Genomic DNA, 72,089 nt, shown 5'->3' on the forward strand with positions numbered 1-72,089 from the left:
AAATCAGCCGTCTTTGCTCCGTTGGGTCTTCTAACATCCAAACGCATCAATATTCAGAAGATAAAGAAGATCCGTTGAGATTTAGTTTTTCGCCCTATCCGCGACTGGTCCAAATTTGCCAAATTATGACCAAAATGATTTTTCCAAATTTGCCCCCGAAACCCCCCCAAATCAGCCGTCTTCGCTCCGTGAGGTCTTCTAACATCCAAACGCATCAATATTCAGAAGATAAAAAAGATCCGTTGAGATTTAGTTTTTCGCCCTATCCGCGACTGGTCCAAATTTGCCAAATTATGACCAAAATGATTTTTCCAAATTTGCCCCTGAACCCCCCCCAAAATCAGCAGTCTTCGCTCCTTGGGGTCTTCTAACATTCAAACGCATCAATATTCAGAAGATAAAAAAGATCCGCTGAGATTTAGTTTTTCGCCCTATCCTCGACTGGTCCAAATTTGCCAAATTATGACCAAAATGATTTTTCCAAATTTGCCCCCAAAACCCCCCCCCCCCCAAATCGGCCGTCTTCGCTCCGTGGGGTCTTCTAACATCCAAACGCATCAATATTCAGAAGATAAAGAAAATCCGTTGAGATTTAGTTTTTCGCCCTATCCGCGACTGGTCCAAATTTACCAAATTATGACCAAAATGATTTTTCCAAATTTGCCCCCCGAAACCCCCTCCCCGAAATCAGCCGTCTTTGCTCTGTGGGGTCTTCTAACATCCAAACGCATCAATATTCAGAAGATAAAGAAGATCCGTTGAGATTTAGTTTTTCGCCCTATCCGCGACTGGTCCAAATTTGTCAAATTATGACCAAAATGATTTTTCAAAATTTGCCCCCGAACCCCCCCCCCCCAAAATCAGCCGTCTTCGCTCTGTGGGGTCTTCTAACATCCAAACGCATCAATATTCAGAAGATAAAGAAGATCCGTTGAGATTTAGTTTTTCGCCCTATCCGCGACTGGTCCAAATTTGCCAAATTATGACCAAAATGATTTTTCCAAATTTGCCCCCGAAACCCCCCCCCCCAAATCAGCTGTCTTTGCTCCGTGGGGTCTTGTAACATCCAAACGCATCAATATTCAGAAGATAAAGAAGATACGTTGAGATTTAGTTTTTCGCCCTATCCGCGACTGGTCCAAATTTGCCAAATTATGACCAAAATGATTTGTCAAAATTTGACCCCCGAAACCCCCCCCCCCAAATCAGCCGTCTTCGCTCCGTGGGGTCTTCTAACATCCAAACGCATCAATATTCAGAAGATAAAGAAGATCCGTTGAGATTTAGTTTTTCGCCCTATCCGCGACTGGTCCAAATTTGCCAAATTATGACCAAAATGATTTTTCCAAATTTGCCCCCGAAACCCCCCCCCCCCCAAATCAGCCGTCTTTGCTCCGTGGGGTCTTCTAACATCCAAAAGCATCAATATTCAGAAGATAAAGAAGATCCGTTGAGATTTAGTTTTTCGCCCTATCCGCGACTGGTCCAAATTTGCCAAATTATGACCAAAATGATTTTTCCAAATTTGCCCCCGAAACCCCCCCCCCCCCAAATGAGCCGTCTTTGCTCCGTGGGGTCTTCTCACGTCCAAACGCATCAATATTCAGAAGATAAAGAAGATCCGTTGAGATTTAGTTTTTCGCCCTATCCGCGACCGGTCCAAATTTGCCAAATTATGACCAAAATGATTTTTCCAAATTTGCCCTCGAAAGCCCCCAAAATCAGCCGTCTTTGCTCCGTGGGGTCTTCTAACATCCAAACGCATCAATATTCAGAAGATAAAGAAGATCCGTTGAGATTTAGTTTTTCGCCCTATCCGCGACTGGTCCAAATTTGCCAAATTATGACCAAAATGATTTTTCCAAATTTCCCCCCGAAACCCCCCCCCCCCAATCAGCCGTCTTCGCTCCGTTAGGTCTTCTAACATCCAAACGCATCAATATTCAGAAGATAAAGAAGATCCGTTGAGATTTAGTTTTTCGCCCTATCCGCGACTGGTCCAAATTTGCCAAATTATGACCAAAATCAGTTTTCCAAATTTGCCCCCGAAACCCCCCCAAATCAGCCGTCTTTGCTCCGTTGGGTCTTCTAACATCCAAACGCATCAATATTCAGAAGATAAAGAAGATCCGTTGAGATTTAGTTTTTCGCCCTATCCGCGACTGGTCCAAATTTGCCAAATTATGACCAAAATGATTTTTCCAAATTTGCCCCCGAAACCCCCCCAAATCAGCGTCTTCGCTCCGTTGGGTCTTCTAACATCCAAACGCATCAATATTCAGAAGATAAAGAAGATCCGTTGAGATTTAGTTTTTCGCCCTATCCGCGACTGGTCCAAATTTGCCAAATTATGACCAAAATGATTTTTCCAAATTTCCCCCCGAAACCCCCCCCCCCCCAATCAGCCGTCTTCGCTCCGTGGGGTCTTCTAACATCCAAACGCATCAATATTCAGAAGATAAAGAAGATCCGTTGAGATTTAGTTTTTCGCCCTATCCGCGACTGGTCCAAATTTGCCAAATTATGACCAAAATGATTTGTCCAAATTTGCCCCCCGAAACCCCCCCCCCCCAAATCAGCCGTCTTCGCTCCTTGGGGTCTTCTAACATTCAAACGCATCAATATTCAGAAGATAAAAAAGATCCGCTGAGATTTAGTTTTTCGCCCTATCCTCGACTGGTCCAAATTTGCCAAATTATGACCAAAATGATTTTTCCAAATTTGCCCCCAAAACCCCCCCCCCCAAATCGGCCGTCTTCGCTCCGTGGGGTCTTCTCACATCCAAACGCATCAATATTCAGAAGATAAAGAAAATCCGTTGAGATTTAGTTTTTCGCCCTATCCGCGACTGGTCCAAATTTACCAAATTATGACCAAAATGATTTTTCCAAATTTGCCCCCCGAAACCCCCTCCCCGAAATCAGCCGTCTTTGCTCTGTGGGGTCTTCTAACATCCAAACGCATCAATATTCAGAAGATAAAGAAGATCCGTTGAGATTTAGTTTTTCGCCCTATCCGCGACTGGTCCAAATTTGTCAAATTATGACCAAAATGATTTTTCAAAATTTGCCCCCGAACCCCCCCCCCCAAAATCAGCCGTCTTCGCTCTGTGGGGTCTTCTAACATCCAAACGCATCAATATTCAGAAGATAAAGAAGATCCGTTGAGATTTAGTTTTTCGCCCTATCCGCGACTGGTCCAAATTTGCCAAATTATGACCAAAATGATTTTTCCAAATTTGCCCCCGAAACCCCCCCCCCCCAAATCAGCTGTCTTTGCTCCGTGGGGTCTTGTAACATCCAAACGCATCAATATTCAGAAGATAAAGAAGATACGTTGAGATTTAGTTTTTCGCCCTATCCGCGACTGGTCCAAATTTGCCAAATTATGACCAAAATGATTTGTCAAAATTTGACCCCCGAAACCCCCCCCCCCCCAAATCAGCCGTCTTCGCTCCGTGGGGTCTTCTAACATCCAAACGCATCAATATTCAGAAGATAAAGAAGATCCGTTGAGATTTAGTTTTTCGCCCTATCCGCGACTGGTCCAAATTTGCCAAATTATGACCAAAATGATTTTTCCAAATTTGCCCCCGAAACCCCCCCCCCCAAATCAGCCGTCTTTGCTCCGTGGGGTCTTCTAACATCCAAAAGCATCAATATTCAGAAGATAAAGAAGATCCGTTGAGATTTAGTTTTTCGCCCTATCCGCGACTGGTCCAAATTTGCCAAATTATGACCAAAATGATTTTTCCAAATTTGCCCCCGAAACCCCCCCCCCCCAAATGAGCCGTCTTTGCTCCGTGGGGTCTTCTCACGTCCAAACGCATCAATATTCAGAAGATAAAGAAGATCCGTTGAGATTTAGTTTTTCGCCCTATCCGCGACCGGTCCAAATTTGCCAAATTATGACCAAAATGATTTTTCCAAATTTGCCCTCGAAAGCCCCCAAAATCAGCCGTCTTTGCTCCGTGGGGTCTTCTAACATCCAAACGCATCAATATTCAGAAGATAAAGAAGATCCGTTGAGATTTAGTTTTTCGCCCTATCCGCGACTGGTCCAAATTTGCCAAATTATGACCAAAATGATTTTTCCATATTTCCCCCCGAAACCCCCCCCCCCCCAATCAGCCGTCTTCGCTCCGTTAGGTCTTCTAACATCCAAACGCATCAATATTCAGAAGATAAAGAAGATCCGTTGAGATTTAGTTTTTCGCCCTATCCGCGACTGGTCCAAATTTGCCAAATTATGACCAAAATCAGTTTTCCAAATTTGCCCCCGAAACCCCCCCAAATCAGCCGTCTTTGCTCCGTTGGGTCTTCTAACATCCAAACGCATCAATATTCAGAAGATAAAGAAGATCCGTTGAGATTTAGTTTTTCGCCCTATCCGCGACTGGTCCAAATTTGCCAAATTATGACCAAAATGATTTTTCCAAATTTGCCCCCGAAACCCCCCCAAATCAGCCGTCTTCGCTCCGTTGGGTCTTCTAACATCCAAACGCATCAATATTCAGAAGATAAAGAAGATCCGTTGAGATTTAGTTTTTCGCCCTATCCGCGACTGGTCCAAATTTGCCAAATTATGACAAAAATGATTTTTCCAAATTTCCCCCCGAAACCCCCCCCCCCCAATCAGCCGTCTTCGCTCCGTGGGGTCTTCTAACATCCAAACGCATCAATATTCAGAAGATAAAGAAGATCCGTTGAGATTTAGTTTTTCGCCCTATCCGCGACTGGTCCAAATTTGCCAAATTATGACCAAAATGATTTGTCCAAATTTGCCCCCCGAAACCCCCCCCCCCCCAAATCAGCCGTCTTCGCTCCGTGGGGTCTTCTAACATCCAAACGCATTAATATTCAGAAGATAAAGAAGATCCGTTGAGATTTAGTTTTTCGCCCTATCCGCGACTGGTCCAAATTTGCCAAATTATGACCAAAATGATTTTTCCAAATTTGCCCCCAAAACCCCCCCCCCCAAATCAGCCGTCTTTGCTCCGTGGGGTCTTCTAACATCCAAAAGCATCAATATTCAGAAGATAAAGAAGATCCGTTGAGATTTAGTTTTTCGCCAGGCCTATCCGCGACTGGTCCAAATTTGCCAAATTATGACCAAAATGATTTTTCCAAATTTGCCCTCGAAACCCCCCCCCCCCCGAAATCAGCCGTCTTTGCTCCGTGAGGTCTTCTATCATTCAAACGCATCAATATTCAGAAGATAAAGAAGATCCGTTGAGATTTAGTTTTTCGCCCTATCCGCGACTGGTCCAAATTTGCCAAATTATGACCAAAATGATTTGTCAAAATTTGCCCCCCGAAACCCCCCCCCCAAATCAGCCGTCTTCGCTCCGTGGGGTCTTCTAACATCCAAACGCATCAATATTCAGAAGATAAAGAAGATCCGTTGAGATTTAGTTTTTCGCCCTATCCGCGACTGGTCCAAATTTGGCAAATTATAACCAAAATGATTTTTCCAAATTTGCCCCCGTAACCCCCCCCCCCCAAATCAGCCGTCTTCGCTCCGTGGGGTCTTCTAACATCCAAACGCATCAATATTCAGAAGATAAAGAAGATCCGTTAAGATTTAGTTTTTCGCCCTATCCGCGACTGGTCCAAATTTGCGAAATTATGACCAAAATGATTTTTCCAAATTTGCCCCGAAACCCCCCCAAATCAGCCGTCTTCGCTCCGTGGGGTCTTCTAACATCCAAACGCATCAATATTCAGAAGATAAAGAAGATCAGTTGAGATTTAGTTTTTCGCCCTATCCGCGACTGGTCCAAATTTGCCAAATTATAACCAAAATGATTTTTCCAAATTTGCCACCGAAACCCCCCCCCCAAATCAGCTGTCTTCGCTCCGTGGGGTCTTCTAACATCCAAACGCATCAATATTCAGAAGATAAAGAAGATCCGTTGAGATTTAGTTTTTCGCCCTATCCGCGACTGGTCCAAATTTGCCAAATTATGACCAAAATGATTTTTCCAAATTTGCCCCTGAAACCCCCCCAAATCAGCCGTCTTCGCTCCGTGGGGTCTTCTAACATCCAAACGCATTAATATTTAGAAGAGAAAGAAGATCCGTTGAGATTTAGTTTTTCGCCCTATCCGCGACTGGTCCAAATTTGCCAAATTATGACCAAAATGATTTGTCCAAATTTGCCCCCCGAAACCCCCCCCCCCAAATCAGCCGTCTTCGCTCCGTGGGGTCTTCTAACATCCAAACGCATTAATATTCAGAAGATAAAGAAGATCCGTTGAGATTTAGTTTTTCGCCCTATCCGCGACTGGTCCAAATTTGCCAAATTATGACCAAAATGATTTTTCAAAATTTGCCCCCAAAACCCCCCCCCCAAATCAGCCGTCTTTGCTCCGTGGGGTCTTCTAACATCCAAAAGCATCAATATTCAGAAGATAAAGAAGATCCGTTGAGATTTAGTTTTTCGCCAGGCCTATCCGCGACTGGTCCAAATTTGCCAAATTATGACCAAAATGATTTTTCCAAATTTGCCCTCGAAACCCCCCCCCCCCGAAATCAGCCGTCTTTGCTCCGTGAGGTCTTCTAACATTCAAACGCATCAATATTCAGAAGATAAAGAAGATCCGTTGAGATTTAGTTTTTCGCCCTATCCGCGACTGGTCCAAATTTGCCAAATTATGACCAAAATGATTTGTCAAAATTTGCCCCCCGAAACCCCCCCCCCAAATCAGCCGTCTTCGCTCCGTGGGGTCTTCTAACATCCAAACGCATCAATATTCAGAAGATAAAGAAGATCCGTTGAGATTTAGTTTTTCGCCCTATCCGCGACTGGTCCAAATTTGGCAAATTATAACCAAAATGATTTTTCCAAATTTGCCCCCGTAACCCCCCCCCCCCAAATCAGCCGTCTTCGCTCCGTGGGGTCTTCTAACATCCAAACGCATCAATATTCAGAAGATAAAGAAGATCCGTTAAGATTTAGTTTTTCGCCCTATCCGCGACTGGTCCAAATTTGCGAAATTATGACCAAAATGATTTTTCCAAATTTGCCCCGAAACCCCCCCAAATCAGCCGTCTTCGCTCCGTGGGGTCTTCTAACATCCAAACGCATCAATATTCAGAAGATAAAGAAGATCAGTTGAGATTTAGTTTTTCGCCCTATCCGCGACTGGTCCAAATTTGCCAAATTATAACCAAAATGATTTTTCCAAATTTGCCACCGAAACCCCCCCCCCCCAAATCAGCTGTCTTCGCTCCGTGGGGTCTTCTAACATCCAAACGCATCAATATTCAGAAGATAAAGAAGATCCGTTGAGATTTAGTTTTTCGCCCTATCCGCGACTGGTCCAAATTTGCCAAATTATGACCAAAATGATTTTTCCAAATTTGCCCCTGAAACCCCCCCAAATCAGCCGTCTTCGCTCCGTGGGGTCTTCTAACATCCAAACGCATTAATATTTAGAAGAGAAAGAAGATCCGTTGAGATTTAGTTTTTCGCCCTATCCACGACTGGTCCAAATTTGCCTAATTATGACCAAAATGATTTTTCCAAATTTCCCCCCGAAACCCCCCCCCCCAATCAGCCGTCTTCGCTCCGTGGGGTCTTCTAACATCCAAACGCATCAATATTCAGAAGATAAAGAAGATCCGTTGAGATTTAGTTTTTCGCCCTATCCGCGACTGGTCCAAATTTTCCAAATTATGACCAAAATCAGTTTTCCAAATTTGCCCCCGAAACCCCCCCCCCCCCAAATCAGCCGTCTTTGCTCCGTTGGGTCTTCTAACATCCAAACGCATCAATATTCAGAAGATAAAGAAGATCCGTTGAGATTTAGTTTTTCGCCCTATCCGCGACTGGTCCAAATTTGCCAAATTATGACCAAAATGATTTTTCCAAATTTGCCCCCGAAACCCCCCCAAATCAGCCGTCTTCGCTCCGTTGGGTCTTCTAACATCCAAACGCATCAATATTCAGAAGATAAAGAAGATCCGTTGAGATTTTGTTTTTCGCCCTATCCGCGACTGGTCCAAATTTGCCAAATTATGACCAAAATGATTTTTCCAAATTTCCCCCCGAAACCCCCCCACCCCAATCAGCCGTCTTCGCTCCGTGGGGTCTTCTAACATCCAAACGCATCAATATTCAGAAGATAAAGAAGATCCGTTGAGATTTAGTTTTTCGCCCTATCCGCGACTGGTCCAAATTTGCCAAATTATGACCAAAATGATTTGTCCAAATTTGCCCCCCGAAACCCCCCCCCCCCAATCAGCCGTCTTCGCTCCGTGGGGTCTTCTAACATCCAAACGCATTAATATTCAGAAGATAAAGAAGATCCGTTGAGATTTAGTTTTTCGCCCTATCCGCGACTGGTCCAAATTTGCCAAATTATGACCAAAATGATTTTTCCAAATTTGCCCCCGAAACCCCCCCCCCCCAAATCAGCCGTCTTTGCTCCGTGGGGTCTTCTAACATCCAAAAGCATCAATATTCAGAAGATAAAGAAGATCCGTTGAGATTTAGTTTTTCGCCCTATCCGCGACTGGTCCAAATTTGCCAAATTATGACCAAAATGATTTTTCCAAATTTGCCCTCGAAACCCCCCCCCCCGAAATCAGCCGTCTTTGCTCCGTGAGGTCTTCTAACATTCAAACGCATCAATATTCAGAAGATAAAGAAGATCCGTTGAGATTTAGTTTTTCGCCCTATCCGCGACTGGTCCAAATTTGCCAAATTATGACCAAAATGATTTGTCAAAATTTGCCCCCCGAAACCCCCCCCCCCAAATCAGCCGTCTTCGCTCCGTGGGGTCTTCTAACATCCAAACGCATCAATATTCAGAAGATAAAGAAGATCCGTTGAGATTTTGTTTTTCGCCCTATCCGCGACTGGTCCAAATTTGGCAAATTATAACCAAAATGATTTTTCCAAATTTGCCCCCGTAACCCCCCCCCCCCAAATCAGCCGTCTTCACTCCGTGGGGTCTTCTAACATCCAAACGCATCAATATTCAGAAGATAAAGAAGATCCGTTAAGATTTAGTTTTTCGCCCTATCCGCGACTGGTCCAAATTTGCGAAATTATGACCAAAATGATTTTTCCAAATTTGCCCCCGAAACCCCCCCAAATCAGCCGTCTTCGCTCCGTGGGGTCTTCTAACATCCAAACGCATCAATATTCAGAAGATAAAGAAGATCCGTTGAGATTTAGTTTTTCGCCAGGCCTATCCGCGACTGGTCCAAATTTGCCAAATTATGACCAAAATGATTTTTCCAAATTTGCCCTCGAAACCCCCCCCCCCCCGAAATCAGCCGTCTTTGCTCCGTGAGGTCTTCTAACATTCAAACGCATCAATATTCAGAAGATAAAGAAGATCCGTTGAGATTTAGTTTTTCGCCCTATCCGCGACTGGTCCAAATTTGCCAAATTATGACCAAAATGATTTGTCAAAATTTGCCCCCCGAAACCCCCCCCCCCAAATCAGCCGTCTTCGCTCCGTGGGGTCTTCTAACATCCAAACGCATCAATATTCAGAAGATAAAGAAGATCCGTTGAGATTTAGTTTTTCGCCCTATCCGCGACTGGTCCAAATTTGGCAAATTATAACCAAAATGATTTTTCCAAATTTGCCCCCGTAACCCCCCCCCCCCAAATCAGCCGTCTTCGCTCCGTGGGGTCTTCTAACATCCAAACGCATCAATATTCAGAAGATAAAGAAGATCCGTTAAGATTTAGTTTTTCGCCCTATCCGCGACTGGTCCAAATTTGCGAAATTATGACCAAAATGATTTTTCCAAATTTGCCCCGAAACCCCCCCAAATCAGCCGTCTTCGCTCCGTGGGGTCTTCTAACATCCAAACGCATCAATATTCAGAAGATAAAGAAGATCAGTTGAGATTTAGTTTTTCGCCCTATCCGCGACTGGTCCAAATTTGCCAAATTATAACCAAAATGATTTTTCCAAATTTGCCACCGAAACCCCCCCCCCCAAATCAGCTGTCTTCGCTCCGTGGGGTCTTCTAACATCCAAACGCATCAATATTCAGAAGATAAAGAAGATCCGTTGAGATTTAGTTTTTCGCCCTATCCGCGACTGGTCCAAATTTGCCAAATTATGACCAAAATGATTTTTCCAAATTTGCCCCTGAAACCCCCCCAAATCAGCCGTCTTCGCTCCGTGGGGTCTTCTAACATCCAAACGCATTAATATTTAGAAGAGAAAGAAGATCCGTTGAGATTTAGTTTTTCGCCCTATCCGCGACTGGTCCAAATTTGCCAAATTATGACCAAAATGATTTGTCCAAATTTGCCCCCCGAAACCCCCCCCCCCAAATCAGCCGTCTTCGCTCCGTGGGGTCTTCTAACATCCAAACGCATTAATATTCAGAAGATAAAGAAGATCCGTTGAGATTTAGTTTTTCGCCCTATCCGCGACTGGTCCAAATTTGCCAAATTATGACCAAAATGATTTTTCCAAATTTGCCCCCAAAACCCCCCCCCCAAATCAGCCGTCTTTGCTCCGTGGGGTCTTCTAACATCCAAAAGCATCAATATTCAGAAGATAAAGAAGATCCGTTGAGATTTAGTTTTTCGCCAGGCCTATCCGCGACTGGTCCAAATTTGCCAAATTATGACCAAAATGATTTTTCCAAATTTGCCCTCGAAACCCCCCCCCCCCGAAATCAGCCGTCTTTGCTCCGTGAGGTCTTCTAACATTCAAACGCATCAATATTCAGAAGATAAAGAAGATCCGTTGAGATTTAGTTTTTCGCCCTATCCGCGACTGGTCCAAATTTGCCAAATTATGACCAAAATGATTTGTCAAAATTTGCCCCCCGAAACCCCCCCCCCAAATCAGCCGTCTTCGCTCCGTGGGGTCTTCTAACATCCAAACGCATCAATATTCAGAAGATAAAGAAGATCCGTTGAGATTTAGTTTTTCGCCCTATCCGCGACTGGTCCAAATTTGGCAAATTATAACCAAAATGATTTTTCCAAATTTGCCCCCGTAACCCCCCCCCCCCCAAATCAGCCGTCTTCGCTCCGTGGGGTCTTCTAACATCCAAACGCATCAATATTCAGAAGATAAAGAAGATCCGTTAAGATTTAGTTTTTCGCCCTATCCGCGACTGGTCCAAATTTGCGAAATTATGACCAAAATGATTTTTCCAAATTTGCCCCGAAACCCCCCCAAATCAGCCGTCTTCGCTCCGTGGGGTCTTCTAACATCCAAACGCATCAATATTCAGAAGATAAAGAAGATCAGTTGAGATTTAGTTTTTCGCCCTATCCGCGACTGGTCCAAATTTGCCAAATTATAACCAAAATGATTTTTCCAAATTTGCCACCGAAACCCCCCCCCCCCAAATCAGCTGTCTTCGCTCCGTGGGGTCTTCTAACATCCAAACGCATCAATATTCAGAAGATAAAGAAGATCCGTTGAGATTTAGTTTTTCGCCCTATCCGCGACTGGTCCAAATTTGCCAAATTATGACCAAAATGATTTTTCCAAATTTGCCCCTGAAACCCCCCCAAATCAGCCGTCTTCGCTCCGTGGGGTCTTCTAACATCCAAACGCATTAATATTTAGAAGAGAAAGAAGATCCGTTGAGATTTAGTTTTTCGCCCTATCCACGACTGGTCCAAATTTGCCTAATTATGACCAAAATGATTTTTCCAAATTTCCCCCCGAAACCCCCCCCCCCAATCAGCCGTCTTCGCTCCGTGGGGTCTTCTAACATCCAAACGCATCAATATTCAGAAGATAAAGAAGATCCGTTGAGATTTAGTTTTTCGCCCTATCCGCGACTGGTCCAAATTTTCCAAATTATGACCAAAATCAGTTTTCCAAATTTGCCCCCGAAACCCCCCCCCCCCCAAATCAGCCGTCTTTGCTCCGTTGGGTCTTCTAACATCCAAACGCATCAATATTCAGAAGATAAAGAAGATCCGTTGAGATTTAGTTTTTCGCCCTATCCGCGACTGGTCCAAATTTGCCAAATTATGACCAAAATGATTTTTCCAAATTTGCCCCCGAAACCCCCCCAAATCAGCCGTCTTCGCTCCGTTGGGTCTTCTAACATCCAAACGCATCAATATTCAGAAGATAAAGAAGATCCGTTGAGATTTTGTTTTTCGCCCTATCCGCGACTGGTCCAAATTTGCCAAATTATGACCAAAATGATTTTTCCAAATTTCCCCCCGAAACCCCCCCCCCCCCAATCAGCCGTCTTCGCTCCGTGGGGTCTTCTAACATCCAAACGCATCAATATTCAGAAGATAAAGAAGATCCGTTGAGATTTAGTTTTTCGCCCTATCCGCGACTGGTCCAAATTTGCCAAATTATGACCAAAATGATTTGTCCAAATTTGCCCCCCGAAACCCCCCCCCCCAATCAGCCGTCTTCGCTCCGTGGGGTCTTCTAACATCCAAACGCATTAATATTCAGAAGATAAAGAAGATCCGTTGAGATTTAGTTTTTCGCCCTATCCGCGACTGGTCCAAATTTGCCAAATTATGACCAAAATGATTTTTCCAAATTTGCCCCCGAAACCCCCCCCCCCCCAAATCAGCCGTCTTTGCTCCGTGGGGTCTTCTAACATCCAAAAGCATCAATATTCAGAAGATAAAGAAGATCCGTTGAGATTTAGTTTTTCGCCCTATCCGCGACTGGTCCAAATTTGCCAAATTATGACCAAAATGATTTTTCCAAATTTGCCCTCGAAACCCCCCCCCCCGAAATCAGCCGTCTTTGCTCCGTGAGGTCTTCTAACATTCAAACGCATCAATATTCAGAAGATAAAGAAGATCCGTTGAGATTTAGTTTTTCGCCCTATCCGCGACTGGTCCAAATTTGCCAAATTATGACCAAAATGATTTGTCAAAATTTGCCCCCCGAAACCCCCCCCCCCAAATCAGCCGTCTTCGCTCCGTGGGGTCTTCTAACATCCAAACGCATCAATATTCAGAAGATAAAGAAGATCCGTTGAGATTTTGTTTTTCGCCCTATCCGCGACTGGTCCAAATTTGGCAAATTATAACCAAAATGATTTTTCCAAATTTGCCCCCGTAACCCCCCCCCCCCAAATCAGCCGTCTTCACTCCGTGGGGTCTTCTAACATCCAAACGCATCAATATTCAGAAGATAAAGAAGATCCGTTAAGATTTAGTTTTTCGCCCTATCCGCGACTGGTCCAAATTTGCGAAATTATGACCAAAATGATTTTTCCAAATTTGCCCCCGAAACCCCCCCAAATCAGCCGTCTTCGCTCCGTGGGGTCTTCTAACATCCAAACGCATCAATATTCAGAAGATAAAGAAGATCCGTTGAGATTTAGTTTTTCGCCCTATCCGCGACTGGTCCAAATTTGCCAAATTATGACCAAAATGATTTTTTTACAAATTTGCCCCCGAAACCCCCCCCCCCCGAATCAGCCGTCTTCGCTCCGTGGGGTCTTCTAACATCCAAACGCATCAATATTCAGAAGATAAAGAAGATCCGTTGAGATTTAGTTTTTCACCCTATCCGCGACTGGTCCAAATTTGCCAAATTATGACCAAAATGATTTTTACAAATTTGCCCCCGAAACCCCCCCCCCCCAAATCAGCCGTCTTTGCTCCATGGGGTCTTCTAACATCCAAACGCATATATATTTAGAAGATAAAGAAGATCCGTTGAGATTTAGTTTTTCGCCCTATCCGCGACTGGTCCAAATTTGCCAAATTATGACCAAAATGATTTTTCCAAATTTGCCCCCGAAACCCCCCCCCAAATCAGCCGTCTTTGCTCCGTGGGGCTTCTAACATCCAAACGCATCAATATTCAGAAGATAAAGAAGATCCGTTGAGATTTAGTTTTTCGCCCTCTCCGCAACTGGTCCAAATTTGCCAAATTATGACCAAAATGATTTTTCCAAATTTGCCCCCAAAACCCCCCATCCAAATCAGCCGTCTTCGCTCCTTGGGGTCTTCTAAAATCCAAATGCATCAATATTCAGAAGATAAAGAAGATCCGTTGAGATTTAGTTTTTCGCCCTATCCGCGACTGGTCCAAATTTGCCAAATTATGACCAAAATCAGTTTTCCAAATTTGCCCCCGAAACCCCCCCAAATCAGCCGTCTTTGCTCCGTTGGGTCTTCTAACATCCAAACGCATCAATATTCAGAAGATAAAGAAGATCCGTTGAGATTTAGTTTTTCGCCCTATCCGCGACTGGTCCAAATTTGCCAAATTATGACCAAAATGATTTTTCCAAATTTGCCCCCGAAACCCCCCCAAATCAGCCGTCTTCGCTCCGTTGGGTCTTCTAACATCCAAACGCATCAATATTCAGAAGATAAAGAAGATCCGTTGAGATTTAGTTTTTCGCCCTATCCGCGACTGGTCCAAATTTGCCAAATTATGACCAAAATGATTTTTCCAAATTTCCCCCCGAAACCCCCCCCCCCCAATCAGCCGTCTTCGCTCCGTGGGGTCTTCTAACATCCAAACGCATCAATATTCAGAAGATAAAGAAGATCCGTTGAGATTTAGTTTTTCGCCCTATCCGCGACTGGTCCAAATTTGCCAAATTATGACCAAAATGATTTGTCCAAATTTGCCCCCCGAAACCCCCCCCCCCCAAATCAGCCGTCTTCGCTCCGTGGGGTCTTCTAACATCCAAACGCATTAATATTCAGAAGATAAAGAAGATCCGTTGAGATTTAGTTTTTCGCCCTATCCGCGACTGGTCCAAATTTGCCAAATTATGACCAAAATGATTTTTCCAAATTTGCCCCCGAAACCCCCCCCCCCAAATCAGCCGTCTTTGCTCCGTGGGGTCTCCTAACATCCAAAAGCATCAATATTCAGAAGATAAAGAAGATCCGTTGAGATTTAGTTTTTCGCCCTATCCGCGACTGGTCCAAATTTGCCAAATTATGACCAAAATGATTTTTCCAAATTTGCCCTCGAAACCCCCCCCCCCCGAAATCAGCCGTCTTTGCTCCGTGAGGTCTTCTAACATTCAAACGCATCAATATTCAGAAGATAAAGAAGATCCGTTGAGATTTAGTTTTTCGCCCTATCCGCGACTGGTCCAAATTTGCCAAATTATGACCAAAATGATTTGTCAAAATTTGCCCCCCGAAACCCCCCCCCCAAATCAGCCGTCTTCGCTAGGTGGGGTCTTCTAACATCCAAACGCATCAATATTCAGAAGATAAAGAAGATCCGTTGAGATTTAGTTTTTCGCCCTATCCGCGACTGGTCCAAATTTGGCAAATTATAACCAAAATGATTTTTCTAAATTTGCCCCCGTAACCCCCCCCCCCCCAAATCAGCCGTCTTCGCTCCGTGGGGTCTTCTAACATCCAAACGCATCAATATTCAGAAGATAAAGAAGATCCGTTAAGATTTAGTTTTTCGCCCTATCCGCGACTGGTCCAAATTTGCGAAATTATGACCAAAATGATTTTTCCAAATTTGCCCCCGAAACCCCCCCAAATCAGCCGTCTTCGCTCCGTGGGGTCTTCTAACATCCAAACGCATCAATATTCAGAAGATAAAGAAGATCCGTTGAGATTTAGTTTTTCGCCCTATCCGCGACTGGTCCAAATTTGCCAAATTATGACCAAAATGATTTTTCCAAATTTGCCCCCGAAACCCCCCCCCCCCGAATCAGCCGTCTTCGCTCCGTGGGGTCTTCTAACATCCAAACGCATCAATATTCAGAAGATAAAGAAGATCCGTTGAGATTTAGTTTTTCACCCTATCCGCGACTGGTCCAAATTTGCCAAATTATGACCAAAATGATTTTTACAAATTTGCCCCCGAAACCCCCCCCCCCCAAATCAGCCGTCTTTGCTCCATGGGGTCTTCTAACATCCAAACGCATCAATATTCAGAAGATAAAGAAGATCCGTTGAGATTTAGTTTTTCGCCCTATCCGCGACTGGTCCAAATTTGCCAAATTATGACCAAAATGATTTTTCCAAATTTGCCCCCGAAACCCCCCCCCCCAAATCAGCCGTCTTTGCTCCGTGGGGTCTTCTAACATCCAAACGCATCAATATTCAGAAGATAAAGAAGATCCGTTGAGATTTAGTTTTTCGCCCTCTCCGCGACTGGTCCAAATTTGCCAAATTATGACCAAAATGATTTTTCCAAATTTGCCCCCAAAACCCCCCCAAATCAGCCGTCTTCGCTCCGTTGGGTCTTCTAACATCCAAACGCATCAATATTCAGAAGATAAAGAAGATCCGTTGAGATTTTGTTTTTCGCCCTATCCGCGACTGGTCCAAATTTGCCAAATTATGACCAAAATGATTTTTCCAAATTTCCCCCCGAAACCCCCCCCCCCCCAATCAGCCGTCTTCGCTCCGTGGGGTCTTCTAACATCCAAACGCATCAATATTCAGAAGATAAAGAAGATCCGTTGAGATTTAGTTTTTCGCCCTATCCGCGACTGGTCCAAATTTGCCAAATTATGACCAAAATGATTTGTCCAAATTTGCCCCCCGAAACCCCCCCCCCCAATCAGCCGTCTTCGCTCCGTGGGGTCTTCTAACATCCAAACGCATTAATATTCAGAAGATAAAGAAGATCCGTTGAGATTTAGTTTTTTGCCCTATCCGCGACTGGTCCAAATTTGCCAAATTATGACCAAAATGATTTTTCCAAATTTGCCCCCGAAACCCCCCCCCCCCAAATCAGCCGTCTTTGCTCCGTGGGGTCTTCTAACATCCAAAAGCATCAATATTCAGAAGATAAAGAAGATCCGTTGAGATTTAGTTTTTCGCCCTATCCGCGACTGGTCCAAATTTGCCAAATTATGACCAAAATGATTTTTCCAAATTTGCCCTCGAAACCCCCCCCCCCGAAATCAGCCGTCTTTGCTCCGTGAGGTCTTCTAACATTCAAACGCATCAATATTCAGAAGATAAAGAAGATCCGTTGAGATTTAGTTTTTCGCCCTATCCGCGACTGGTCCAAATTTGCCAAATTATGACCAAAATGATTTGTCAAAATTTGCCCCCCGAAACCCCCCCCCCCAAATCAGCCGTCTTCGCTCCGTGGGGTCTTCTAACATCCAAACGCATCAATATTCAGAAGATAAAGAAGATCCGTTGAGATTTTGTTTTTCGCCCTATCCGCGACTGGTCCAAATTTGGCAAATTATAACCAAAATGATTTTTCCAAATTTGCCCCCGTAACCCCCCCCCCCCAAATCAGCCGTCTTCACTCCGTGGGGTCTTCTAACATCCAAACGCATCAATATTCAGAAGATAAAGAAGATCCGTTAAGATTTAGTTTTTCGCCCTATCCGCGACTGGTCCAAATTTGCGAAATTATGACCAAAATGATTTTTCCAAATTTGCCCCCGAAACCCCCCCAAATCAGCCGTCTTCGCTCCGTGGGGTCTTCTAACATCCAAACGCATCAATATTCAGAAGATAAAGAAGATCCGTTGAGATTTAGTTTTTCGCCCTATCCGCGACTGGTCCAAATTTGCCAAATTATGACCAAAATGATTTTTTTACAAATTTGCCCCCGAAACCCCCCCCCCCCCGAATCAGCCGTCTTCGCTCCGTGGGGTCTTCTAACATCCAAACGCATCAATATTCAGAAGATAAAGAAGATCCGTTGAGATTTAGTTTTTCACCCTATCCGCGACTGGTCCAAATTTGCCAAATTATGACCAAAATGATTTTTACAAATTTGCCCCCGAAACCCCCCCCCCCCCAAATCAGCCGTCTTTGCTCCATGGGGTCTTCTAACATCCAAACGCATATATATTTAGAAGATAAAGAAGATCCGTTGAGATTTAGTTTTTCGCCCTATCCGCGACTGGTCCAAATTTGCCAAATTATGACCAAAATGATTTTTCCAAATTTGCCCCCGAAACCCCCCCCCAAATCAGCCGTCTTTGCTCCGTGGGGTCTTCTAACATCCAAACGCATCAATATTCAGAAGATAAAGAAGATCCGTTGAGATTTAGTTTTTCGCCCTCTCCGCAACTGGTCCAAATTTGCCAAATTATGACCAAAATGATTTTTCCAAATTTGCCCCCAAAACCCCCCATCCAAATCAGCCGTCTTCGCTCCTTGGGGTCTTCTAAAATCCAAATGCATCAATATTCAGAAGATAAAGAAGATCCGTTGAGATTTAGTTTTTCGCCCTATCCGCGACTGGTCCAAATTTGCCAAATTATGACCAAAATCAGTTTTCCAAATTTGCCCCCGAAACCCCCCCAAATCAGCCGTCTTTGCTCCGTTGGGTCTTCTAACATCCAAACGCATCAATATTCAGAAGATAAAGAAGATCCGTTGAGATTTAGTTTTTCGCCCTATCCGCGACTGGTCCAAATTTGCCAAATTATGACCAAAATGATTTTTCCAAATTTGCCCCCGAAACCCCCCCAAATCAGCCGTCTTCGCTCCGTGGGGTCTTCTAACATCCAAACGCATCAATATTCAGAAGATAAAGAAGATCCGTTGAGATTTAGTTTTTCGCCCTATCCGCGACTGGTCCAAATTTGCCAAATTATGACCAAAATGATTTGTCCAAATTTGCCCCCCGAAACCCCCCCCCCCCAAATCAGCCGTCTTCGCTCCGTGGGGTCTTCTAACATCCAAACGCATTAATATTCAGAAGATAAAGAAGATCCGTTGAGATTTAGTTTTTCGCCCTATCCGCGACTGGTCCAAATTTGCCAAATTATGACCAAAATGATTTTTCCAAATTTGCCCCCGAAACCCCCCCCCCCAAATCAGCCGTCTTTGCTCCGTGGGGTCTCCTAACATCCAAAAGCATCAATATTCAGAAGATAAAGAAGATCCGTTGAGATTTAGTTTTTCGCCCTATCCGCGACTGGTCCAAATTTGCCAAATTATGACCAAAATGATTTTTCCAAATTTGCCCTCGAAACCCCCCCCCCCCCGAAATCAGCCGTCTTTGCTCCGTGAGGTCTTCTAACATTCAAACGCATCAATATTCAGAAGATAAAGAAGATCCGTTGAGATTTAGTTTTTCGCCCTATCCGCGACTGGTCCAAATTTGCCAAATTATGACCAAAATGATTTGTCAAAATTTGCCCCCCGAAACCCCCCCCCCAAATCAGCCGTCTTCGCTAGGTGGGGTCTTCTAACATCCAAACGCATCAATATTCAGAAGATAAAGAAGATCCGTTGAGATTTAGTTTTTCGCCCTATCCGCGACTGGTCCAAATTTGGCAAATTATAACCAAAATGATTTTTCTAAATTTGCCCCCGTAACCCCCCCCCCCCCAAATCAGCCGTCTTCGCTCCGTGGGGTCTTCTAACATCCAAACGCATCAATATTCAGAAGATAAAGAAGATCCGTTAAGATTTAGTTTTTCGCCCTATCCGCGACTGGTCCAAATTTGCGAAATTATGACCAAAATGATTTTTCCAAATTTGCCCCCGAAACCCCCCCAAATCAGCCGTCTTCGCTCCGTGGGGTCTTCTAACATCCAAACGCATCAATATTCAGAAGATAAAGAAGATCCGTTGAGATTTAGTTTTTCGCCCTATCCGCGACTGGTCCAAATTTGCCAAATTATGACCAAAATGATTTTTCCAAATTTGCCCCCGAAACCCCCCCCCCCCGAATCAGCCGTCTTCGCTCCGTGGGGTCTTCTAACATCCAAACGCATCAATATTCAGAAGATAAAGAAGATCCGTTGAGATTTAGTTTTTCACCCTATCCGCGACTGGTCCAAATTTGCCAAATTATGACCAAAATGATTTTTACAAATTTGCCCCCGAAACCCCCCCCCCCCAAATCAGCCGTCTTTGCTCCATGGGGTCTTCTAACATCCAAACGCATCAATATTCAGAAGATAAAGAAGATCCGTTGAGATTTAGTTTTTCGCCCTATCCGCGACTGGTCCAAATTTGCCAAATTATGACCAAAATGATTTTTCCAAATTTGCCCCCGAAACCCCCCCCCCAAATCAGCCGTCTTTGCTCCGTGGGGTCTTCTAACATCCAAACGCATCAATATTCAGAAGATAAAGAAGATCCGTTGAGATTTAGTTTTTCGCTCTCTCCGCGACTGGTCCAAATTTGCCAAATTATGACCAAAATGATTTTTCCAAATTTGCCCCCAAAACCCCCAATCCAAATCAGCCGTCTTCGCTCCGTGGGGTCTTCTAACATCCAAATGCATCAATATTCAGAAGATAAAGAAGATCCATTGAGATTTAGTTTTTCGCCTTATCCGCGACTGGTCCAAATTTGCCAAATTATGACCAAATTTATTTTTCCAAATTTGCCCCCGAACCCCCCCCCCCCCAAATCAGCCATCTTTGCTCCGTGGGGTCTTCTAACATCCAAACGCATCAATATTCAGAAGATAAAGAAGATCCGTTGAGATTTAGTTTTTTGCCCTATCTGCGACTGGTCCAAATTTGCCAAATTATGACCAAAATGATTTTTCCAAATTTGCCCCCGAAACCCCCCCCCCCCGAATCAGCCGTCTTCGCTCCGTGGGGTCTTCTAACATCCAAACGCATCAATATTCAGAAGATAAAGAAGATCCGTTGAGATTTAGTTTTTCACCCTATCCGCGACTGGTCCAAATTTGCCAAATTATGACCAAAATGATTTTTACAAATTTGCCCCCGAAACCCCCCCCCCCAAATCAGCCGTCTTTGCTCCGTGGGGTCTTCTAACATCCAAACGCATCAATATTCAGAAGATAAAGAAGATCCGTTGAGATTTAGTTTTTCGCTCTCTCCGCGACTGGTCCAAATTTGCCAAATTATGACCAAAATGATTTTTCCAAATTTGCCCCCAAAACCCCCAATCCAAATCAGCCGTCTTCGCTCCGTGGGGTCTTCTAACATCCAAATGCATCAATATTCAGAAGATAAAGAAGATCCATTGAGATTTAGTTTTTCGCCTTATCCGCGACTGGTCCAAATTTGCCAAATTATGACCAAATTTATTTTTCCAAATTTGCCCCCGAACCCCCCCCCCCCCAAATCAGCCATCTTTGCTCCGTGGGGTCTTCTAACATCCAAACGCATCAATATTCAGAAGATAAAGAAGATCCGTTGAGATTTAGTTTTTTGCCCTATCTGCGACTGGTCCAAATTTGCCAAATTATGACCAAAATGATTTTTCCAAATTTGCCCCCGAAACCCCCCCCCCCCGAATCAGCCGTCTTCGCTCCGTGGGGTCTTCTAACATCCAAACGCATCAATATTCAGAAGATAAAGAAGATCCGTTGAGATTTAGTTTTTCACCCTATCCGCGACTGGTCCAAATTTGCCAAATTATGACCAAAATGATTTTTACAAATTTGCCCCCGAAACCCCCCCCCCCCAAATCAGCCGTCTTTGCTCCATGGGGTCTTCTAACATCCAAACGCATCAATATTCAGAAGATAAAGAAGATCCGTTGAGATTTAGTTTTTCGCCCTATCCGCGACTGGTCCAAATTTGCCAAATTATGACCAAAATGATTTTTCCAAATTTGCCCCCGAAACCCCCCCCCCCAAATCAGCCGTCTTTGCTCCGTGGGGTCTTCTAACATCCAAACGCATCAATATTCAGAAGATAAAGAAGATCCGTTGAGATTTAGTTTTTCGCCCTCTCCGCGACTGGTCCAAATTTGCCAAATTATGACCAAAATGATTTTTCCAAATTTGCCCCCAAAACCCCCCCAAATCAGCCGTCTTCGCTCCGTTGGGTCTTCTAACATCCAAACGCATCAATATTCAGAAGATAAAGAAGATCCGTTGAGATTTTGTTTTTCGCCCTATCCGCGACTGGTCCAAATTTGCCAAATTATGACCAAAATGATTTTTCCAAATTTCCCCCCGAAACCCCCCCCCCCCCAATCAGCCGTCTTCGCTCCGTGGGGTCTTCTAACATCCAAACGCATCAATATTCAGAAGATAAAGAAGATCCGTTGAGATTTAGTTTTTCGCCCTATCCGCGACTGGTCCAAATTTGCCAAATTATGACCAAAATGATTTGTCCAAATTTGCCCCCCGAAACCCCCCCCCCCAATCAGCCGTCTTCGCTCCGTGGGGTCTTCTAACATCCAAACGCATTAATATTCAGAAGATAAAGAAGATCCGTTGAGATTTAGTTTTTCGCCCTATCCGCGACTGGTCCAAATTTGCCAAATTATGACCAAAATGATTTTTCCAAATTTGCCCCCGAAACCCCCCCCCCCCAAATCAGCCGTCTTTGCTCCGTGGGGTCTTCTAACATCCAAAAGCATCAATATTCAGAAGATAAAGAAGATCCGTTGAGATTTAGTTTTTCGCCCTATCCGCGACTGGTCCAAATTTGCCAAATTATGACCAAAATGATTTTTCCAAATTTGCCCTCGAAACCCCCCCCCCCGAAATCAGCCGTCTTTGCTCCGTGAGGTCTTCTAACATTCAAACGCATCAATATTCAGAAGATAAAGAAGATCCGTTGAGATTTAGTTTTTCGCCCTATCCGCGACTGGTCCAAATTTGCCAAATTATGACCAAAATGATTTGTCAAAATTTGCCCCCCGAAACCCCCCCCCCCAAATCAGCCGTCTTCGCTCCGTGGGGTCTTCTAACATCCAAACGCATCAATATTCAGAAGATAAAGAAGATCCGTTGAGATTTTGTTTTTCGCCCTATCCGCGACTGGTCCAAATTTGGCAAATTATAACCAAAATGATTTTTCCAAATTTGCCCCCGTAACCCCCCCCCCCCAAATCAGCCGTCTTCACTCCGTGGGGTCTTCTAACATCCAAACGCATCAATATTCAGAAGATAAAGAAGATCCGTTAAGATTTAGTTTTTCGCCCTATCCGCGACTGGTCCAAATTTGCGAAATTATGACCAAAATGATTTTTCCAAATTTGCCCCCGAAACCCCCCCAAATCAGCCGTCTTCGCTCCGTGGGGTCTTCTAACATCCAAACGCATCAATATTCAGAAGATAAAGAAGATCCGTTGAGATTTAGTTTTTCGCCCTATCCGCGACTGGTCCAAATTTGCCAAATTATGACCAAAATGATTTTTTTACAAATTTGCCCCCGAAACCCCCCCCCCCCCGAATCAGCCGTCTTCGCTCCGTGGGGTCTTCTAACATCCAAACGCATCAATATTCAGAAGATAAAGAAGATCCGTTGAGATTTAGTTTTTCACCCTATCCGCGACTGGTCCAAATTTGCCAAATTATGACCAAAATGATTTTTACAAATTTGCCCCCGAAACCCCCCCCCCCCCAAATCAGCCGTCTTTGCTCCATGGGGTCTTCTAACATCCAAACGCATATATATTTAGAAGATAAAGAAGATCCGTTGAGATTTAGTTTTTCGCCCTATCCGCGACTGGTCCAAATTTGCCAAATTATGACCAAAATGATTTTTCCAAATTTGCCCCCGAAACCCCCCCCCAAATCAGCCGTCTTTGCTCCGTGGGGTCTTCTAACATCCAAACGCATCAATATTCAGAAGATAAAGAAGATCCGTTGAGATTTAGTTTTTCGCCCTCTCCGCAACTGGTCCAAATTTGCCAAATTATGACCAAAATGATTTTTCCAAATTTGCCCCCAAAACCCCCCATCCAAATCAGCCGTCTTCGCTCCTTGGGGTCTTCTAAAATCCAAATGCATCAATATTCAGAAGATAAAGAAGATCCGTTGAGATTTAGTTTTTCGCCCTATCCGCGACTGGTCCAAATTTGCCAAATTATGACCAAAATCAGTTTTCCAAATTTGCCCCCGAAACCCCCCCAAATCAGCCGTCTTTGCTCCGTTGGGTCTTCTAACATCCAAACGCATCAATATTCAGAAGATAAAGAAGATCCGTTGAGATTTAGTTTTTCGCCCTATCCGCGACTGGTCCAAATTTGCCAAATTATGACCAAAATGATTTTTCCAAATTTGCCCCCGAAACCCCCCCAAATCAGCCGTCTTCGCTCCGTGGGGTCTTCTAACATCCAAACGCATCAATATTCAGAAGATAAAGAAGATCCGTTGAGATTTAGTTTTTCGCCCTATCCGCGACTGGTCCAAATTTGCCAAATTATGACCAAAATGATTTGTCCAAATTTGCCCCCCGAAACCCCCCCCCCCCAAATCAGCCGTCTTCGCTCCGTGGGGTCTTCTAACATCCAAACGCATTAATATTCAGAAGATAAAGAAGATCCGTTGAGATTTAGTTTTTCGCCCTATCCGCGACTGGTCCAAATTTGCCAAATTATGACCAAAATGATTTTTCCAAATTTGCCCCCGAAACCCCCCCCCCCAAATCAGCCGTCTTTGCTCCGTGGGGTCTCCTAACATCCAAAAGCATCAATATTCAGAAGATAAAGAAGATCCGTTGAGATTTAGTTTTTCGCCCTATCCGCGACTGGTCCAAATTTGCCAAATTATGACCAAAATGATTTTTCCAAATTTGCCCTCGAAACCCCCCCCCCCCGAAATCAGCCGTCTTTGCTCCGTGAGGTCTTCTAACATTCAAACGCATCAATATTCAGAAGATAAAGAAGATCCGTTGAGATTTAGTTTTTCGCCCTATCCGCGACTGGTCCAAATTTGCCAAATTATGACCAAAATGATTTGTCAAAATTTGCCCCCCGAAACCCCCCCCCCAAATCAGCCGTCTTCGCTAGGTGGGGTCTTCTAACATCCAAACGCATCAATATTCAGAAGATAAAGAAGATCCGTTGAGATTTAGTTTTTCGCCCTATCCGCGACTGGTCCAAATTTGGCAAATTATAACCAAAATGATTTTTCTAAATTTGCCCCCGTAACCCCCCCCCCCCCAAATCAGCCGTCTTCGCTCCGTGGGGTCTTCTAACATCCAAACGCATCAATATTCAGAAGATAAAGAAGATCCGTTAAGATTTAGTTTTTCGCCCTATCCGCGACTGGTCCAAATTTGCGAAATTATGACCAAAATGATTTTTCCAAATTTGCCCCCGAAACCCCCCCAAATCAGCCGTCTTCGCTCCGTGGGGTCTTCTAACATCCAAACGCATCAATATTCAGAAGATAAAGAAGATCCGTTGAGATTTAGTTTTTCGCCCTATCCGCGACTGGTCCAAATTTGCCAAATTATGACCAAAATGATTTTTCCAAATTTGCCCCCGAAACCCCCCCCCCCCGAATCAGCCGTCTTCGCTCCGTGGGGTCTTCTAACATCCAAACGCATCAATATTCAGAAGATAAAGAAGATCCGTTGAGATTTAGTTTTTCACCCTATCCGCGACTGGTCCAAATTTGCCAAATTATGACCAAAATGATTTTTACAAATTTGCCCCCGAAACCCCCCCCCCCCAAATCAGCCGTCTTTGCTCCATGGGGTCTTCTAACATCCAAACGCATCAATATTCAGAAGATAAAGAAGATCCGTTGAGATTTAGTTTTTCGCCCTATCCGCGACTGGTCCAAATTTGCCAAATTATGACCAAAATGATTTTTCCAAATTTGCCCCCGAAACCCCCCCCCCCAAATCAGCCGTCTTTGCTCCGTGGGGTCTTCTAACATCCAAACGCATCAATATTCAGAAGATAAAGAAGATCCGTTGAGATTTAGTTTTTCGCCCTCTCCGCGACTGGTCCAAATTTGCCAAATTATGACCAAAATGATTTTTCCAAATTTGCCCCCAAAACCCCCAATCCAAATCAGCCGTCTTCGCTCCGTGGGGTCTTCTAACATCCAAATGCATCAATATTCAGAAGATAAAGAAGATCCATTGAGATTTAGTTTTTCGCCTTATCCGCGACTGGTCCAAATTTGCCAAATTATGACCAAATTTATTTTTCCAAATTTGCCCCCGAACCCCCCCCCCCCCAAATCAGCCATCTTTGCTCCGTGGGGTCTTCTAACATCCAAACGCATCAATATTCAGAAGATAAAGAAGATCCGTTGAGATTTAGTTTTTTGCCCTATCTGCGACTGGTCCAAATTTGCCAAATTATGACCAAAATAATTTTTCCAAATTTGCCCCCGAAACCCCCCCCCCCCAAATCAGCCGTCTTCGCTCCGTGGGGTCTTCTAACATCCAAATGCATCAATATTCAGAAGATAAAGAAGATCCGTTGAGATTTAGTTTTTCGCCCTATCCGCGACTGGACCAAATTTGCCAAATTATGACCAAAATGATTTTTCCAAATTTGCCCCGGAAACCCCCCCAAATCAGCCGTCTTCGCTCCGTTGGGTCTTCTAACATCCAAACGCATCAATATTCAGAAGATAAAGATGATCCGTTGAGATTTAGTTTTTCGCCCTATTCGCGACTGATCCAAATTTGCCAAATTATGACCAAAATGATTTTTCCAAATTTGCCCCCGAAACCCCCTCACCCAAATCAGCTGTCTTCGCTCCGTGGGGTCTTCTAACATCCAAACGCATCAATATTCAGAAGATAAAGAAGATCCGTTGAGATTTATTTTTTCGCCCTATCCGCGACTGGTCCAATTTTGGCAAATTATGACCAAAATGATTTTTCCAAATTTGCCCCCGTAACCCCCCCCCCCCAAATCAGCCGTCTTTGCTCCATTGGGGTCTTCTAACATCCAAACGCATCAATATTCAGAAGATAAAGAAGATCCGTTAAGATTTAGTTTTTCGCCCTATCCGCGACTGGTCCAAATTTGCCAAATTATGACCAAAATGATTTTTCCAAATTTGCCCCCGAAACCCCCCCAAATCAGCCGTCTTCGCTCCGTGGGGTCTTCTAACATCCAAACGCATCAATATTCAGAAGATAAAGAAGATCCGTTGAGATTTAGTTTTTCGCCCTATCCGCGACTGGTCCAAATTTGCCAAATTATGACCAAAATGAATTTTCCAAATTTGCCCCCGAAACCCCCCCCCCCCCCAAATCAGCCGTCTTCGCTCCGTGGGGTCTTCTAACATCCAAACGCATCAATATTCAGAAGATAAAGAAGATCCGTTCAGATTTAGTTTTTCACCCTATCCGCGACTGGTCCAAATTTGCCAAATTATGACCAAAATGATTTTTCCAAATTTGCCCCCGAAACCCCCACCCCCCCCCCCCAAATCAGCCGTCTTCGCTCCCTGGGGTCTTCTAACATCCAAACGCATCAATATTCAGAAGATAAAGAAGATCCGTTGAGATTTAGTTTTTCGCCCTATCCGCGACTGGTCCAAATTTGCCAAATTATGACCAAAATCAGTTTTCCAAATTTGCCCCCGAAACCCCCCCAAATCAGCCGTCTTTGCTCCGTTGGGTCTTCTAACATCCAAACGCATCAATATTCAGAAGATAAAGAAGATCCGTTGAGATTTAGTTTTTCGCTCTATCCGCGACTGGTCCAAATTTGCCAAATTATGACCAAAATGATTTTTCCAAATTTGCCCCCGAAACCTCCCCAAATCAGCCGTTTCGCTCCGTGAGGTCTTCTAACATCAAAACGCATCAATATTCAGAAGATAAAGAAGATCCGTTGAGATTTAGTTTTTCGCCCTATCCGCGACTGGTCCAAATTTGCCAAATTATGACCAAAATGATTTTTCCAAATTTGCCCCCGAAACCTCCCCAAATCAGCCGTTTCGCTCCGTGGGGTCTTCTAACATCAAAACGCATCAATATTCAGAAGATAAAGAAGATCCGTTGAGATTTAGTTTTTCGCCCTATCCGCGACTGGTCCAAATTTGCCAAATTATGACCAAAATGATTTTTCCAAATTTGCCCCCGAAACCCCCCCCCCCCAAAAATCAGCCGTCTTCGCTCCGTGGGGTCTTCTAACATCCAAACGCATCAATATTCAGAAGATAAAGAAGATCCGTTGAGATTTAGTTTTTCGCCCTATCCGCGACCGGTCCAAATTTGCCAAATTATGACCAAAATGATTTTTCCAAATTGGCCCTCGAAACCCCCCCCAAAATCAGCCGTCTTTGCTCCGTGGGGTCTTTTAACATCCAAACGCATCAATATTCAGAAGATAAAGAAGATCCGTTGAGATTTTGTTTTTCGCCCTATCCGCGACTGGTCCAAATTTGCCAAATTATGACCAAAATGATTTTTTCAAATTTGCCCCCGAAACCCCCCCCCCCCCCAAATCAGCCGTCTTCGCTCCGTGGGGTCTTCTTACATCCAAACGCTTCAAAATTCAGAAGATAAAGAAGATCCGTTGAGATTTAGTTTTTCGCCCTATCCGCGACTGGTCCAAATTTGCCAAATTATGACCAAAATTATTTTTCCAAATTTGCCCCCGAAACCCCCCCCCCCAAATCAGCCGTCTTCGCTCCGTGGGGTCTTCTAACATCCAAACGCATCAATATTCAGAAGATAAAGAAGATCCGTTGAGATTTAGTTTTTCGCCCTATATGCGACTGGTCCAAATTTGCCAAATTATGACCAAAATGATTTTTCCAAATTTCCCCCAAACCCCCCCCCCAAATCAGCCGTCTTTGCTCCGTGGGGTCTTCTTACATCCAAACGCATCAATATTCAGAAGATAAAGAAGATCCGTTGAGATTTAGTTTTTCGCCCTATCCGCGACTGGTCCAAATTTGCCAAATTATGACTAAAATGATTTTTCCAAATTTGCCCCCGAAACCCCCCCCCCCCCCAAATCAGCCGTCTTCGCTCCGTGGGGTCTTCTAACATCCAAACGCATCAATATTCATAAGATAAAGAAGATCCGTTAAGATTTAGTTTTTCGCCCTATCCGCGACCGGTCCAAATTTGCCAAATTATGACCAAAATGATTTTTTCAAATTGGACCTCGAAACCCCCCCCCCCAAATCAGCCGTCTTTGCTCCGTGGGGTCTTCTTACATCCAAACGCATCAATATTCAGAAGATAAAGAAGATCCGTTGAGATTTAGTTTTTCGCCCTATATGCGACTGGTCCAAAATTGCCAAATTATTACCAAAATGATTTTTCCAAATTTCCCCCAAACCCCCCCCCCCCCCAAATCAGCCGTCTTTGCTCCGTGGGGTCTTCTTACATCCAAACGCATCAATATTCAGAAGATAAAGAAGATCCGTTGAGATTTAGTTTTTTGCCCTATCCGCGACTGGTCCAAATTTGCCAAATTATGACCAAAATGATTTTTCCAAATTTGCCCCCGAAACCCCCCCCCCAAATCAGCCGTCTTCGCTCCGTGGGGTCTTCTAACATCCAAACGCATCAATATTCATAAGATAAAGAAGATCCGTTAAGATTTAGTTTTTCGCCCTATCCGCGACCGGTCCAAATTTGCCAAATTATGACCAAAATGATTTTTCCAAATTTGCCCCCGAAACCTCCCCAAATCAGCCGTTTCGCTCCGTGGGGTCTTCTAACATCAAAACGCATCAATATTCAGAAGATAAAGAAGATCCGTTGAGATTTAGTTTTTCGCCCTATCCGCGACTGGTCCAAATTTGCCAAATTATGACCAAAATGATTTTTCCAAATTTGCCCCCGAAACCTCCCCAAATCAGCCGTTTCGCTCCGTGGGGTCTTCTAACATCAAAACGCATCAATATTCAGAAGATAAAGAAGATCCGTTGAGATTTAGTTTTTCGCCCTATCCGCGACTGGTCCAAATTTGCCAAATTATGACCAAAATGATTTTTCCAAATTGGCCCTCGAAACCCCCCCCCCCCCAAATCAGCCGTCTTTGCTCCGTGGGGTCTTCTTACATCCAAACGCATCAATATTCAGAAGATAAAGAAGATCCGTTGAGATTTAGTTTTTCGCCCTATCCGCGACTGGTCCAAATTTGCCAAATTATTACAAAAATGATTTTTCCAAATTTGCCCCCGAAACCCCCCCCCCCAAAATCAGCCGTCTTCGCTCCGTGGGGTCTTCTAACATCCAAACGCATCAATATTCAGAAGATAAAGAAGATCCGTTGAGATTTAGTTTTTCGCCCTATATGCGACTGGTCCAAAATTGCCAAATTATGACCAAAATGATTTTTCCAAATTTCCCCCAAACCCCCCCCCCCCCCAAATCAGCCGTCTTTGCTCCGTGGGGTCTTCTTACATCCAAACGCATCAATATTCAGAAGATAAAGAAGATCCGTTGAGATTTAGTTTTTTGCCCTATCCGCGACTGGTCCAAATTTGCCAAATTATGACCAAAATGATTTTTCCAAATTTGCCCCCGAAACCCCCCCCCCCCCAAATCAGCCGTCTTCGCTCCGTGGGGTCTTCTAACATCCAAACGCATCAATATTCATAAGATAAAGAAGATCCGTTAAGATTTAGTTTTTCGCCCTATCCGCGACCGGTCCAAATTTGCCAAATTATGACCAAAATAATTTTTCCAAATTGGCCCTCATACCCCCCCAAATAAGCCGTTTCGCTCCGTGGGGTCTTCTAACATCAAAACGCATCAATATTCAGAAGATAAAGAAGATCCGTTGAGATTTAGTTTTTCGCCCTATCCGCGACTGGTCCAAATTTGCCAAATTATTACAAAAATGATTTTTCCAAATTTGCCCCCGAAACCCCCCCCAAAAAAAATCAGCCGTCTTCGCTCCGTGGGGTCTTCTAACATCCAAACGCATCAATATTCAGAAGATAAAGAAGATCCGTTGAGATTTAGTTTTTCGCCCTATCCGCGACTGGTCCAAATTTGCCAAATTATGACCAAAATGATTTTTCCAAATTTGCCCCCGAAACCTCCCCAAATCAGCCGTTTCGCTCCGTGGGGTCTTCTAACATCAAAACGCATCAATATTCAGAAGATAAAGAAGATCCGTTGAGATTTAGTTTTTCGCCCTATCCGCGACTGGTCCAAATTTGCCAAATTATGACCAAAATGATTTTTCCAAATTGGCCCTCGAAACCCCCCCCCCAAAATCAGCCGTCTTTGCTCCGTGGGGTCTTCTAACATCCAAACGCATCAATATTCAGAAGATAAAGAAGATCCGTTGAGATTTTGCTTTTCGCCCTATCCGCGACTGGTCCAAATTTGCCAAATTATGACCAAAATGATTTTTTCAAATTTGCCCCCGAAACCCCCCCCCCCCAAATACCCCGTCTTCGCTCCGTGGGGTCTTCTTACATCCAAACGCTTCAAAATTCAGAAGATAAAGAAGATCCGTTGAGATTTAGTTTTTCGCCCTATCCGCGACTGGTCCAAATTTGCCAAATTATGACCAAAATTATTTTTCCAAATTTGCCCCCGAAACCCCCCCCCAAATCAGCCGTCTTCGCTCCGTGGGGTCTTCTAACATCCAAACGCATCAATATTCAGAAGATAAAGAAGATCCGTTGAGATTTAGTTTTTCGCCCTATATGCGACTGGTCCAAATTTGCCAAATTATGACCAAAATGATTTTTCCAAATTTCCCCCAAACCCCCCCCCAAATCAGCCGTCTTTGCTCCGTGGGGTCTTCTTACATCCAAACGCATCAATATTCAGAAGATAAAGAAGATCCGTTGAGATTTAGTTTTTCGCCCTATCCGCGACTGGTCCAAATTTGCCAAATTATGACCAAAATTATTTTTCCAAATTTGCCCCACAACCCCCCCCCCCCCCAATCAGCCGTCTTCGCTCCGTGGGGTCTTCTAACATCCAAACGCATCAATATTCATAAGATAAAGAAGATCCGTTGAGATTTAGTTTTTCGCCCTATCCGCGACCGGTCCAAATTTGCCAAATTATGACCAAAATGATTTTTCCAAATTTGCCCCCGAAACCCCCCCCCGAAATCAGCCGTCTTCGCTCCGTGGGGTCTTCTAACATCCAAACGCATCAATATTCAGAAGATAAAGAAGATCCGTTGAGATTTAGTTTTTCGCCCTATCCGCGACTGGTCCAAATTTGCCAAATTATGACCAAAATGATTTTTTCAAATTTCCCCCAAACCCCCCCCCCCAAATCAGCCGTCTTTGCTCCGTGGGGTCTTCTTACATCCAAACGCATCAATATTCAGAAGATAAAGAAGATCCGTTGAGATTTAGTTTTTCGCCCTATCCGCGACAGGTCCAAATTTGCCAAATTATGACCAAAATGATTTTTCCAAATTTGCCCCCGAAACCCCCCCCAAAAAAAAATCAGCCGTCTTCGCTCCGTGGGGTCTTCTAACATCCAAACGCATCAATATTCATAAAATAAAGAAGATCCGTTAAAGATTTAGTTTTTCGACCTATCCGCGACTGGTCCAAATTTGCCAAATTATGACCAAAATGATTTTTCCAAATTTGCCCCCGAAACCCCCCCCCCCCCCAAATCAGCCGTCTTCGCTCCGTGGGGTCTTCTAACCTCCAAACACATCAATATTCAGAAGATAAAGAAGATCCGTTGAGATTTAGTTTTTCGCCCTATCCGCGACTGGTCCAAATTTGCCAAATTATGACCAAATGATTTTTCCAAATTTGCCCCCGAAACCCCCCCCCCAAATCAGCTGTCTTCGCTCCGTGGGGTCTTCTAACATCCAAATGCATCAATATTCAGAAGATAAAGAAGATCCGTTGAGATTTAGTTTCTCGCCCTATCCGCGACTGGTCCAAATTTGCCAAATTATGACCAAAATGATTTTTCCAAATTTGCCCCCGAAACCCCCCCCCCCCCAAATCAGCTGTCTTCGCTCCGTGGGGTCTTCTACTATCCAAACGCATCAATATTCATAAGATAAAGAAGATCCATTAAGATTTAGTTTTTCGCCCTATCCGCGACTGGTCCAAATTTGCCAAATTATGACCAAAATGATTTTTCCAAATTTGCCCCCGAAACCCCCCCAAATCAGCCGTCTTCGCTCCGTGGGGTCTTCTAACATCCAAACGCATCAATATTCAGAAGATAAAGAAGATCCGTTTAGATTTAGTTTTTCGCCCTATCCGCGACTGGTCCAAATTTGCCAAATTATGACCAAAATGATTTTTCCAAATTTGCCCCCGAAACCCCCCCCCCCCAAATCAGTCGTCTTCGCTCCGTGGGGTCTTCTAACATCCAAATGCATCAATATTCAGAAGATAAAGAAGATCCGTTGAGATTTAGTTTCTCGCCCTATCCGCGACTGGTCCAAATTTGCCAAATTATGACCAAAATGATTTTTCCAAATTTGCCCCCGAAACCTCCCCAAATCAGCCGTTTCGCTCCGTGGGGTCTTCTAACATCAAAACGCATCAATATTCAGAAGATAAAGAAGATCCGTTGAGATTTAGTTTTTCGCCCTATCCGCGACTGGTCCAAATTTGCCAAATTATGACCAAAATTATTTTTCCAAATTTGCCCCACAACCCCCCCCCCCCCCAATCAGCCGTCTTCGCTCCGTGGGGTCTTCTAACATCCAAACGCATCAATATTCATAAGATAAAGAAGATCCGTTGAGATTTAGTTTTTCGCCCTATCCGCGACCGGTCCAAATTTGCCAAATTATGACCAAAATGATTTTTCCAAATTTGCCCCCGAAACCCCCCCCCGAAATCAGCCGTCTTCGCTCCGTGGGGTCTTCTAACATCCAAACGCATCAATATTCAGAAGATAAAGAAGATCCGTTGAGATTTAGTTTTTCGCCCTATCCGCGACTGGTCCAAATTTGCCAAATTATGACCAAAATGATTTTTTCAAATTTCCCCCAAACCCCCCCCCCCAAATCAGCCGTCTTTGCTCCGTGGGGTCTTCTTACATCCAAACGCATCAATATTCAGAAGATAAAGAAGATCCGTTGAGATTTAGTTTTTCGCCCTATCCGCGACAGGTCCAAATTTGCCAAATTATGACCAAAATGATTTTTCCAAATTTGCCCCCGAAACCCCCCCCCAAAAAAAATCAGCCGTCTTCGCTCCGTGGGGTCTTCTAACATCCAAACGCATCAATATTCATAAAATAAAGAAGATCCGTTAAAGATTTAGTTTTTCGACCTATCCGCGACTGGTCCAAATTTGCCAAATTATGACCAAAATGATTTTTCCAAATTTGCCCCCGAAACCCCCCCCCCCCAAATCAGCCGTCTTCGCTCCGTGGGGTCTTCTAACCTCCAAACACATCAATATTCAGAAGATAAAGAAGATCCGTTGAGATTTAGTTTTTCGCCCTATCCGCGACTGGTCCAAATTTGCCAAATTATGACCAAATGATTTTTCCAAATTTGCCCCCGAAACCCCCCCCCCAAATCAGCTGTCTTCGCTCCGTGGGGTCTTCTAACATCCAAATGCATCAATATTCAGAAGATAAAGAAGATCCGTTGAGATTTAGTTTCTCGCCCTATCCGCGACTGGTCCAAATTTGCCAAATTATGACCAAAATGATTTTTCCAAATTTGCCCCCGAAACCCCCCCCCCCCCAAATCAGCTGTCTTCGCTCCGTGGGGTCTTCTACTATCCAAACGCATCAATATTCATAAGATAAAGAAGATCCATTAAGATTTAGTGTTTCGCCCTATCCGCGACTGGTCCAAATTTGCCAAATTATGACCAAAATGATTTTTCCAAATTTGCCCCCGAAACCCCCCCAAATCAGCCGTCTTCGCTCCGTGGGGTCTTCTAACATCCAAACGCATCAATATTCAGAAGATAAAGAAGATCCGTTGAGATTTAGTTTTTCGCCCTATCCGCGACTGGTCCAAATTTGCCAAATTATGACCAAAATGATTTTTCCAAATTTGCCCCCGAAACCCCCCCCCCCCCAAATCAGTCGTCTTCGCTCCGTGGGGTCTTCTAACATCCAAATGCATCAATATTCAGAAGATAAAGAAGATCCGTTGAGATTTAGTTTCTCGCCCTATCAGCGACTGGTCCAAATTTGCCAAATTATGACCAAAATGATTTTTCCAAATTTGCCCCCGAAACCTCCCCAAATCAGCCGTTTCGCTCCGTGGGGTCTTCTAACATCAAAACGCATCAATATTCAGAAGATAAAGAAGATCCGTTGAGATTTAGTTTTTCGCCCTATCCGCGACTGGTCCAAATTTGCCAAATTATGACCAAAATGATTTTTCCAAATTTGCCCCCGAACCCCCCCCCCAAATCAGCCGTCTTCGCTCCGTTGGGTCTTCTAACATCCTAACGCATCAATATTCAGAAGATAAAGAAGATCCGTTGAGATTTAGTTTTTCGCCCTATCCGCGACTGGTCCAAATTTGCCAAATTATGACCAAAATGATTTTTCCAAATTGGCCCTCGAAACCCCCCAAAAATCAGCCGTCTTTGCTCCGTGGGGTCTTCTAACATCCAAACGCATCAATATTCAGAAGATAAAGAAGATCCGTTGAGATTTTGTTTTTCGCCCTATCCGCGACTGGTCCAAATTATGACCAAAATGATTTTTTCAAATTTGCCCCCGAAACCCCCCCCCCCAAATCAGCCGTCTTCGCTCCGTGGGGTCTTCTTACATCCAAACGCTTCAATATTCAGAAGATAAAGAAGATCCGTTGAGATTTTGTTTTTCGCCCTATCCGCGACTGGTCCAAATTTGCCAAATTACGACCAAAATGATTTTTCCAAATTTGCCCCCGAACCCCCCCCCCCAAATCAGCTGTCTTTGCACCGTGGGGTCTTCTAACATCCAAATGCATCAATATTCAGAAGATAAAGAAGATCCGTTGAGATTTAGTTTCTCGCCCTATCCGCGACTGGTCCAAATTTGCCAAATTATGACCATAATGATTTTTCCAAATTTGCCCCCGAAACCTCCCCAAATCAGCTGTTTCGCTCCGTGGGGTCTTCTAACATCAAAACGCATCAATATTCAGAAGATAAAGAAGATCCGTTGAGATTTAGTTTTTCGCCCTATCCGCGACTGGTCCAAATTTGCCAAATTATGACCAAAATGATTTTTCCAAATTTGCCCCCGAAACTCCCCCCCCCCGAATCAGCTGTCTTCGCTCCGTGGGGTCTTCTAACATCCAAACGCATCAATATTCAGAAGATAAAGAAGATCCGTTGAGATTTAGTTTTTCGCCCTATCCGCGACCGGTCCAAATTTGCCAAATTATGACCAAAATGATTTTTCCAAATTGGCCCTCGAAACCCCCCCCCCCCCAAAATCAGCCGTCTTTGCTCCGTGGGGTCTTCTAACATCCAAACGCATCAATATTCAGAAGATAAAGAAGATCCGTTGAGATTTAGTTTTTCGCCCTATCCGCGACTGGTCCAAATTTGCCAAATTATGACCAAAATGATTTTTCAAAATTTGCCCCCGAAATCCCCCCGCAAATCAGCCGTCATCGCCCCGTGGGGTCTTCTAACATCCAAACGCATCAATATTCAGAAGATAAAGAAGATCCGTTGAGATTTAGTTTTTGGTCCAAATTTGCCAAATTATGACCAAAATTATTTTTCCAAATTTGCCCCCGAAACCCCCCCCCCCCCCAAATCAGCCGTCTTCGCCTTGTGGGGTCTTCTAACATCCAAACGCATCAATATTCAGAAGATAAATAAGATCCGTTGAGATTTAGTTTTTCGCCCTATCCGCGACTGGTCCAAATTTGCCAAATTATGACCAAAATGATTTTTTCAAATTTGCCCTCGAAACCCCCCCCCCCCCAAATCAGCTGTCTTCGCTCCGTGGGGTCTTCTAACATCCAAACGCATCAATATTCAGAAGATAAAGAAGATCCGTTGAGATTTAGTTTTTCGCCCTATCCGCGACTGGTCCAAATTTGCCAAATTATGACCAAAATGATTTTTCCAAATTTGCCCCCGAAACCCCCCCCCAAATCAGCCGTCTTCGCTCCGTGGGGTCATCTAACATCCAAACGCATCAATATTCAGAAGATAAAGAAGATCCGTTGAGATTTTGTTTTTCGCCCTATCCGCGACTGGTCCAAATTTGCCAAATTATGACCAAAACGATTTTTCCAAATTTGCCCCCGAAACCCCTCCGCAAATCAGCCGTCTTCGCCCCGTGGGGTCTTCTAACATCCAAACGCATCAATATTCAGAAGATAAAGAAGATCCGTTGAGATTTAGTTTTTCGCCCTATCCGCGACTGGTCCAAATTTGCCAAATTATGACCAAAATGATTTTTTCAAATTTGCCCCGGAAACCCCCCCCCCCAATCAGCCGTCTTCGCTCCGTGGGGTCTTCTTACATCCAAACGCTTCAATATTCAGAAGATAAAGAAGATCCGTTGAGATTTAGTTTTTCGCCCTATCCGCGACTGGTCCAAATTTGCCAAATTATGACCAAAATGATTTTTCCAAATTTGCCCCCGAAACCCCTCCCCCCAAATCAGCCGTCTTCGCTCCGTGGGGTCTTCTAACATCCAAACGCATCAATATTCAGAAGATAAATAAGATCCGTTGAGATTTAGTTTTTCGCCCTATCCGCGACTGGTCCAAATTTGCCAAATTATGACCAAAATGATTTTTTCAAATTTGCCCTCGAAACCCCCCCCCCCAAATCAGCCGTCTTCGCTCCGTGGGGTCTTCTAACATCCAAACGCATCAATATTCAGAAGATAAAGAAGATCCGTTGAGATTTAGTTTTTCGCCCTATCCGCGACTGGTCCAAATTTGCCAAATTATGACCAAAATGATTTTTCCAAATTTCCCCCAAACCCCCCCCCCCCCAAATCAGCCGTCTTTGCTCCATGGGGTCTTCTTACATCCAAACGCATCAATATTCAGAAGATAAAAAAGATCCGTTGAGATTTAGTTTTTCGCCCTATCCGCGACTGGTCCAAATTTGCCAAATTATGACCAAAATGATTTTTCCAAATTTGCCCCCGAAACCTCCCCAAATCAGCCGTTTCGCTCCGTGGGGTCTTCTAACATCAAAACGCATCAATATTCAGAAGATAAAGAAGATCCGTTGAGATTTAGTTTTTCGCCCTATCCGCGACTGGTCCAAATTTGCCAAATTATGACCAAAATGATTTTTCCAAATTTGCCCCCGAACCCCCCCCCCCCCCAAATCAGCCGTCTTCGCTCCGTTGGGTCTTCTAACATCCAAACGCATCAATATTCAGAAGATAAAGAAGATCCGTTGAGATTTAGTTTTTCGCCCTATCCGCGACTGGTCCAAATTTGCCAAATTATGACCAAAATGATTTTTCCAAATTTGCCCCCGAAACCCCTCCCCCCAAATCAGCCGTCTTCGCTCCGTGGGGTCTTCTAACATCCAAACGCATCAATATTCAGAAGATAAATAAGATCCGTTGAGATTTAGTTTTTCGCCCTATCCGCGACTGGTCCAAATTTGCCAAATTATGACCAAAATGATTTTTTCAAATTTGCCCTCGAAACCCCCCCCCCCAAATCAGCCGTCTTCGCTCCGTGGGGTCTTCTAACATCCAAACGCATCAATATTCAGAAGATAAAGAAGATCCGTTGAGATTTAGTTTTTCGCCCTATCCGCGACTGGTCCAAATTTGCCAAATTATGACCAAAATGATTTTTTCAAATTTCCCCCAAACCCCCCCCCCCCCCAATCAGCCGTCTTTGCTCCATGGGGTCTTCTTACATCCAAACGCATCAATATTCAGAAGATAAAAAAGATCCGTTGAGATTTAGTTTTTCGCCCTATCCGCGACTGGACCAAATTTGCCAAATTATGACCAAAATGATTTTTCCAAATTTGCCCCCGAAACCCCCCCCCCCCCAAATCAGCTGTCTTCGCTCCGTGGGGTCTTCTAACATCCAAACGCATCAATATTCATAAGATAAAGAAGATCCGTTAAGATTTAGTTTTTCGCCCTATCCGCGACTGGTCCAAATTTGCCAAATTATGACCAAAATGATTTTTCCAAATTTGCCCCCGAAACCCCCCCCCAAATCAGCCGTCTTCGCTCCGTGGGGTCTTCTAACATCCAAACGCATCAATATTCAGAAGATAAAGAAGATCCGTTGAGATTTAGTTTTTCGCCCTATCCGCGACTGGTCCAAATTTACCAAATTATGACCAAAATGATTTTTCCAAATTTGCCCCCGAAACCCCCCCCCCCCCCAAATCAGCCGTCTTCGCTCCGTGGGGTCTTCTAACATCCAAATGCATCAATATTCAGAAGATAAAGAAGATCCGTTGAGATTTAGTTTCTCGCCCTATCCGCGACTGGTCCAAATTTGCCAAATTATGACCAAAATGATTTTTCCAAATTTGCCCCCGAAACCTCCCCAAATCAGCCGTTTCGCTCCGTGGGGTCTTCTAACATCAAAACGCATCAATATTCAGAAGATAAAGAAGATCCGTTGAGATTTAGTTTTTCGCCCTATCCGTGACTGGTCCAAATTTGCCAAATTATGACCAAAATGATTTTTCCAAATTTGCCCCCGAACCCCCCCCCCCCCCCAAATCAGCCGTCTTCGCTCCGTTGGGTCTTCTAACATCCAAACGCATCAATATTCAGAAGATAAAGAAGATCCGTTGAGATTTAGTTTTTCGCCCTATCCGCGACTGGTCCAAATTTGCCAAATTATGACCAAAATGATTTTTCCAAATTGGCCCTCGAAACCCCCCAAAAATCAGCCGTCTTTGCTCCGTGGGGTCTTCTAACATCCAAACGCATCAATATTCAGAAGATAAAGAAGATCCGTTGAGATTTTGTTTTTCGCCCTATCCGCGACTGGTCCAAATTTGCCAAATTATGACCAAAATGATTTTTCCAAATTTGCCCCCGAAATCCCCCCGCAAATCAGCCGTCTTCGCCCCGTGGGGTCTTCTAACATCCAAACGCATCAATATTCAGAAGATAAAGAAGATCCGTTGAGATTTAGTTTTTCGCCCTATCCGCGACTGGTCCAAATTTGACAAATTATGACCAAAATTATTTTTCCAAATTTGCCCCCGAAACCCCCCACCCCAAATCAGCCGTCTTCGCTCCGTGGGGTCTTCTAACATCCAAACGCATCAATATTCAGAAGATAAAGAAGATCCGTTGAGATTTAGTTTTTCGCCCTATATGCGACTGGTCCAAATTTGCCAAATTATGACCAAAATGATTTTTCCAAATTTGCCCCCGAAACCCCCCCCCCCCAAATCAGCCGTCTTCGCTCCGTGGGGTCTTCTAACATCCAAACGCATCAATATTCAGAAGATAAAGAAGATCCGTTGAGATTTAGTTTTTCGCCCTATCCGCGACTGGTCCAAATTTGCCAAATTATGACCAAAATGATTTTTCCAAATTTGCCCCCGAAACCCCCCCCCCCCCAAGAAAAAATTAGACGTCTTCGCTCCGTGGGGTCTTCTAACATCCAAACGCATCAATATTCAGAAGATAAAGAAGATCCGTTGAGATTTAGTTTTTCGCCCTATCCGCGACTGGTCCAAATTTGCCAAATTATGACCAAAATGATTTTTCCAAATTTGCCCCCGAAACCCCCCCCCCCTAAATCAGCCGTCTTCGCTCCGTGGGGTCTTCTAACATCCAAACGCATCAATATTCAGAAGATAAAGATGATCCGTTAAGATTTAGTTTTTCGCCCTATCCGCGACTGGTCCAAATTTGCCAAATTATGACCAAAATGATTTTTCCAAATTTGCCCCCGAAACCCCCCCAAATCAGCTGTCTTCGCTCAGTGGGGTCTTCTAACATCCAAACGCATCAATATTCAGAAGATAAAGAAGATCCGTTGAGATTTAGTTTTTCGCCCCATCCGCGACTGGTCCAAATTTGCCAAATAATGACCAAAATGATTTGTCAAAATTTGACCCCCGAAACCCCCCCCCCAAATCAACAGTCTTCGCTCCGTGGGGTCTTCTAACATCCAAACGCATCAATATTCAGAAGATAAAGAAGATCCGTTAAGATTTAGTTTTTCGCCCTATCCGCGACTGGTCCAAATTTTCCAAATTATGACCAAAATGATTTTTCCAAATTTGCCCCCGAAACCCCCCCAAATCAGCTGTCTTCGCTCAGTGGGGTCTTCTAACATCCAAACGCATCAATATTCAGAAGATAAAGAAGATATGTTGAGATTTAGTTTTTCGCCCTATCCGCGACTGGTCCAAATTTGCCAAATTATGACCAAAATGATTTGTCCAAATTTGCCCCCCCGAAACCCCCCCCCCCCAAATCAGCCGTCTTTGCACCGTGGGGTCTTCTAACATCCAAACGCATCAATATTCAGAAGATAAAGAAGATCCGTTGAGATTTAGTTTTTCGCCCTATCCGCGACTGGTCCAAATTTGCCAAATTATGACCAAAATGATTTTTCCAAATTTGCCCCCGAAACCCCCCCCGAAATCAGCCGTCTTTGCTCCGTGGGGTCTTCTAACATTCAAACGCATCAATATTCAGAAGATAAAGAAGATCCGTTGAGATTTAGTTTTTCGCCCTATCCGCGACTGGTCCAAATTTGCCAAATTATGACCAAAATGATTTTAACAAATCAGCCGTCTTTGCTCCGTGGGGTCTTCTAACATCCAAATGCATCAATATTCAGAAGATAAAGAAGATCCGTTGAGATTTAGTTTTTCGCCCTATCCGTGACTGGTCCAAATTTGCCAAATTATGACCAAAATGATTTTTCCAAATTTGCCCCTGAAACCCCCCCCCCCAAATCAGCCGTCTTCGCTCCGTGGGGTCTTCTAACATCCAAACGCATCAATATTCAGAAGATAAAGAAGATCCGTTGAGATTTAGTTTTTTGCCCTTTCCGCGACTGGTCCAAATTTGCCAAATTATGACCAAAATGATTTTTTCAAATTTCCCCCAACCCCCCCCCCCCCAAATCAGCCGTCTTTGCTCCGTGGGGTCTTCTTACATCCAAACGCATCAATATTCAGAAGATAAAGAAGATCCGTTGAGACTTAGTTTTTCGCCCTATCCGCGACTGGTTCAAATTTGCCAAATTATGACCACAATGATTTTTCCAAATTTGCCCCTGAAACCCCCCCCCCAAATCAGCCGTCTTCGCTCCGTGGGGTCTTCTAACATCCAAACGCATCAATATGCAGAAGATAAAGAAGATCCGTTGAGATTTAGTTTTTCGCCCTATCCGCGACTGGTCCAAATTGGCCAAATTATGACCAAAATGATTTTTCCAAATTTGCCCCCGAAACCCCCCCCCCTAAATCAGCCGTCTTCGCTCCGTGGGGTCTTCTAACATCCAAACGCATCAATATTCAGAAGATAAAGAAGATCCGTTAAGATTTAGTTTTTCGCCCTATCCGCGACTGGTCCAAATTTGCCAAATTATGACCAAAAATGATTTTTCCAAATTTGCCCCCGAAACCCCCCCAAATCAGCCGTCTTCGCTCCGTGGGGTCTTCTAACATCCAAACGCATCAATATTCAGAAGATAAAGAAGATACGTTGAGATTGAGTTTTTCGCCCTATCCGCGACTGGTCCAAATTTGCCAAATTATGACCAAAATGATTTGTCCAAATTTGCCCCCCGAAACCCCCCCCCCAAATCAGCCGTCTTTGCTCCGTGGGGTCTTCTAACATCCAAACGCATCAATATTCAGAAGATAAAGAAGATCCGTTGAGATTTAGTTTTTCGCCCTATCCGCGACTGGTCCAAATTTGCCAAATTATGACCAAAATGATTTTTTCAAATTTGCCCCCGAAACCCCCCCCCCCCCAAATCAGCCGTCTTCGCTCCGTGGGGTCTTCTTACATCCAAACGCATCAATATTCAGAAGATAAAGAAGATCCGTTGAGATTTAGTTTTTCGCCCTATCCGCGACTGTTCCAAATTTGCCAAATTATGACCAAAATTATTTTTCCAAATTTGCCCCCGAAACCCCCCCCCCCCAAATCAGCCGTCTTCGCTCCGTGGGGTCTTCTAACATCCAAACGCATCAATATTCAGAAGATAAAGAAGATCCGTTGAGATTTAGTTTTTCGCCCTATCCGCGACTGGTCTAAATTTGCCAAATTATGACCGAAATGATTTTTCCAAATTTGCCCCCGAAACCCCCCCCCTAAATCAGCCGTCTTCGCTCCGTGGGGTCTTCTAACGTCCAAACGCATCAATATTCAGAAGATAAAGAAGATCAGTTAAGATTTAGTTTTTCGCCATATCCGCGACTGGTCCAAATTTGCCAAATTATGACCAAAATGATTTTTCCAAATTTGCCCCCGAAACCCCCCCAAATCAGCTGTCTTCGCTCAGTGGGGTCTTCTAACATCCAAACGCATCAATATTCAGAAGATAAAGAAGATATGTTGAGATTTAGTTTTTCGCCCTATCCGCGACTGGTCCAAATTTGCCAAATTATGACCAAAATGATTTGTCCAAATTTGCCCCCCCGAACCCCCCCCCAAAAAAAAAATCAGCCGTCTTTGCACCGTGGGGTCTTCTAACATCCAAACGCATCAATATTAAGAAGATAAAGAAGATCCGTTGAGATTTAGTTTTTCGCCCTATCCGAGACTGGTCCAAATTTGCCAAATTATGACCAAAATGATTTTTCCAAATTTGCCCCCGAAACCCCCCCCCCCCAAATCAGCCGTCTTTGCTCCATGGGGTCTTCTTACATCCAAACGCATCAATATTCAGAAGATAAAGAAGATCCGTTGAGACTTAGTTTTTCGCCCTATCCGCGACTGGTTCAAATTTGCCAAATTATGACCACAATGATTTTTCCAAATTTGCCCCCGAAACCCCCCCCCCCAAATCAGCCGTCTTCGCTCCGTGGGGTCTTCTAACATCCAAACGCATCAATATTCAGAAGATAAAGAAGATCCGTTGAGATTTAGTTTTTCGCCCTATCCGCGACTTGTCCAAATTTGCCAAATTATGACCAAAATGATTTTTCCAAATTTGCCCCCGAAACCCCCCCCCCCTAAATCAGCCGTCTTCGCTCCGTGGGGTCTTCTAACATCCAAACGCATCAATATTCAGAAGATAAAGAAGATCCGTTAAGATTTAGTTTTTCGCCCTATCCGCGACTGGTCCAAATTTGCCAAATTATAACCAAAATGATTTTTCCAAATTTGCCCCCGAAACCCCCCCAAATCAGCTGTCTTCGCTCAGTGGGGTCTTCTAACATCCAAACGCATCAATATTCAGAAGATAAAGAAGATATGTTGAGATTTAGTTTTTCGCCCTATCCGCGACTGGTCCAAATTTGCCAAATTATGACCAAAATGATTTGTCTAAATTTGCCCCCCCGAAACCCCCCCCCCCAAATCAGCCGTCTTTGCACCGTGGGGTCTTCTAACATCCAAACGCATCAATATTCAGAAGATAAAGAAGATCCGTTGAGATTTAGTTTTTCGCCCTATCCGCGACTGGTCCAAATTTGCCAAATTATGACCAAAATGATTTTTCCAAATTTGCCCCCGAAACCCCCCCCAACAAATCAGCCGTCTTCGCTCCGTGGGGTCTTCTTACATCCAAACGCTTCAATATTCAGAAGATAAAGAAGATCCGTTGAGATTTAGTTTTTCGCCCTATCCGCGACTGTTCCAAATTTGCCAAATTATGACCAAAATTATTTTTCCAAATTTGCCCCCTAAACCCCCCCCCCCCAAATCAGCCGTCTTCGCTCCGTGGGGTCTTCTAACATCCAAACGCATCAATATTCAGAAGATAAAGAAGATTAGTTAAGATTTAGTTTTTCGCCCTATCCGCGACGGGTCCAAATTTGCCAAATTATGACCAAAATGATTTTTCCAAATTTGCCCCCGAAACCCCCCCAAATCAGCTGTCTTCGCTCAGTGGGGTCTTCTAACATCCAAACGCATCAATATTCAGAAGATAAAGAAGATATGTTGAGATTTAGTTTTTCGCCCTATCCGCGACCGGTCCAAATTTGCCAAATTATGACCAAAATGATTTTTTCAAATTTGCCCCCGAAACCCCCCCCCCAAATCAGCCGTCTTCGCTCCGTGGGGTCTTCTTACATCCAAACGCTTCAATATTCAGAAGATAAAGAAGATCCGTTGAGATTTAGTTTTTCGCCCTATCCGCGACTGTTCCAAATTTGCCAAATTATGACCAAAATTATTTTTCCAAATTTGCCCCCGAAACCCCCCCCCCCCCAAATCAGCCGTCTTCGCTCCGTGGGGTCTTCTAACATCCAAACGCATCAATATTCAGAAGATAAAGAAGATCCGTTGAGATTTAGTTTTTCGCCCTATCCGCGACTGGTCCAAATTTGCCAAATTATGACCAAAATGATTTTTCCAAATTTGCCCCCGAAACCCCCCCCCTAAATCAGCCGTCTTCGCTCCGTGGGGTCTTCTAACATCCAAACGCATCAATATTCAGAAGATAAAGAAGATCAGTTAAGATTTAGTTTTTCGCCCTATCCGCGACTGGTCCAAATTTGCCAAATTATGACCAAAATGATTTTTCCAAATTTGCCCCCGAAACCCCCCCCCCCCCAAATCAGCCGTCTTTGCTCCGTGGGGTCTTCTTACATCCAAACGCATCAATATTCAGAAGATAAAAAAGATCCGTTGAGACTTAGTTTTTCGCCCTATCCGCGACTGGTTCAAATTTGCCAAATTATGACCACAATGATTTTTCCAAATTTGCCCCCGAACCCCCCCCCCCCCCAAATCAGCCGTCTTCGCTCCGTGGGGTCTTCTAACATCCAAACGCATCAATATTCAGAAGATAAAGAAGATCCGTTGAGATTTAGTTTTTCGCCCTATCCGCGACTGGTCCAAATTTGCCAAATTATGACCAAAATGATTTTTCCAAATTTGCCCACGAAACCCTCCCCCCTAAATCAGCCGTCTTCGCTCCGTGGGGTCTTCTAACATCCAAACGCATCAATATTCAGAAGATAAAGAAGATCCGTTAAGATTTAGTTTTTCGCCCTATCCGCGACTGGTCCAAATTTGCCAAATTATGACCAAAATGATTTTTCCAAATTTGCCCCCGAAACCACCCCCCCCCCCAAATCAGCCGTCTTTGCGCCGTGGGGTCTTCTAACATTCAAACGCATCAATATTCAGAAGATAAAGAAGATCAGTTGATATTTAGTTTTTCACCCTATCCGCGACTGGTCCAAATTTGCCAAATTATGACCAAAATGATTTTTCCAAATCAGCCGTCTTGGCTCCGTGGGGTCTTCTAACATCCAAATGCATCAATATTCAGAAGATAAAGAAGATCCGTTGAGATTTAGTTTTTCGCCCTATCCGTGACTGGTCCAAATTTGCCAAATTATGACCAAAATGATTTTTCCAAATTTGCCCCTGAAACCCCCCCCCCCAAATCAGCTGCTTCGCTCCGTGGGGTCTTCTAACATCCAAACGCATCAATATTCAGAAGATAAAGAAGATCCGTTGAGATTTAGTTTTTTGCCCTTTCCGCGACTGGTCTAAATTTGCCAAATTATGACCAAAATGATTTTTTCAAATTTCCTCCAAACCCCCCCCCCCCCAAATCAGCCGTCTTTTCTCCGTGGGGTCTTCTTACATCCAAACGCATCAATATTCAGAAGATAAAGAAGATCCGTTGAGACTTAGTTTTTCGCCCTATCCGCGACTGGTTCAAATTTGCCAAATTATGACCAAAATGATTTTTCCAAATTTGCCCCCGAAACCCCCCCCCCCTAAATCAGCCGTCTTCGCTCCGTGGGGTCTTCTAACATCCAAACGCATCAATATTCAGAAGATAAAGAAGATACGTTGAGATTTAGTTTTTCGCCCTATCCGCGACTGGTCCAAATTTGCCAAATTATGACCAAAATGATTCGTCCAAATTTGCCCCCCGAAACCCCCCCCCCAAATCAGCCGTCTTTGCTCCGTGGGGTCTTCTAACATCCAAACGCATCAATATTCAGAAGATAAAGAAGATCAGTTAAGATTTAGTTTTTCGCCCTATCCGCGACGGGTCCAAATTTGCCAAATTATGACCAAAATGATTTTTCCAAATTTGCCCCCGAAACCCCCCCAAATCAGCTGTCTTCGCTCAGTGGGGTCTTCTAACATCCAAACGCATCAATATTCAGAAGATAAAGAAGATATGTTGAGATTTAGTTTTTCGCCCTATCCGCGACCGGTCCAAATTTGCCAAATTATGACCAAAATGATTTTTTCAAATTTGCCCCCGAAACCCCCCCCCCCCAAATCAGCCGTCTTCGCTCCGTGGGGTCTTCTTACATCCAAACGCTTCAATATTCAGAAGATAAAGAAGATCCGTTGAGATTTAGTTTTTCGCCCTATCCGCGACTGTTCCAAATTTGCCAAATTATGACCAAAATTATTTTTCCAAATTTGCCCCCGAAACCCCCCCCCCCAAATCAGCCGTCTTCGCTCCGTGGGGTCTTCTAACATCCAAACGCATCAATATTCAGAAGATAAAGAAGATCCGTTGAGATTTAGTTTTTCGCCCTATCCGCGACTGGTCCAAATTTGCCAAATTATGACCAAAATGATTTTTCCAAATTAGCCCCCGAAACCCCCCCCCTAAATCAGCCGTCTTCGCTCCGTGGGGTCTTCTAACATCCAAACGCATCAATATTCAGAAGATAAAGAAGATCAGTTAAGATTTAGTTTTTCGCCCTATCCGCGACTGGTCCAAATTTGCCAAATTATGACCAAAATGATTTTTCCAAATTTGCCCCCGAAACCCCCCCCCCCCCAAATCAGCCGTCTTTGCTCCGTGGGGTCTTCTTACATCCAAACGCATCAATATTCAGAAGATAAAAAAGATCCGTTGAGACTTAGTTTTTCGCCCTATCCGCGACTGGTTCAAATTTGCCAAATTATGACCACAATGATTTTTCCAAATTTGCCCCCGAACCCCCCCCCCCCCAAATCAGCCGTCTTCGCTCCGTGGGGTCTTCTAACATCCAAACGCATCAATATTCAGAAGATAAAGAAGATCCGTTGAGATTTAGTTTTTCGCCCTATCCGCGACTGGTCCAAATTTGCCAAATTATGACCAAAATGATTTTTCCAAATTTGCCCCCGAAACCCTCCCCCCTAAATCAGCCGTCTTCGCTCCGTGGGGTCTTCTAACATCCAAACGCATCAATATTCAGAAGATAAAGAAGATCCGTTAAGATTTAGTTTTTCGCCCTATCCGCGACTGGTCCAAATTTGCCAAATTATGACCAAAATGATTTTTCCAAATTTGCCCCCGAAACCACCCCCCCCCCCAAATCAGCCGTCTTTGCGCCGTGGGGTCTTCTAACATTCAAACGCATCAATATTCAGAAGATAAAGAAGATCCGTTGATATTTAGTTTTTCACCCTATCCGCGACTGGTCCAAATTTGCCAAATTATGACCAAAATGATTTTTCCAAATCAGCCGTCTTGGCTCCGTGGGGTCTTCTAACATCCAAATGCATCAATATTCAGAAGATAAAGAAGATCCGTTGAGATTTAGTTTTTTGCCCTTTCCGCGACTGGTCTAAATTTGCCAAATTATGACCAAAATGATTTTTCCAAATTTGCCCCTGAAACCCCCCCCCCCCAAATCAGCTGCTTCGCTCCGTGGGGTCTTCTAACATCCAAACGCATCAATATTCAGAAGATAAAGAAGATCCGTTGAGATTTAGTTTTTTGCCCTTTCCGCGACTGGTCTAAATTTGCCAAATTATGACCAAAATGATTTTTTCAAATTTCCTCCAAACCCCCCCCCCCCCCAAATCAGCCGTCTTTGCTCCGTGGGGTCTTCTTACATCCAAACGCATCAATATTCAGAAGATAAAGAAGATCCGTTGAGACTTAGTTTTTCGCCCTATCCGCGACTGGTTCAAATTTTCCAAATTATGACCAAAATGATTTTTCCAAATTTGCCCCCGAAACCCCCCCCCCCCTAAATCAGCCGTCTTCGCTCCGTGGGGTCTTCTAACATCCAAACGCATCAATATTCAGAAGATAAAGAAGATACGTTGAGATTTAGTTTTTCGCCCTATCCGCGACTGGTCCAAATTTGCCAAATTATGACCAAAATGATTCGTCCAAATTTGCCCCCCGAAACCCCCCCCCCAAATCAGCCGTCTTTGCTCCGTGGGGTCTTCTAACATCCAAACGCATCAATATTGAGAATATAAAGAAGATCCGTTGAGATTTAGTTTTTCGCCCTATCCGCGACTTGTCCAAATTTGCCAAATTATGACCAAAATGATTTTTTCAAATTTGCCCCCGAAACCCCCCCCCCCCCAAATCAGCCGTCTTCGCTCCGTGGGGTCTTCTTACATCCAAACGCTTCAATATTCAGAAGATAAAGAAGATCCGTTGAGATTTAGTTTTTCGCCCTATCCGCGACTGGTCCAAATTTGCCAAATTATGACCAAAATGATTTTTCCAAATTTGCCCCCGAAACCTCCCCCCCAACAAATCAGCCGTCTTCGCTCCGTGGGGTCTTCTTACATCCAAACGCTTCAATATTCAGAAGATAAAGAAGATCCGTTGAGATTTAGTTTTTCGCCCTATCCGCGACTGTTCCAAATTTGCCAAATTATGACCAAAATGATTTGTCCAAATTTGCCCCCCCGAAACCCCCCCCCCAAATCAGCCGTCTTTGCACCGTGGGGTCTTCTAACATCCAAACGCATCAATATTCAGAAGATAAAGAAGATCCGTTGAGATTTAGTTTTTCGCCCTATCCGCGACTGGTCCAAATTTGCCAAATTATGACCAAAATGATTTTTCCAAATTTGCCCCCGAAACCCCCCCCCCCATCAAATCAGCCGTCTTCGCTCCGTGGGGTCTTCTTACATCCAAACGCTTCAATATTCAGAAGATAAAGAAGATCCGTTGAGATTTAGTTTTTCGCTTTATCCGCGACTGTTCCAAATTTGCCAAATTATGACCAAAATTATTTTTCCAAATTTGCCCCCGAAACCCCCCCCCCCAAATCAGCCGTCTTCGCTCCGTGGGGTCTTCTAACATCCAAACGCATCAATATTCAGAAGATAAAGAAGATCCGTTGAGATTTAGTTTTTCGCCCTATCCGCGACTGGTCCAAATTTGCCAAATTATGACCAAAATGATTTTTCCAAATTTGCCCCCGAAACCCCCCCCTAAATCAGCCGTCTTCGCTCCGTGGGGTCTTCTAACATCCAAACGCATCGATATTCAGAAGATAAAGAAGATCAGTTAAGATTTAGTTTTTCGCCCTATCCGCGACTGGTCCAAATTTGCCAAATTATGACCAAAATGATTTTTCCAAATTTGCCCCCGAAACCCCCCGAAATCAGCTGTCTTCGCTCAGTGGGGTCTTCTAACATCCAAACGCATCAATATTCAGAAGATAAAAAAGATATGTTGAGATTTAGTTTTTCGCCCTATCCGCGACTGGTCCAAATTTGCCAAATTATGACCAAAATGATTTGTCCAAATTTGCCCCCCCGAACCCCCCCAAAAAAAATCAGCCGTCTTTGCACCGTGGGGTCTTCTAACATCCAAACGCATCAATATTCAGAAGATAAAGAAGATCCGTTGAGATTTAGTTTTTCGCCCTATCCGCGACTGGTCCAAATTTGCCAAATTATGACCAAAATGATTTTTCCAAATTTGCCCCCGAAACCCCCCCCCCCCCAAATCAGCCGTCTTTGCTCCGTGGGGTCTTCTTACATCCAAACGCATCAATATTCAGAAGATAAAAAAGATCCGTTGAGACTTAGTTTTTCGCCCTATCCGCGACTGGTTCAAATTTGCCAAATTATGACCACAATGATTTTTCCAAATTTGCCCCCGAAACCCCCCCCCCCCAAATCAGCCGTCTTCGCTCCGTGGGGTCTTCTAACATCCAAACGCATCAATATTCAGAAGATAAAGAAGATCCGTTGAGATTTAGTTTTTCGCCCTATCCGCGACTGGTCCAAATTTGCCAAATTATGACCAAAATGATTTTTCCAAATTTGCCCCCGAAACCCCCCCCCCCTAAATCAGCCGTCTTCGCTCTGTGGGGTCTTCTAACATCCAAACGCATCAATATTCAGAAGATAAAGAAGATCCGTTAAGATTTAGTTTTTCGCCCTATCCGCGACTGGTCCAAATTTGCCAAATTATAACCAAAATGATTTTTCCAAATTTGCCCCCGAAACCCCCCCAAATCAGCTGTGTTCGCTCAGTGGGGTCTTCTAACATCCAAACGCATCAATATTCAGAAGATAAAGAAGATATGTTGAGATTTAGTTTTTCGCCCTATCCGCGACTGGTCCAAATTTGCCAAATTATGACCAAAATGATTTGTCCAAATTTGCCCCCCCCAAACCCCCCCCCCCCAAATCAGCCGTCTTCGCACCGTGGGGTCTTCTAACATCCAAACGCATCAATATTCAGAAGATAAAGAAGATCCGTTGAGATTGAGTTTTTCGCCCTATCCGCGACTGGTCCAAATTTGCCAAATTATGACCAAAATGATTTTTCCAAATTTGCCCCCGAAACCCCCCCCAACAAATCAGCCGTCTTTGCTCCGTGGGGTCTTCTAACATCCAAAAGCATCAATATTCAGAAGATAAAGAAGATCCGTTGAGATTTAGTTTTTCGCCCTATCCGCGACTGGTCCAAATTTGCCAAATTATGACCAAAATGATTTTTCCAAATTTGCCCCCGAAACCCCCCCCCCCCAACAAATCAGCCGTCTTCGCTCCGTGGGGTCTTCTTACATCCAAACGCTTCAATATTCAGAAGATAAAGAAGATCCGTTGAGATTTAGTTTTTCGCCCTATCCGCGACTGTTCCAAATTTGCCAAATTATGACCAAAATTATTTTTCCAAATTTGCCCCCGAAACCCCCCCCCCCCAAATCAGCCGTCTTCGCTCCGTGGGGTCTTCTAACATCCAAACGCATCAATATTCAGAAGATAAAGAAGATCCGTTGAGATTTAGTTTTTCGCCCTATCCGCGACTGGTCCAAATTTGCCAAATTATGACCAAAATGATTTTTCCAAATTTGCCCCCGAAACCCCCCCCTAAATCAGCCGTCTTCGCTCCGTGGGGTCTTCTAACATCCAAACGCATCGATATTCAGAAGATAAAGAAGATCAGTTAAGATTTAGTTTTTCGCCCTATCCGCGACTGGTCCAAATTTGCCAAATTATGACCAAAATGATTTTTCCAAATTTGCCCCCGAAACCCCCCGAAATCAGCTGTCTTCGCTCAGTGGGGTCTTCTAACATCCAAACGCATCAATATTCAGAAGATAAAAAAGATATGTTGAGATTTAGTTTTTCGCCCTATCCGCGACTGGTCCAAATTTGCCAAATTATGACCAAAATGATTTGTCCAAATTTGCCCCCCCGAACCCCCCCAAAAAAAATCAGCCGTCTTTGCACCGTGGGGTCTTCTAACATCCAAACGCATCAATATTCAGAAGATAAAGAAGATCCGTTGAGATTTAGTTTTTCGCCCTATCCGCGACTGGTCCAAATTTGCCAAATTATGACCAAAATGATTTTTCCAAATTTGCCCCCGAAACCCCCCCCCCCCAAATCAGCCGTCTTTGCTCCGTGGGGTCTTCTTACATCCAAACGCATCAATATTCAGAAGATAAAAAAGATCCGTTGAGACTTAGTTTTTCGCCCTATCCGCGACTGGTTCAAATTTGCCAAATTATGACCACAATGATTTTTCCAAATTTGCCCCCGAAACCCCCCCCCCAAATCAGCCGTCTTCGCTCCGTGGGGTCTTCTAACATCCAAACGCATCAATATTCAGAAGATAAAGAAGATCCGTTGAGATTTAGTTTTTCGCCCTATCCGCGACTGGTCCAAATTTGCCAAATTATGACCAAAATGATTTTTCCAAATTTGCCCCCGAAACCCCCCCCCCCTAAATCAGCCGTCGTCGCTCCGTGGGGTCTTCTAACATCCAAACGCATCAATATTCAGAAGATAAAGAAGATCCGTTAAGATTTAGTTTTTCGCCCTATCCGCGACTGGTCCAAATTTGCCAAATTATAACCAAAATGATTTTTCCAAATTTGCCCCCGAAACCCCCCCAAATCAGCTGTGTTCGCTCAGTGGGGTCTTCTAACATCCAAACGCATCAATATTCAGAAGATAAAGAAGATATGTTGAGATTTAGTTTTTCGCCCTATCCGCGACTGGTCCAAATTTGCCAAATTATGACCAAAATGATTTGTCCAAATTTGCCCCCCCCAAACCCCCCCCCCCCAAATCAGCCGTCTTTGCACCGTGGGGTCTTCTAACATCCAAACGCATCAATATTCAGAAGATAAAGAAGATCCGTTGAGATTGAGTTTTTCGCCCTATCCGCGACTGGTCCAAATTTGCCAAATTATGACCAAAATGATTTTTCCAAATTTGCCCCCGAAACCCCCCCCCAACAAATCAGCCGTCTTTGCTCCGTGGGGTCTTCTAACATCCAAAAGCATCAATATTCAGAAGATAAAGAAGATCCGTTGAGATTTAGTTTTTCGCCCTATCCGCGACTGGTCCAAATTTGCCAAATTATGACCAAAATGATTTTTCCAAATTTGCCCCCGAAACCCCCCCCCCCAAAATCAGCCGTCTTTGCTCCGTGGGGTCTTCTAACATTCAAACGCATCAATATTCAGAAGATAAAGAAGATCCGTTGATATTTAGTTTTTCACCCTATCCGCGACTGGTCCAAATTTGCCAAATTATGACCAAAATGATTTTTCCAAATCAGCCGTCTTTGCTCCGTGGGGTCTTCTAACATCCAAATGCATCAATATTCAGAAGATAAAGAAGATCCGTTGAGATTTAGTTTTTCGCCCTATCCGTGACTGGTCCAAATTTGCCAAATTATGACCAAAATGATTTTTCCAAATTTGCCCCTGAAACCCCCCCCCCCCCAATCAGCTGCTTCGCTCCGTGGGGTCTTCTAACATCCAAACGCATCAATATTCAGAAGATAAAGAAGATCCGTTGAGATTTAGTTTTTTGCCCTTTCCGCGACTGGTCCAAATTTGCCAAATTATGACCAAAATGATTTTTTCAAATTTCCTCCAAACCCCCCCCCCCCAAATCAGCCGTCTTTGCTCCGTGGGGTCTTCTTACATCCAAACGCATCAATATTCAGAAGATAAAGAAGATCCGTTGAGACTTAGTTTTTCGCCCTATCCGCGACTGGTTCAAATTTGCCAAATTATGACCAAAATGATTTTTCCAAATTTGCCCCCGAAACCCCCCCCCCTAAATCAGCCGTCTTCGCTCCGTGGGGTCTTCTAACATCCAAACGCATCAATATTCAGAAGATAAAGAAGATCCGTTAAGATTTAGTTTTTCGCCCTATCCGCGACTGGTCCAAATTTGCCAAATTATGACCAAAAATGATTTTTCCAAATTTCCCCCGAAACCCCCCCAAATCAGCCGTCTTCGCTCCTTGGGGTCTTCTAACATCCAAACGCATCAATATTCAGAAGATAAAGAAGATACGTTGAGATTTAGTTTTTCGCCCTATCCGCGACTGGTCCAAATTTGCCAAATTATGACCAAAATGATTCGTCCAAATTTGCCCCCCGAACCCCCCCCAAAAAAATCAGCCGTCTTTGCACCGTGGGGTCTTCTAACATCCAAACGCATCAATATTCAGAAGATAAAGAAGATCCGTTGAGATTTAGTTTTTCGCCCTATCCGCGACTGGTCCAAATTTGCCAAATTATGACCAAAATGATTTTTCCAAATTTGCCCCCGAAACCCCCCCCCCCCAAATCAGCCGTCTTTGCTCCGTGGGGTCTTCTTACATCCAAACGCATCAATATTCAGAAGATAAAAAAGATCCGTTGAGACTTAGTTTTTCGCCCTATCCGCGACTGGTTCAAATTTGCCAAATTATGACCACAATGATTTTTCCAAATTTGCCCCCGAAACCCCCCCCCCCAAATCAGCCGTCTTCGCTCCGTGGGGTCTTCTAACATCCAAACGCATCAATATTCAGAAGATAAAGAAGATCCGTTGAGATTTAGTTTTTCGCCCTATCCGCGACTGGTCCAAATTTGCCAAATTATGACCAAAATGATTTTTCCAAATTTGCCCCCGAAACCCCCCCCCCCTAAATCAGCCGTCTTCGCTCCGTGGGGTCTTCTAACATCCAAACGCATCAATATTCAGAAGATAAAGAAGATCCGTTAAGATTTAGTTTTTCGCCCTATCCGCGACTGGTCCAAATTTGCCAAATTATAACCAAAATGATTTTTCCAAATTTGCCCCCGAAACCCCCCCAAATCAGCTGTGTTCGCTCAGTGGGGTCTTCTAACATCCAAACGCATCAATATTCAGAAGATAAAGAAGATATGTTGAGATTTAGTTTTTCGCCCTTTCCGCGACTGGTCCAAATTTGCCAAATTATGACCAAAATGATTTGTCCAAATTTGCCCCCCCCAAACCCCCCCCCCCCCAAATCAGCCGTCTTTGCACCGTGGGGTCTTCTAACATCCAAACGCATCAATATTCAGAAGATAAAGAAGATCCGTTGAGATTGAGTTTTTCGCCCTATCCGCGACTGGTCCAAATTTGCCAAATTATGACCAAAATGATTTTTCCAAATTTGCCCCCGAAACCCCCCCCCAACAAATCAGCCGTCTTTGCTCCGTGGGGTCTTCTAACATCCAAAAGCATCAATATTCAGAAGATAAAGAAGATCCGTTGAGATTTAGTTTTTCGCCCTATCCGCGACTGGTCCAAATTTGCCAAATTATGACCAAAATGATTTTTCCAAATTTGCCCCCGAAACCCCCCCCCCCAAAATCAGCCGTCTTTGCTCCGTGGGGTCTTCTAACATTCAAACGCATCAATATTCAGAAGATAAAGAAGATCCGTTGATATTTAGTTTTTCACCCTATCCGCGACTGGTCCAAATTTGCCAAATTATGACCAAAATGATTTTTCCAAATCAGCCGTCTTTGCTCCGTGGGGTCTTCTAACATCCAAATGCATCAATATTCAGAAGATAAAGAAGATCCGTTGAGATTTAGTTTTTCGCCCTATCCGTGACTGGTCCAAATTTGCCAAATTATGACCAAAATGATTTTTCCAAATTTGCCCCTGAAACCCCCCCCCCCCAATCAGCTGCTTCGCTCCGTGGGGTCTTCTAACATCCAAACGCATCAATATTCAGAAGATAAAGAAGATCCGTTGAGATTTAGTTTTTTGCCCTTTCCGCGACTGGTCCAAATTTGCCAAATTATGACCAAAATGATTTTTTCAAATTTCCTCCAAACCCCCCCCCCCCAAATCAGCCGTCTTTGCTCCGTGGGGTCTTCTTACATCCAAACGCATCAATATTCAGAAGATAAAGAAGATCCGTTGAGACTTAGTTTTTCGCCCTATCCGCGACTGGTTCAAATTTGCCAAATTATGACCAAAATGATTTTTCCAAATTTGCCCCCGAAACCCCCCCCCCTAAATCAGCCGTCTTCGCTCCGTGGGGTCTTCTAACATCCAAACGCATCAATATTCAGAAGATAAAGAAGATCCGTTAAGATTTAGTTTTTCGCCCTATCCGCGACTGGTCCAAATTTGCCAAATTATGACCAAAAATGATTTTTCCAAATTTCCCCCGAAACCCCCCCAAATCAGCCGTCTTCGCTCCTTGGGGTCTTCTAACATCCAAACGCATCAATATTCAGAAGATAAAGAAGATACGTTGAGATTTAGTTTTTCGCCCTATCCGCGACTGGTCCAAATTTGCCAAATTATGACCAAAATGATTCGTCCAAATTTGCCCCCCGAAACCCCCCCCCAAATCAGCCGTCTTTGCTCCGTGGGGTCTTCTAACATCCAAACGCATCAATATTGAGAAGATAAAGAAGATCCGTTGAGATTTAGTTTTTCGCCCTATCCGCGACTTGTCCAAATTTGCAAAATTATGAACAAAATGATTTTTTCAAATTTGCCCCCGAAACCCCCCCCCCCCCAAATCAGCCGTCTTCGCTCCGTGGGGTCTTCTTACATCCAAACGCTTCAATATTCAGAAGATAAAGAAGATCAGTTGAGATTTAGTTTTTCGCCCTATCCGCGACTGTTCGAAATTTGCCAAATTATGACCAAAATTATTTTTCCAAATTTGCCCCCGAAACCCCCCCCCCCCAAATCAGCCGTCTTCGCTCCGTGGGGTCTTCTAACATCCAAACGCATCAATATTCAGAAGATAAAGAAGATCCGTTGAGATTTAGTTTTTCGCCCTATATGCGACTGGTCCAAATTTGCCAAATTATGACCAAAATGATTTTTCCAAATTTGCCCCCAAAACCCCCCCCCCAAATCAGCCGTCTTCGCTCCGTGGGGTCTTCTAACATCCAAACGCATCAATATTCAGAAGATAAAGAAGATCCGTTGAGATTTAGTTTTTCGCCCTATCCGCGACTGGTCCAAATTTGCCAAATTATGACCAAAATGATTTTTTCAAATTTGCCCTCGAAACCCCCCCCCCCAAATCAGCCGTCTTTGCTCCGTGGGGTCTTCTAACATCCAAACGCATCAATATTCAGAAGATAAAGAAGATCCGTTGAGATTTAGTTTTTCGCCCTATCCGCGACTGGTCCAAATTTGCCAAATTATGACCAAAATGATTTTTTCAAATTTCCCCCAAACCCCCCCCCCAAATCAGCCGTCTTTGCTCCGTGGGGTCTTCTTACATCCAAACGCATCAATATTCAGAAGATAAAGAAGATCCGTTGAGATTTAGTTTTTCGCCCTATCCGCGACTGGTCCAAATTTGCCAAATTATGACCAAAATGATTTTTCCAAATTTGCCCCCGAAACCCCCCCCCCCTAAATCAGCTGTCTTCGCTCCGTGGGGTCTTCTAACATCCAAACGCATCAATATTCAGAAGATAAAGAAGATCCGTTAAGATTTAGTTTTTCGCCCTATCCGCGACTGGTCCAAATTTGCCAAATTATGACCAAAATGATTTTTCCAAATTTGCCCCCGAACCCCCCCCCCCAAATCAGCAGTCTTCGCTCAGTGGGGTCTTCTAACATCCAAACGCATCAATATTCAGAAGATAAAGAAGATACGTTGAGATTTAGTTTTTCGCCCTATCCGCGACTGGTCCAAATTTGCCAAATTATGACCAAAATGATTTGTCCAAATTTGCCCCCCCGAAACCCCCCCCCCCAAAATCAGCCGTCTTTGCACCGTGGGGTCTTCTAACATCCAAACGCATCAATATTCAGAAGATAAAGAAGATCCGTTGAGATTTAGTTTTTCGCCCTATCCGCGACTGGTCCAAATTTGCCAAATTATGACCAAAATGATTTTTCCAAATTTGCCCCCGAAACCCCCCCCCCCCCAAATCAGCCGTCTTTGCTCCGTGGGGTCTTCTAACATCCAAAAGCATCAATATTCAGAAGATAAAGAAGATCCGTTGAGATTTAGTTTTTCGCCCTATCCGCGACTGGTCCAAATTTGCCAAATTATGACCAAAATGATTTTTCCAAATTTGCCCCCGAAACCCCCCCCCCCTAAATCAGCCGTCTTCGCTCCGTGGGGTCTTCTAACATCCAAACGCATCAATATTCAGAAGATAAAGAAGATCCGTTAAGATTTAGTTTTTCGCCCTATCCGCGACTGGTCCAAATTTGCCAAATTATGACCAAAAATGATTTTTCCAAATTTGCCCCCGAAACCCCCCCAAATCAGCCGTCTTCGCTCCGTGGGGTCTTCTAACATCCAAACGCATCAATATTCAGAAGATAAAGAAGATACGTTGAGATTTAGTTTTTCGCCCTATCCGCGACTGGTCCAAATTTGCCAAATTATGACCAAAATGATTTGTCCAAATTTGCCCCCCGAAACCCCCCCCCCCCCAAATCAGCCGTCTTTGCTCCGTGGGGTCTTCTAACATCCAAACGCATCAATATTCAGAAGATAAAGAAGATCCGTTGAGATTTAGTTTTTCGCCCTATCCGCGACTGGTCCAAATTTGCCAAATTATGACCAAAATGATTTTTTCAAATTTGCCCCCGAAACCCCCCCCCCAAATCAGCCGTCTTCGCTCCGTGGGGTCTTCTTACATCCAAACGCTTCAATATTCAGAAGATAAAGAAGATCCGTTGAGATTTAGTTTTTCGCCCTATCCGCGACTGTTCCAAATTTGCCAAATTATGACCAAAATTATTCTTCCAAATTTGCCCCCGAAACCCCCCCCCCCCCAAATCAGCCGTCTTTGCTCCGTGGGGTCTTCTAACATCCAAACGCATTAATATTCAGAAGATAAAGAAGATCCGTTGAGATTTAGTTTTTCGCCCTATATGCGACTGGTCCAAATTTGCCAAATTATGACCAAAATGATTTTTCCAAATTTGCCCCCGAAACCCCCCCCCCCAAATCAGCCGTCTTCGCTCCGTGGGGTCTTCTAACATCCAAACGCATCAATATTCAGAAGATAAAGAAGATCCGTTGAGATTTAGTTTTTCGCCCTATCCGCGACTGGTCCAAATTTGCCAAATTATGACCAAAATGATTTTTTCAAATTTGCCCTCGAAACCCCCCCCCAAAATCAGCCGTCTTTGCTCCGTGGGGTCTTCTAACATCCAATCGCATCAATATTCAGAAGATAAAGAAGATCCGTTGAGATTTAGTTTTTCGCCCTATCCGCGACTGGTCCAAATTTGCCAAATTATGACCAAAATGATTTTTTCAAATTTTCCCCAAACCCCCCCCCCCCAAATCAGCCGTCTTTGCTCCGTGGGGTCTTCTTACATCCAAACGCATCAATATTCAGAAGATAAAGAAGATCCGTTGAGATTTAGTTTTTCGCCCTATCCGCGACTGGTCCAAATTTGCCAAATTATGACCAAAATGATTTTTTCAAATTTCCCCCAAACCCCCCCCCCCCCCAAATCAGCCGTCTTTGCTCCGTGGGGTCTTCTTACATCCAAACGCATCAATATTCAGAAGATAAAGAAGATCCGTTGAGATTTAGTTTTTCGCCCTATCCGCGACTGGTCCAAATTTGCCAAATTATGACCAAAATGATTTTTCCAAATTTGCCCCCGAAACCCCCCCCAAAAAATTAGCCGTCTTCGCTCCGTGGGTTCTTCTAACATCCAAACGCATCAATATTCAGAAGATAAAGAAGATCCGTTGAGATTTAGTTTTTCGCCCTATCCGCGACTGGTCCAAATTTGCCAAATTATGACCAAAATGATTTTTCCAAATTTGCCCCCGAAACCCCCCCCCCCTAAATCAGCCGTCTTCGCTCCGTGGGGTCTTTTAACATCCAAACGCATCAATATTCAGAAGATAAAGAAGATCCGTTAAGATTGAGCTTTTCGCCCTATCCGCGACTGGTCCAAATTTGCCAAATTATGACCAAAATGATTTTTCCAAATTTGCCCCCGAAACCCCCCCAAATCAGCTGTCTTCGCTCAGTGGGGTCTTCTAACATCCAAACGCATCAATATTCAGAAGATAAAGAAGATACGTTGAGATATAGTTTTTCGCCCTATCCGCGACTGGTCCAAATTTGCCAAATTATGACCAAAATGATTTGTCCAAATTTGCCCCCCCCGAAACCCCCCCCCCCAAATCAGCCGTCTTTGCACCGTGGGGTCTTCTAACATCCAAACGCATCAATATTCAGAAGATAAAGAAGATCCGTTGAGATTTAGTTTTTCGCCCTATCCGCGACTGGTCCAAATTTGCCAAATTATGACCAAAATGATTTTTCCAAATTTGCCCCCGAAACCCCCCCCCCAAATCAGCCGTCTTTACTCCGTGGGGTCTTCTAACATCCAAAAGCATCAATATTCAGAAGATAAAGAAGATCCGTTGAGATTTAGTTTTTCGCCCTATCCGCGACTGGTCCAAATTTGCCAAATTATGACCAAAATGATTTTTCCAAATTTGCCCCCGAAACCCCCCCCCCCAAATCAGCCGTCTTTGCTCCGTGGGGTCTTCTAACATTCAAACGCATCAATATTCAGAAGATAAAGAAGATCCGTTGAGATTTAGTTTTTCGCCCTATCCGCGACTGGTCCAAATTTGCCAAATTATGACCAAAATGATTTTTCCAAATCAGCCGTCTTTGCTCCGTGGGGTCTTCTAACATCCAAATGCATCAATATTCAGAAGATAAAGAAGATCCGTTGAGATTTAGTTTTTCACCCTATCCGTGACTGGTCCAAATTTGCCAAATTATGACCAAAATGATTTTTCCAAATTTGCCCCTGAAACCCCCCCCCCCCAAATCAGCCGTCTTCGCTCCGTGGGGTCTTCTAACATCCAAACGCATCAATATTCAGAAGATAAAGAAGATCCGTTGAGACTTAGTTTTTCGCCCGATCCGCGACTGGTTCAAATTTGCCAAATTATGACCAAAATGATTTTTCCAAATTTGCCCCCGAAACCCCCCCCCCAAATCAGCCGTCTTCGCTCCGTGGGGTCTTCTAACATCCAAACGCATCAATATTCAGAAGATAAAGAAGATCCGTTGAGATTTAGTTTTTTGCCCTATCCGCGACTGGTCCAAATTTGCCAAATTATGACCAAAATGATTTTTCCAAATTTGCCCCCGAAACCCCCCCCTAAATCAGCCGTCTTCGCTCCGTGGGGTCTTCTAACATCCAAACGCATCAATATTCAGAAGATAAAGAAGATCCGTTAAGATTTAGTTTTTCGCCCTATCCGCGACTGTTCCAAATTTGCCAAATTATGACCAAAAATGATTTTTCCAAATTTGCCCCCGAAACCCCCCCAAATCAGCCGTCTTCGCTCAGTGGGGTCTTCTAACATCCAAACGCATCAATATTCAGAAGATAAAGAAGATACGTTGAGATTTAGTTTTTTGCCCTATCCGCGACTGGTCCAAATTTGCCAAATTATGACCAAAATGATTTGTCCAAATTTGCCCCCCGAAACCCCCCCCCCAAATCAGCCGTCTTTGCTCCGTGGGGTCTTCTAACATCCAAACGCATCAATATTCAGAAGATAAAGAAGATCCGTTGAGATTTAGTTTGAGAGTTGACAGAGGGCTGGTTTGGGTTTTAAGAGTTGACAGAAGGCTGGTTTGAGTTTAAGAGTTGACAGAAGGCTGGTTTGGGTTTAAGAGTTGACAGAAGGCTGGTTTGGGTTTAAGAGTTGACAGAAGGCTGGTTTGGGTTTAAGAGTTGACAGAAGGCTGGTTTGAGTTTAAGAGTTGACAGAAGGCTGGTTTGGGTATAAGAGTTGAAAAAAGGCTGGTTTGAGTCGGAGAGATGACAGAAGGCTAGTTTGAGTTTGAGAGTCGACAGAAGGCGGGTTTGAGAGTTGACAGAAGGCTGGTTTGAGTTTGAGACTTGACAGAAGGCTAGTTTTTGTTTAAGAGTTGACAGAAGGCTGAAAAGAGTCGGAGAGAAGACAGAAGTTGGAGAGTTGGAGAGTTGGAGTTGGAGAGTTGGAGTTGGAGAGTTGGAGAGTTGGCAAAAGGCTATTATGAGTCGGAGAATTGACAGAAGGCTGGCTTGAGTTTGATAGTTGACAGAGGGCTGGATTAGGTTTAAGAGTTGACAGAAGGCTGGTTTGAGTTTGAGACTTGACAGAAGGCTGGTTTGGGTTAAAGAGTTGGCAAAAGGCTGGTTTGAGTTTAAGAGTTGACAGAAGGCTGGTTTGGGTTGGAGAGATGACAGAAGGCTGGTTTGAGTTGGAGAGATGACAGAAGGCTGGTTTTGGGTTTAAGAGTTGACAGAAGGCTGGTTTGGGTTTAAGAGTTGACAGAAGGCTTGTTTGGTTTAAAGAGTTGACATAATGCTGGTTTGGGCTTAAAGGCTGGTTTGATTTTAAATGTTTACAGAAGGCTAGTTTTGGTTTAAGAGTTGACAGAAGGCTGGTATGAGTTGGAGAGTTGGCAGAAGGCTGGTATTAGTCGGAGAATTGACAGAAGGCTGGTTTGAGTTTGAGAGTTGACAGAGGGCTGGTTTGGGTTTTAAGAGTTGACAGAAGGCTGGTATGAGTTTAAGAGTTGACAGAAGGCTGGATTGAGTCGGAGAGTTGATAGAGGGCTGGTTTGGGTTTAAGAGTTGACAGAAGGCTGGATTGAGTTTGAGAGATGACAGAAAGCTGGTTTGGGTTTAAGAGTTTACAGAAGGCTGGTTTGGGTTTAAGAGTTGATAGATGGCTGGTTTGGGTTTGAGAGTTGACAGGAGGCTGGTTTGAGTCGGAGAGATGACAGAAGGCTGGTTTGAGAGTTGACAGAAGGTTGGTTTGGGTTTAAGAGTTGACAGAAGGCTGGTTTGAGTTTGAGAGTTGACAGAGGGCTGGATTGAGTTTGAGAGATGACAGAGGGCTGGTTTGGGTTTTAGAGTTGACAGAAGGCTGGTTTGGGTTTAAGAGTTGACAGAAGGCTGGTTTGAGCCGGAGAGATGACAGAAGGCTGGTTTGAGTTTGAGAGTTAACAAAGGCTGGTTTGAGTTTAAGAGTTGACAGAAGGCTGGTTTCTGTTTAAGAGTTGACAGAAGGCTGGTTTGAGTCGGAGAGATGACAGAAGGCTAGTTTGAGTTTAAGAGTTGACAGAAGGCTGGTTTGGGTTTAAGAGTTGACAGAAGGCTGGATTGAGTCGGAGAGTTGATAGAGGGCTGGTTTTGGTTTAAGAGTTGACAGAAGGCTGGTATGAGTTTAAGAGTTGACAGAAGGCTGGATTGAGTCTTAGAGTTGATAGAGGGCTGGTTTGGGTTTAAGAGTTGACAGAAAGCTGGTTTGGGTGTAAGAGTTGACAGAAGGCTGGTTTGAGTTTGAGAGTTGACAGAAGGCTGGTTTGGGTTTAAGAGTTGATAGAGGGCTGGTTTGGGTTTAAGAGTTGACAGAAGGCTGGTTTGAGTCAGAGAGATGACAGAAGGCTGGCTTGAGTTTGAGAGTCGACAGAAGGCTGGTTTGAGAGTTGACAGAGGGCATTATTTTGAGTTTGAGAGATGACAGAGGGCTTGTTTGGTTTAAAGAGTTGACAGAATGCTGGTTTGGGCTTAAAGGCTGGTTTGAGTTTAAATGTATACAGAAGGCTAGTTTTGGTTTAAGAGTTGACAGAAGGCTGAAAAGAGTCGGAGAGAAGACAGAAGGCTGGTATGAGTTGGAGAGTTGGCAGAAGGCTGGTATGAGTCGGAGAATTGACAGAAGGCTGATTTGAGTTTGAGAGTTGACAGAGGGCTGGTTTGGGTTTTAAGATGTGACAGAAGGCTGGTTTGAGTTTAAGAGTTGACAGAAGGCTGGTTTGTGTTTAAGAGTTGACAGAAGGCTGGTTTGGGTTTAAGAGTTGACAGAAGGCTGGTTTGGGTTTAAGAGTTGACAGAAGGCTGGTTTGAGTTTAAGAGTTGAGAAAGGCTGGTTTGAGTTTAAGAGTTGACAGAAGGCTGGTTTGGGTTTAAGAGTTGACAGAAGGTTGGTTTGAGTCGGAGAGATGACAGAAGGCTGGTTTGGGTTTAAGAGTTGACAGATGGCTGGTTTGAGTTAAAGAGTTGACAGAAGGCTGGTTTGGGTTTAAGAGTTGACAGAAGGCTGGTTTGGGTTTAAGAGTTGACAGAAGGCTGGTATGAGTTTAAGAGTTGACAGAAGGCTGGCTTGAGTTTGAGACTTGACCGAAGGCTGGTTTGGGTTTAAGCGTTGACAGAAGGCTGGTTTGGGCTTAAGAGTTGGCAAAAGGCATGTTTGAGTTTAAGAGTTGACAGAAGGCTGGTTTGGGTTGGAGAGATTTCAGAAGGCTGGTTTGAGTTGGAGAGATGACAGAAGGCTGGTTTTGGGTTTAAGAGTTGACAGAAGGCTGGTTTGGGTTTAAAAGTTGACAGAAGGCTTGTTTGGGTTGGAGAGATAACAGAAGCCTGGTTTGAGTTTGAGAGTCGACAGAAGGCTGGTTTGAGAGTTGACAGAAGGTTGGTTTGGGTTTAAGAGTTGACAGAAGGCCGATTTGAGTTTGAGAGTTGACAGAGGGCATGATTTTGAGTTTGAGAGATGACAGAGGGCTTGTTTGGTTTAAAGAGTTGACAGAATGCTGGTTTGGGCTTAAAGGCTGGTTTGAGTTTAAATGTTGACAGAAGGCTAGTTTGAGTTTGAGAGTCGACAGAAGGCTGGTTTGAGTTTGAGAGTTGACAGAAGGCTGGTTTAGGTTTTAGATTTGACAGAAGGCTGGTTTGAGTCGGAGAGATGACAGAAGGCTGGTTTGAGTTTAAGAGTTGACAGAAGGCTGGTTTGGGTTTAAGAGTTGACAGAAGGTTGGTTTGAGTCGGAGAGATGACAGAAGGCTGGTTTGGGTTTAAGAGTTGACAGAAGGCTGGTTTGGTTTTAAGAGTTGACAGAAGGCTGGTTTGGGTTTAAGAGTTGACAGAAGGCTGGTTTGAGTTTAAGAGTTGAGAAAGGCTGGTTTGAGTTTAAGAGTTGACAGAAGGCTGGTTTGGGTTTAAGAGTTGACAGAAGGTTGGTTTGAGTCGGAGAGATGACAGAAGGCTGGTTTGGGTTTAAGAGTTGACAGAAGGCTGGTTTGGGTTTAAGAGTTGACAGATGGCTGGTTTGAGTTTAAGAGTTGACAGAAGGCTGGTTTTGGGTTTAAGAGTTGACAGAAGGCTGGTTTGAGTCGGAGAGATGACAGAAGGCTGGTTTGGGTTCAAGAGTTGACAGAAGGCTGGTTTGGGTTTAAGAGTTGACAGAAGGCTGGTTTGAGTCGGAGAGATGACAGAAGGCTGGTTTGAGTTTGAGAGTCGACAGAAGGCTGGTTTGAGTTTGAGAGTTTACAGAAGGCTAATTTTGGTTTAAGAGTTGACAGAATGCTGGTTTTGGTTTAAGAGTTGACAGAAGGCTGGTTTGAGTTTAAGAGTTGACAGAAGGCTGGTTTGGGTTGGAGAGGTGACAGAATGCTGGTTTGAGTTGGAGAGATGACAGAAGGCTGGTTTGGGTTTAAGAGTTGACAGAAGTCTGGTTTGGGTTTAAGAGTTGACAGAAGGCTGGTTTGGGTTTAAGAGTTGACAGAATGCTGGTTTGGGTTTAAGAGTTGACAAAGGCTGGTTTGAGTTTAAGAGCTGACAGAAGGCTGACTTCGGTTTAAGAGTTGACAGAAGGCTGGTTTGAGTCGGAGAGATGACAGAAGGCTGGTTTGGGTTTAAGAGTTGACAGAAGTCTGGTTTGGGTTTAAGAGTTGACAGAAGGCTGGTTTGGGTTTAAGAGTTGACAGAAGGCTGGTTTGGGTTTAAGAGTTGACAGAAGGCTGGTTTGGGTTTAAGAGTTGACAGAAGGCTGGTTTGGGTTTAAGAGTTGACAGAAGGCTGGTTTGAGTTTAAGAGTTGACAGAAGGCTGGTTTGGGTATAAGAGTTGAAAAAAGGCTGGTTTGAGTCGGAGAGATGACAGAAGGCTAGTTTGAGTTTGAGAGTCGACAGAAGGCGGGTTTGAGAGTTGACAGAAGGCTGGTTTGAGTTTGAGACTTGACAGAAGGCTAGTTTTTGTTTAAGAGTTGACAGAAGGCTGAAAAGAGTCGGAGAGAAGACAGAAGTTGGAGAGTTGGAGAGTTGGAGTTGGAGAGTTGGAGTTGGAGAGTTGGAGAGTTGGCAAAAGGCTATTATGAGTCGGAGAATTGACAGAAGGCTGGCTTGAGTTTGATAGTTGACAGAGGGCTGGATTAGGTTTAAGAGTTGACAGAAGGCTGGTTTGAGTTTGAGACTTGATAGAAGGCTGGTTTGGGTTGGAGAGATGACAGAAGGCTGGTTTGAGTTGGAGAGATGACAGAAGGCTGGTTTTGGGTTTAAGAGTTGACAGAAGGCTGGTTTGGGTTTAAGAGTTGACAGAAGGCTTGTTTGGTTTAAAGAGTTGACATAATGCTGGTTTGGGCTTAAAGGCTGGTTTGATTTTAAATGTTTACAGAAGGCTAGTTTTGGTTTAAGAGTTGACAGAAGGCTGGTATGAGTTGGAGAGTTGGCAGAAGGCTGGTATTAGTCGGAGAATTGACAGAAGGCTGGTTTGAGTTTGAGAGTTGACAGAGGGCTGGTTTGGGTTTTAAGAGTTGACAGAAGGCTGGTATGAGTTTAAGAGTTGACAGAAGGCTGGATTGAGTCGGAGAGTTGATAGAGGGCTGGTTTGGGTTTAAGAGTTGACAGAAGGCTGGATTGAGTTTGAGAGATGACAGAAAGCTGGTTTGGGTTTAAGAGTTTACAGAAGGCTGGTTTGGGTTTAAGAGTTGATAGATGGCTGGTTTGGGTTTGAGAGTTGACAGGAGGCTGGTTTGAGTCGGAGAGATGACAGAAGGCTGGTTTGAGAGTTGACAGAAGGTTGGTTTGGGTTTAAGAGTTGACAGAAGGCTGGTTTGAGTTTGAGAGTTGACAGAGGGCTGGATTGAGTTTGAGAGATGACAGAGGGCTGGTTTGGGTTTTAGAGTTGACAGAAGGCTGGTTTGGGTTTAAGAGTTGACAGAAGGCTGGTTTGAGCCGGAGAGATGACAGAAGGCTGGTTTGAGTTTGAGAGTTGACAAAGGCTGGTTTGAGTTTAAGAGTTGACAGAAGGCTGGTTTCTGTTTAAGAGTTGACAGAAGGCTGGTTTGAGTCGGAGAGATGACAGAAGGCTAGTTTGAGTTTAAGAGTTGACAGAAGGCTGGTTTGGGTTTAAGAGTTGACAGAAGGCTGGATTGAGTCGGAGAGTTGATAGAGGGCTGGTTTTGGTTTAAGAGTTGACAGAAGGCTGGTATGAGTTTAAGAGTTGACAGAAGGCTGGATTGAGTCTTAGAGTTGATAGAGGGCTGGTTTGGGTTTAAGAGTTGACAGAAAGCTGGTTTGGGTGTAAGAGTTGACAGAAGGCTGGTTTGAGTTTGAGAGTTGACAGAAGGCTGGTTTGGGTTTAAGAGTTGATAGAGGGCTGGTTTGGGTTTAAGAGTTGACAGAAGGCTGGTTTGAGTCAGAGAGATGACAGAAGGCTGGCTTGAGTTTGAGAGTCGACAGAAGGCTGGTTTGAGAGTTGACAGAGGGCATTATTTTGAGTTTGAGAGATGACAGAGGGCTTGTTTGGTTTAAAGAGTTGACAGAATGCTGGTTTGGGCTTAAAGGCTGGTTTGAGTTTAAATGTTTACAGAAGGCTAGTTTTGGTTTAAGAGTTGACAGAAGGCTGAAAAGAGTCGGAGAGAAGACAGAAGGCTGGTATGAGTTGGAGAGTTGGCAGAAGGCTGGTATGAGTCGGAGAATTGACAGAAGGCTGATTTGAGTTTGAGAGTTGACAGAGGGCTGGTTTGGGTTTTAAGATGTGACAGAAGGCTGGTTTGAGTTTAAGAGTTGACAGAAGGGTGGTTTGGGTTTAAGAGTTGACAGAAGGCTGGTTTGGGTTTAAGAGTTGACAGAAGGCTGGTTTGGGTTTAAGAGTTGACAGAAGGCTGGTTTGAGTTTAAGAGTTGAGAAAGGCTGGTTTGAGTTTAAGAGTTGACAGAAGGCTGGTTTGGGTTTAAGAGTTGACAGAAGGTTGGTTTGAGTCGGAGAGATGACAGAAGGCTGGTTTGGGTTTAAGAGTTGACAGATGGCTGGTTTGAGTTAAAGAGTTGACAGAAGGCTGGTTTGGGTTTAAGAGTTGACAGAAGGCTGGTTTGGGTTTAAGAGTTGACAGAAGGCTGGTATGAGTTTAAGAGTTGACAGAAGGCTGGCTTGAGTTTGAGACTTGACCGAAGGCTGGTTTGGGTTTAAGCGTTGACAGAAGGCTGGTTTGGGCTTAAGAGTTGGCAAAAGGCATGTTTGAGTTTAAGAGTTGACAGAAGGCTGGTTTGGGTTGGAGAGATTTCAGAAGGCTGGTTTGAGTTGGAGAGATGACAGAAGGCTGGTTTTGGGTTTAAGAGTTGACAGAAGGCTGGTTTGGGTTTAAAAGTTGACAGAAGGCTTGTTTGGGTTGGAGAGATAACAGAAGCCTGGTTTGAGTTTGAGAGTCGACAGAAGGCTGGTTTGAGAGTTGACAGAAGGTTGGTTTGGGTTTAAGAGTTGACAGAAGGCCGATTTGAGTTTGAGAGTTGACAGAGGGCATGATTTTGAGTTTGAGAGATGACAGAGGGCTTGTTTGGTTTAAAGAGTTGACAGAATGCTGGTTTGGGCTTAAAGGCTGGTTTGAGTTTAAATGTTGACAGAAGGCTAGTTTGAGTTTGAGAGTCGACAGAAGGCTGGTTTGAGTTTGAGAGTTGACAGAAGGCTGGTTTAGGTTTTAGATTTGACAGAAGGCTGGTTTGAGTCGGAGAGATGACAGAAGGCTGGTTTGAGTTTAAGAGTTGACAGAAGGCTGGTTTGGGTTTAAGAGTTGACAGAAGGTTGGTTTGAGTCGGAGAGATGACAGAAGGCTGGTTTGGGTTTAAGAGTTGACAGAAGGCTGGTTTGGTTTTAAGAGTTGACAGAAGGCTGGTTTGGGTTTAAGAGTTGACAGAAGGCTGGTTTGAGTTTAAGAGTTGAGAAAGGCTGGTTTGAGTTTAAGAGTTGACAGAAGGCTGGTTTGGGTTTAAGAGTTGACAGAAGGTTGGTTTGAGTCGGAGAGATGACAGAAGGCTGGTTTGGGTTTAAGAGTTGACAGAAGGCTGGTTTGGGTTTAAGAGTTGACAGATGGCTGGTTTGAGTTTAAGAGTTGACAGAAGGCTGGTTTTGGGTTTAAGAGTTGACAGAAGGCTGGTTTGAGTCGGAGAGATGACAGAAGGCTGGTTTGGGTTCAAGAGTTGACAGAAGGCTGGTTTGGGTTTAAGAGTTGACAGAAGGCTGGTTTGAGTCGGAGAGATGACAGAAGGCTGGTTTGAGTTTGAGAGTCGACAGAAGGCTGGTTTGAGTTTGAGAGTTTACAGAAGGCTAATTTTGGTTTAAGAGTTGACAGAATGCTGGTTTTGGTTTAAGAGTTGACAGAAGGCTGGTTTGAGTTTAAGAGTTGACAGAAGGCTGGTTTGGGTTGGAGAGGTGACAGAAGGCTGGTTTGAGTTGGAGAGATGACAGAAGGCTGGTTTGGGTTTAAGAGTTGACAGAAGTCTGGTTTGGGTTTAAGAGTTGACAGAAGGCTGGTTTGGGTTTAAGAGTTGACAGAATGCTGGTTTGGGTTTAAGAGTTGACAAAGGCTGGTTTGAGTTTAAGAGTTGACAGAAGGCTGACTTCGGTTTAAGAGTTGACAGAAGGCTGGTTTGAGTCGGAGAGATGACAGAAGGCTGGTATGAGTTTGAGAGTTGGCAGAAGGGTGGTATGAGTCGGAGAGTTGACAGAAGGCTGGTTTGAGTTTGAGGGTTGACAGAGGGCTGGTTTGGGTTTAAGAGTTGACAGAGGGTTGGTTTGAGTTGGAGAGATGACAGAGGTTCGGTTTGAGGTGGAGAGATGACAGAGGATGGGTTTGAGTTGGAGAGATGAGAAAAGGCTGGCTTGAGCCAGGAAATGAAGTTGTATAACAGTAGCTGACTCAACTACTTAGCTCAAGCTTCTCAACTCTTTCTGGTTTACAGTCTTTTAAAGGACTACAATCATTTCCTGAAGATTTTAAATGGTAGATGGTGATTTTTTACCTGATTGCTATTAATAAAAGAAAGCATGAATGCTTGGAAGCAAGCAACTAGAGGACCGATGTATTAAGGTCCCCTTCAAGGGACCTGGTAATGAGGATTAATGCCTTACCAAAGGGCACTAGCGCACCAAGTGGGAATCGAACCTGGGTCACCGGAATCCGAAACCCCCGCTCTACCAACAGAGCTATCGCTCCTCTGACTTCAAACCTCCACTTCTCGCCTCTTCATGTCACTTCTACATTCATCCAGTTTTGTTGGTCCTTTCAATGACTTTACACATAGTGTACTGTAAACCACTTCATTGATTGTCCGTATGCAAACCTTCAAATATCATCATTTCCACTCTTCTTGCAATTTCTATCATAAACAAGCAATTTGTGAGGGAGGCTTGGCACTCTCTTAAAAGCAATACTGTTCCAACTCATTCAAAGTTTAGTGACAGAAAAACAACACTATACACATACCCCAAATGTTACTCATTCAATACTTTGATTTTTAATTAAATAACTGTATTCTTGTTATTTTCAAATTCATTTAGTTATTAATTGGAAACTAATATAGATTCAGTTTGACTGATCACATTTGCTTCCACATGGAATTTATTTTCCACAAGTATAAAATGACTGGAGTAAAGTTTCTTAACATGTACTTATTAACAAGCCCCTATAAGCTCCAGATCAACTTCTTTACAAAGAGTCAATGACCTTACTTTTTTAATTGGATAGGCACAAGTAGTAATTAATTGTGATGTTTTAAAAGAAGATGTTACATGTATGTGAGTTTGCCTGGTATACCAATCTGCGATATTCAAGTCGATCTTCAAAATAGCCAAAGCATAGACTAGATGACAGGACTTGAAGCTTATATAAATCTACAATTAGGAAATATTAACCACTTTAAAGGTCAAGTCCACCCCAGAAAAATGTTGATTTGAATCAATAGAGAAAAATTAAGCAAGCATAACACTGAAAATTTCATCAAAATACAAATTCTACTCCGGAGGTGAATTCCAGTTAAGTTTCACTCAAATTACGGTACAAATTTTGCGTGTGAAAGGCTTAACCTCCAAAACATCTTTTTGAGGGCGAAGCTTACGTGATCTTTGAAGCACTTCCATAGATAATACAATTGTCATGCACTCATCATAGTTTGTATTTGCGATGCAGTGCATTGATTGACAAGTCACCAAGGACACATAGCGCCTTCGCTCGGGATTCAAATTCAGATCACAGTTTTCGAGTGAGCATGTGAAAGGTCCGATGATTCTAAAGACGAATTGCAATCATCAATACGATGATGATTCAAAGTTTACGTGTGAAAAGGCCCAAAGAGTAATTTAACTAATTTGTGATTTGCAAATCTTTACATACAGTATGCTCCATGCTCCATAAATTTAAAACAATAAAGTTTGTAAAACAAAAAATCTTTCTAACCTAAAATTAATAATACATTTTGCTATCAGAGAGTATAAACACATACACACAATGAAAATTGAACTGAATACAAACAGTAGCTATAGTATTACACTCAAAATGTTATCTGAGCTGAATACCAATCAGGCTTTTACTCATCTACATGTATTACTTGCCTTTAACTTAATCCTTGCATCCCATTTCATAATGATCTTCTTCACCCCAGCAATACATGTAATAAAGATAAAAATTCACAATATATAAATCTATAATACAAGTATCTACAAATTTCATTGAATGTATAAATAAGGAAACAAATCCAATCAAGAGTACTGATAACATTAACAGGGTTTGCTAATTGCGATTCTGAAGGACTGATACAAATTACTTCAGATAAGGCCATTTTAAGAAAAAAAAATAGCTGGGTGATTAACATAGCACTTTTTCTAGAAGAAACAAAGTTTCACTATTATTTCTGCAGCTTTAGCCCAAGCTGCCACTTGATTCCAGTACTCTGTGCATTCAAGGATTTAATCCTGCCAGGTAACCATTCAATTAGCCTGCTAATCAATGCATACATGTACATCCTATAACTCACTAAATAAAACTT

This window comes from Lytechinus pictus, chromosome 4, assembly GCF_037042905.1.
Source record: "Lytechinus pictus isolate F3 Inbred chromosome 4, Lp3.0, whole genome shotgun sequence".
Classification (NCBI taxonomy): Eukaryota; Metazoa; Echinodermata; class Echinoidea; order Temnopleuroida; family Toxopneustidae; genus Lytechinus; species Lytechinus pictus.